The 60948-nt window shown below is 59.2% G+C and overlaps 3 protein-coding genes across 13 annotated transcripts; all 3 read left to right on the top strand.

Moving 5' to 3' along the window:
- Positions 1-8829: 8829 nt before the first annotated feature.
- Positions 8830-19001, top strand: CCDC124 (coiled-coil domain containing 124). 3 transcript variants are annotated; one of them, XM_081283127.1, is made up of 5 exons: positions 8830-8934; positions 12366-12535; positions 17722-17908; positions 18311-18425; positions 18550-19001. In XM_081283127.1, exons 2-5 carry the CDS (start codon positions 12377-12379, stop codon positions 18752-18754), a joined length of 666 nt encoding a protein of 221 aa, XP_081139253.1. In that variant the 5' UTR covers positions 8830-8934; positions 12366-12376; the 3' UTR covers positions 18755-19001. The 3 variants fall into 3 exon arrangements, with proteins under 3 accessions (XP_081139253.1, XP_081139255.1, XP_081139254.1); XM_081283129.1 differs by having other exon boundaries at positions 18314-18425; XM_081283128.1 differs by having other exon boundaries at positions 8914-9032.
- A 7665-nt stretch (positions 19002-26666) lies between these two features.
- Positions 26667-52374, top strand: KCNN1 (potassium calcium-activated channel subfamily N member 1). 8 transcript variants are annotated; one of them, XR_014021120.1, is made up of 10 exons: positions 32211-32406; positions 36419-36901; positions 37470-37565; positions 40472-40890; positions 43518-43659; positions 46031-46141; positions 46835-46962; positions 48669-49779; positions 50109-50178; positions 51841-51907. XR_014021120.1 is itself a non-coding variant. In XM_081286796.1 (9 exons), exons 2-9 carry the CDS (start codon positions 36500-36502, stop codon positions 52093-52095), a joined length of 1623 nt encoding a protein of 540 aa, XP_081142922.1. In that variant the 5' UTR covers positions 26667-26774; positions 36419-36499; the 3' UTR covers positions 52096-52374. The 8 variants fall into 8 exon arrangements, 4 of the variants coding, with proteins under 4 accessions (XP_081142922.1, XP_081142921.1, XP_081142923.1 ...); XM_081286796.1 differs by lacking the exons at positions 32211-32406; positions 48669-49779 and adding an exon at positions 26667-26774 and having other exon boundaries at positions 51841-52374; XR_014021117.1 differs by lacking the exon at positions 48669-49779 and having other exon boundaries at positions 46835-46937; positions 51841-51978.
- A 1657-nt stretch (positions 52375-54031) lies between these two features.
- ARRDC2 (arrestin domain containing 2) lies at positions 54032-60716 on the top strand. 2 transcript variants are annotated; one of them, XM_081287533.1, is made up of 9 exons: positions 54032-54464; positions 56891-57199; positions 57293-57359; positions 57548-57695; positions 58179-58281; positions 58369-58625; positions 58788-58950; positions 59338-59495; positions 59656-60716. In XM_081287533.1, the coding sequence occupies exons 1-9, from the start codon at positions 54206-54208 to the stop codon at positions 59707-59709; spliced, it is 1518 nt and encodes a 505-aa protein (XP_081143659.1). In that variant the 5' UTR covers positions 54032-54205; the 3' UTR covers positions 59710-60716. The 2 variants fall into 2 exon arrangements, with proteins under 2 accessions (XP_081143659.1, XP_081143658.1); XM_081287532.1 differs by lacking the exon at positions 56891-57199.
- The last annotated feature ends 232 nt before the right edge of the window (positions 60717-60948 follow it).

Genomic DNA, 60948 nt, shown 5'->3' on the forward strand with positions numbered 1-60948 from the left:
ATGTGGCCAAAGACTTCAGAATCTGCAGCCCCCCATAGAAAGGAATGAAGCACAGACACAGGTCACCATGGGTGACCCTGGGACACAGGACACGGGATGTGGAGTGGACAGAAAAGGCCACCCGGTGTGTGACTCTGTTGATATGAAAAGCCCAGAACAGGTGAACCCACCAGAGGAAAAGTGGGTCAGCGGCTGCCAGGGCTGGGGGAGGGGAGGGGAGTGACCTGATGGGGACGGATTTGCTTTTGGGCTGACAAAAAACAACTTGGAACTAGATAAAGATGATGTTTATATTGTGTGGATTGTACACTTTCATTAATTTCGTGTTATGTAAATTTTACCCCAATAAAAAATAACAAATTGATAATTAAATTTTCTAAAAAAAAAAAATCATAGCCCCCATGGGAAATGATATAGAGCTTTCTCAAAGACTGAAGATAGAATTCCCATATGAACCAGGTGGGGCAGCAACCATCTATAATCCCAGTGGCTCAGGAGGCTGAGGCAGGAGGATCACAAGTTCAAAATCAGCCTCAGCAATTTAGCAAGGCCCTGAGCAACTCAGAGAGACCTTGTCTCTAAAATATAAACAAGGGCTGGGGACGTGGCTCAGTAGTTAAGCACCCCTGCGTTCAATCCTCAGTATATTTGTAACAGTTGAAAAGTGAAAGCAACGCAAGTGTCCTTCAGTGGATGATGGTAAACATCACGGTTCATCCATACCATGGAATGGTATTTAGACTTAAATTCAGATGGGGTGGAGCGGCAGTTTGCCTCTGTAATCCCAGCTACTGAGGAGGCTGAGGCAGGAGGATCGTAAATTTGAGGCTGGCCTCAGTAATTTAGCAAGAAATGAAAAGGGCTGGGGTTGTAGCGCAGTGGGAGAGCATTCTGGATCAATCTCCAGTACCAGAAAAAAAAAAAAAAAAAAAAAAAGGAGGGGGCTGGGGAGATTCTAACACATCCTGAAACGTGACTGCACCTTGAAGATGTCATGCTCAGTGACATGAGCCAGTCCTTTGGTGACGGCCCACTTGTAGGAAGTTCATTGAAGCAGAAAGTAGGATGGCGGGTGCCAGGAGCTGGGGAGGGCGAGTGCTTCAAGGGGTAGGGTTTCCGCTTCGCCAGGTGAAGAGTCCTGGGGCTGGATGGCGGTGACGGTTACCCAACGACACGAGCGCCCTTAAGGGCACTCGACCGTGCACTTAAAATAACAAGTTCTGTTATGTGTATTTGACCACAGTTAAAAAAAAAAAAATGTCCAGCCTTCTGGTCTCAGTCCCAGAATTGGAGGATTTCGGAGGCAGATCCGACCCACGTCCCGCGGGCGGCAGGCATCGCTGGGTCCTCGAGCGCCCTCTTGAGGAGCCCAGCACAGGCGCCGGGGCCATGGTTTGTCGCGTTGGGTTGGTGGCTTCTGGCAGCGAAGGCAAAGACGCGCCATGGGACCTCCTGATGCCAAAATGTGGTAGAAGGAATTGTTTGCGGATGTGGATTCCTGCAGATGATTCTTGGTTCGTGGCAGTGGGGTTCTGCTCTGGATTGGGCACGACCCAGGAAGAAATGGGGGGAATTCTCGTCCGGGTGTCTTGAATTCCTTCCCTCCCTCCTTCCCGGCTAGGGAAGCACGGTGCCCTGAGCCACACCCCCAGCCCCAATGACTGACACAGCTTTACTCCGTTCAGGTCTGCCAAGGCATCCAGAGATGATTTAAAGGATGCGCATAGGTTTTATGCACGTGTGACTTCATTCTATATAAGGGACTTGAGCACCCTCAGATTTTAGTCTGGGAACCGACCACTGTGCACACCAAGGAGCCCCTGTGTAGGTTACCTGCTGCTGCATAACAAATGACGCCCACTTCGCAGCTTAAATCACCACACACTTGTGACCTCACAGTTTCTATGGGGTTGGACTCTGAGAGGGGCTTGGCTGGGCACCTCTGGCTTAAAGGTACTTGTGAGGTGGCCATCAAGGCATTGGCCAGGGCTGTGGTAGCATCGAGGCTCCACTGGGCTGAAGGATCCATTTCCATGATTGCTCAGGTGGACCTTGCCATGGGACCCCCTCCTGGTGTGAAGCTGATATCCACCAATATTAGCCACCCAAGAGAGGGGGTACCCAGGATGGAAGCCACAGTCTTTTATTTTTTTCTTAAGCATATGCATGTTACTTGGCTTTCCCTTACTGTCACAAAATCCTGAGATGATCTACTTAAAAAGAGGAAAGGTTTATTTCGGCTCACAGTCTTGGACATTTCAATTCATGGCTGGCTGCTCAGCCACGTTCTCCCACCTTGAGGTGAGACAGCACCTCAAGGTGGGAGAACGTGGCAGAGCAGCTGCTCCCCTCAGGGCAGCCAGGAAGCAAAGGAGAAAAAGGAAGAGACCCGAGGCCCAGTCTCCCTTCCAGGGCACACCCCAACGACCTAACTTCCTCCCGCAAAGCCCCACCTCTTAAAGGTGCTGGGATTGGAGGGTGCCTTTGGGCCACACAGTCAAGCCATAGCCATGTGGGTGTAGCCTTCTTACCTGATGTTAAAAGAAACACTTTGAGCAAATTAAACTTAACATCATGCGTTTGAGCAAATGACTTGTTTTTCAGCAGCGGTGGGGATGGAACCCTAGGCAAGTGCCCTACACTGAGATATCCTCCCTCCCAGGAGCTCCGCACCGCAACACTCTCCACCAGGAGGGCGGTTTGGCTTTCGCAGGGCTAACCTAAGCCGCAAAGCAGCGCAAGCCTCTGATTGGCGTGTGCCTCGAGTGGGCGTGGCGAGAACAGCTGGCAGCCTGTGATTGGCTGAAACTCAAGCGTTTGTGATTGGTTGAAACCCAACTGAAATTTGTTTTTTTGTTACACTCTTGGCTTAAAGTTTCAGTTCGTTACTAAGTTAGGTAGTTCTGAGGAACTCAACAAGAGACTCTCTCAAGGGAATGGCTTCCTGCTTATTTAACAATAATGGGAAATCCAAAACCAAAACGAGCAAAAAAGAAAGAAGAAAGAAAGAAAGAAATCCGAGGTAGCTTTCTTTTCTGCACCTGCTCCTAGTGCCAGACTTCCTTTTTGACTCCGCCACCTCTAGAGAATTCCCTGTAGCCTCGCTTGTTGCCCTCTGATTGCAAAATGGCTGCTGCGGCACCAGATATCATATCCTATTCAAGACAGAAAGAAGGAGGTAAGGAGGGAACCCAGCTGCATCTCCCTTTCATCATGAGAAAAGAGGCTTTCCTGGAAGTCTCTGCTGTCTCCTCTTTCTTCAGCCTCATTGGTCAGAACTGGGTCCATGGCCAACCCTTCTGGCAAGCTATCTGGGAAGCTGGGAAATAGGGACGCATTCGTGTGCATGTGGTGTCACTAGTCACTAGGGATTGAATCCAGGGGCTCTTTACCACTGAGCAGCATCCCTTTTTTATTTTAAGACAGGGTCTCGCTAAATTGCCCAGGCTGGCCCTGAACTGGCCTCCTCCTGCCTCAGCCTCCCCAGTCGATGACAGGTGTGCGCCCTTGTGCTCAGCATTAGTTTGTCAACCTCAGAAATCAGTTAATAAATCCAGCCCCAAGATGGAGGCAGAGCTCAGGGGTGGAGCACTTGCCCCAAGTTTGGTTCCCAGAACAAAGAAGAAAAAGGCTAAGGTTGCCCAGCCCGGGCACCCAAATAAAAAATGCCCCACAGGCCGCGGGGGGAGGGTCTGTGCTGGAGATGCACGAGGCTTTTCTTTTGGCCCCAGGCTCCGACTCTACAGCAAGGACGTTTATGACCCAGGCTGGCTCCTCCTGGCTGTGAGGAACAGCCCTGGCCGATGAGGGGGGACTGGTCTGCTGCATTTCCAGAGCTGAACTCGGGTCCTCATAAGAATGCTGGCGTGGTGGCACATGCCTGGAGTCCCAGAGGCTTGGGAGGCTGAGGCAGGAGGATCATGAATTCAAATCCAGCCTCAGCAATTTAGCGTGACCCTCTCTCAAAATAAAAAATAGAAAGGGCTGGGATGTGGCTCAGGGGTAGGTCACCCTGGGTTCAGTCCCCAAGACCAAACAAACAAACAAAAAAGAACCCTAACGCTCGTCTCCACTCCTGATGGGCTGGGCTTGCTGACTGGCTGTGGTGATCTCGGCACAAGCATTTTGGGTACATAAGGTTAAGCCCCGATTTTGACAAGATGAAGTTCGCAGGCTGACGTGGGTGGGGCTGTGCCTCCAGGAGGAGCCCAGAGAAGGAAACCCCTGGAGGTTCCCGTGCCTGCGACGACATGCCCCTAAAGACCAGGCAGCTAAAGCAACAGAAATGGATTGTCTCCTGGTTCTGGGGGACCAGAGAGACCAAGATCAAAGTGTCGGCAGGGCTGGCTCCTCCTCGAGCTCGGAGGGAGGGTCTATTCCGTGCCTCCATCGTGGGCTGGGTGGCTGTGGGCGTCCTTGGTTTGCAGGTACGAACCCCAATGCCTGCCTTCCACATTGTACAGCTCTAGGTCCAACCTCCCCTTTTTAGTTTGCAGTACTGGGGGGTTTGAACCCCAGGCTTCACACAGGCTAGGCAAGGGCTCTACCACCGAGCTGCATCCCCAGCCCTTTTTATTTTTCATTTTGGCACAGGGTCTCACTAAACTGTTCAGTCTGGCCTCAAGCTTGCAATCCTCCTGCCTCAGCCTCCTGAGTAGTGGGGATATGGGCATGTGTCACCATGCCCAGCCCAAACCCCTCCTATTATAAGGACACTAGTCATTGGATTAGAACCCACTTTAATCAAATGTTACTTCAACTTCAGTTGATCACGTCTGCAGAATCTAGATATGTTCAGGAGTCAGGATATGAACCTCTCTGTTGGAGGGACACAGTTCAACTTCGACTTTCTGAACTGTATGAAGGAATAGCTGGCACAGCACTGTCCCCAGGGCCAGGTGTGGAATGAAGTGCCGTGTCCAGAATAGCAGCCGTGGTTGTGGGGATGCACAAGCAGGAGAAGGCCACGGGAGGTTGGCATAACAGGCTGGAGACAGGAGGGACCCAGAGGAGGCTCAGAGGTGGGACAGCGCCCAGCATATGGGAGGCCCTGGGCTCCATCCCCAGCCTCATCACAAGGGGAAAAAAGATGTGTATCTTATCCTGACCACTGGCAGCATGTTCCACTGAGGATTCTAGAATAAAGATGTTCCTTGCTTTATAATGACTTGACTTGCAATTTTTCCACTGTACAATGATGCAAAAGCAATAGTGGGCCAGGCCCAGTGGCGCACGCCTGTCATCCCAGCAACTGGGGAGGCTGAGGCAGGAGGATCATGAGTTCAAAGCCAGCCTCAGCAACTCAGTGAGACCCTGTTTCTAAATAAAATACAAAATGGAGCTGAGGATGTGGCTCAGTGGTCAAGGGGCCCTGAGTCCAATCCCTGGTACCTGACACCCCCCAAAAGAAGCAAGAGCGTTCTCGTGCATTATGGACTCCTGGGCTCAAAGGATCCTCCTGCCTCAGCCTCCTGAGCAGCTGCCCCTACAGGGGCACACCACTGCCACTGTGTCTGGCACACTAGGAAGTTTTAAATAGCATCTGTGACTCGAGTTGTATTTCTACTATATAGCAAAGCTCTGGAAGTTCTGCACAGATTCTAGATCATTCCCTAGCCCAGGGAGGCAGCAGTGAGATGCCCCTTCTTCGGGCAGGGAGGGAGGGCGGCTGGATTTAGAACACTGTGGTGATGGTGTGCGACACTCAGGGGCATTCAACTACTGAGCCACATCCCCAGCCCTATTTTCCCTATTTTGTATATTATTTAGAGTCAGGGTCTCACTGAGTTGCTTAGGGCCTTGCTGTTGCTGAGGCTGGCTTTGAGCTCGAGATCCTCCTGCCTCGGCCTCCTGAACTGCTGGGGTTACAGGCGTGGGCCACTGCACCCAGCCGTCTTTGTACTTTAATTAAGCATTACGGTGCCTCTCTTAGCTGAAAAGTATACAGCTATGTATGGAAAGATATTCATATTAGCATGTTTTCACTTCTAGGTAACCAGCTTAAGCAGATGGACTCTGATTTGTCAGGCTTCTTTTAAAATCCTCCATTTGACAAATGAAAAACTTCTAGTAACAATGTTGAATTAATGAAAACCTGGAGAAGGGGGTGTGGCCTGGGGGCAGAGTGCTTGCCTGGCAGCCAGAGGTGCTGGGTTCCATCCCCAGTGCTGCAAAAAACAAACACCATCTGGGAGCATGAAATGTAAGAGAATCAACATCTTGAGGACCAAAAACAACATCCGCTAACCTGAGCGAGATAATAGTCACTTAACAGAAAAAAAAGACCTGACATTTGCCTCATTGTGTCCGTATGATTCACGTAGCGACCGACCTGCAGTGGAGCCTCTTCCTAGGCCTCTGCCTGTGTGCACAGGGCCACAGGGATGCAAGCACTTGCAAAAGTCCGGCCCAGAAGGAGCTCAGCAGTAGGGCGTGGTGGGTGTGCAGGAGCCCAGCAAACCCAAACTAAACTGAACGGAGCCGAGCAACCTACTCTGTCTGCCCAGCACAGTGGCCCACGCCTGTAATCGCGCGGTTCAGGAGACTGAGGCAGGAGGATCAGGAGTTCCACACCAGCCCCGGTAATTTAGCAAGGCCCTAAGCACCTTCGTGAGACCCTGTCTGTAAATAAAAAATAAAAAGGGCTGGGGATGGGGCTCCATGGTTAAGCACCTCTGGGTTCAACCAAAACAAAGAAATCCGTACTCCTGCAGATTTTCAAATACACAAAACCTTGCCATCAACCGTGGAAATGCACAGGAGCAACGTGGAGCACCTGGAATGGTTCTTCCTAACTCAAACTCTGCTTCCTTCTACCGTCATTTCCCCAATTCCTCCATTCCCCTGCCTCTGGTCACCAGCTGTTCCACCCCAGGACTGCAACAGCCCCGACACTGCAGCTTATTGCTTTCTGATCTCAAAGAAAGAACCTGGAGGACTCCATGGAGAGGTTTTGGACATGTCACTACTTATTCCTGAGGGCGGGGGCTGGGACATGGTGGAGGGCCACCTCGTGCCAACTTACAGCCAAGGATCCTGTTTCTAGGTCCTCTCCCAAGGACTGGAGGTAAAGGAGTGGCCATCTTCCCTCCAAACTCCCCAGCCCCATGTTCTTTGGAGACTCGGGCTCTCCAGGGCCGGACTGGCTTTTAACCCAACAGCACCCACTCCGCTCTCTTCTCCTGCGACTTACACATGCGAAGGAGCCAGGCCCTGCTTGTCTGTCTGTGCCTGCCTTCTTCACCACAGTGTCTCCTCTGTAGCATTTTAAAGTCCACACCCTTCACTACATCTTCAAAATCTCTTGCTAGATGACCAAGGATTCCCGTATCCAGGGATCCTGAACACCTGGGGGCGCCCTCTGCCTACTATAGACATTGCCCAGGCACCCAAACATCTTCGTTATGAATTCAGTGACATTTTTCTACTGTCATGGAGTTGACCTGAAAATTACATTTTCAGCAAACTCATAAAGGCTCTAATGATTTACAGTGTCATGAAAATCATAAAATGAAATGCTCTTGAAAGAAATCTAAGCGTGGCATGGTGGCACAGATCTGTCATTCTAGTGATTCAGGAGACTGCGCAGCGGGAACATCACCAGTTCAAGGCCAGCCTCCCCAACTTAGGAAGATCCTAAGCAATTTAGCAAGACCCGGTGTCAAAGCGTAAATAAATAAAGGTCTGGGGGATGTAGTTCAGTAGTAAGCAACCTGGGGTTCTGACTCCAGTAGGAAAGAAAGAGGAAGAAGAGAAGGAAGAAACCTATTACACTGCACACTTTAAACTGTTTAAGATGGTACATTTTTTTTAATAACTTTATTTTTATGTGGTGCTGAGGATTGAACCCAGGGCCTTGCACATGTAAGGCGAGCGCTCTACCGCTGAGCCTTGAAGAGGATACTAAGGCTTAGTCATTTAAGACATACTGATGCATAGGTGCCTAAGACAAATTGGTGTCCCAAACCTACTTACTTAATAAAACAATAAAGGTGCCTGTCATCCCAGCGTCTCCGGAAGCTGAGGCAGGAGGATCACAAGTTCAAAGCCAGCCTCAGCAAATTTAGCAAGGTCCTAAGCAACTCAGTGAGACCCTGTCTCAAAAAAAAAAAATTTTTTTTTTAAGGGCTGGGGATGTGGCTCAGTGGTTAAGAGCCCTTGAGTTCAATCCTCCTTACCAAAAAAATAAATAAATAAAAAGGAAAATAAAATAGAAAAATGAAAATAGGGGAGGTAGAGGCAGTAATCCAGGGGAAAAGGCCAGTAGGAACGAAAGGGGAAAAATTTGAACCGCCCACAGTTACACTTTAGCCAAATTTGATTCCTGATCTCTCGGCCTCAGCTTCCCCCTGCACCGCGCGGAGGGCCTTGGTTTTTCTTCTCCCAGGGGCACGTGGGCAGCACGCGCTGAGGATGAGGAGCGCTCCAGCCCAGCCCAGGGGGCGTTATTTTCTATGCCCCTTTCTCTCCTGTGCCCTAGCGTCGCGAGTGGGACGAAGATTTCTGGACTAGGAAAGCGCTTTCAAAGCTAAAACTTGTTGCCAATTCTACCTGGATCATCTCCCCATATGGACCGCGGGCGGGCAACTCCTGGCTGACGCCGTCAGACCACGTGTGAAATCGAGGCCACCATCTTTCATCCGGGCAGCGGGCATCTTGGTAAAGGTAATGTTCTAGATTATACCTTCTGTCCACCATTCTGGTTCTCCAATATATGAAGTGGGAACAAATAACGAAGATTCACGAAATATCCTCGTTTTATAAAGAAGAAGAAATGGCTGATGACTTAGAGTCGGGCCGAGGCGGGGCCAGAATTTCCTTTACCAAGATGGCCGCGGCATGGTTACGTAATAAGAGCGCGCCACCGGAAAGTCAACGCGCAGGCTCTCTAGTGACGTCACGGAGGCGCGACCGGGCCGGCGCTGGAGGAAGGAGGTAGGAGCAGCGGCGGTGCTGGCGGAGCCCGTGTGTAAGGGGGCCGACGGGCCCTGCGGGGATTGCTCGGCGCGGGTCTGCCCGCGGGAAGGCTGGAGGTGGGGTGCTCGGGGACGGGAGCACCTCTGGTGCCCAGTCTTGACAGCTCCCGCGGTAGGGCTGTGCCCATTTCTCAGACCCAGGGACTGAAACCCAGAGGGCATCGTGTTGGAGGCCACCCAGCCCCACGCTGCACTGAGCAGCTTGCACCCCGAGGAGGACCCAGCAGGATGCGGACATTCTCTGGCTGCGGCGTTAGGGGTTGGGCTGGGGTGGCCCGGGGGATACAATTAGGAGGGCTTCTTGGAGGAGGCAGCGTTGAGCTTTATCCTCTGTTTCATTCACCTGCGATCAGTCACGTGGGTTTCAGTTCCCACCCCCTGGACCCCACCCGTGCGGGTCCTCAGGTCCACCGCCTCACCATCCGGAGGCCTCTGTCTCGCCCACTGGTGCCGCTGGAAGGCCCGCCACACCTTCCTGTCATCCTGGAATGGGAGTCCCCCGTTTCCCGAGCTGTCTCCCCCACACCTCCGCAGGCTGGGTTCCCTTTTTCTTTTTTTTTTTTTCTTTCTTTCTTTTTTTTTTTTAAGTATTTTTAGTTGTAGACGGACACAATACCTTTATTTAATTTATTTTTATGTGGTGCTGAGGATCGAACCCAGGGCCTCGCACATGCTAGGCAGGTGCTCTGCCACTCAGCCCCAGCCCATTTTGTATCTTTTCTAAGGGGCCATCAATCCAGGCAGGGTCAGAGAGCCCCCTCCCAGTGCCCTGAGTGTCCTCACAGCTCTGATTGTGTCTGAGGGGGCGTGGTGCTGGGGATCAAAGCCAGGGCCTGTGCATCAGTGCTCTGCCACAGCTGCAGGTCCAGCCTGGCCGGTTGCATCTTGTACCTCCTGTCACTCATCTATCTTCCCGTCAGCCTGGGGAGTCCTGTGCACCCAGGCAACTCAGGGCCACTTCTTTCTGTGCACCCCACACCCACTAGTTACTGTGTGTGTTTGTTGAGTGACCTGCAGAAAAGGAAGGGTGTCTGTGTTAGCTTGGCCAGCTGAGCCTGACCGTTTAAACAACAAATAGGTTTTCTCTGACGTGGAGGGTAGGATTCCTGCTCATTCAGTTCTGGTGAGGCATCTTTCTGCTGTGCTGCCGGCCACCTGCTCACTCCAGCCTGGTAGGAAAGAGGGACACTTATCAGGTGACCATCTAAATGAATCTAAAATAGCAACCCAGGTACATGTCTCCAAGAGAGGTTTGTGACCTGAAAGAATCGGAGGAGGTCTCAGGGAAGGCTTCCTGCAGGTGGGAACTCCTGAGTCTGGCCCTGAAGTTTAAATAGGTGTTTACTACATAAAAAGAGGGGCAAAGAGTACCAGGTGGAGGGAATAGCAAGTGCCAAGGCCCTGAGGTGGAAACCTGCTTGAGGATTTGAAGAACAGCAAAGAGGCCTCTCGGTGAGGGAAGGGGAGAAGCAAGGAGGTGGGTGGGAAAGGCAGCAAAGAGGGGCTTAGCAAGAGCCTCGGTTCCTCGTCTGCATCATGAGCAGTGACCTCACCTGCCGTGGTCTCCTGGGGCTCCCAGATGGGTTTTCTGCGGGGTGTACTGTAAGACTCAGGGGTCTGAGGAAGGGCTGGGAGAAGTGGGGCTCCAGTGACCTGCACTGATGTTTCTTGGGGGGCAGCTGGGGGACCCTGGAGCACGACAGTGGTTAGGGACACAGGACTGAGGGGCTGGGAAGGGCTGGAATCCTAGCTTTCCGCTGCCGGCTCTGGGACCTCTGAGAATGTCACTGACACTGTCAAAGCCTCATCTGTGGACCCCCCAGGCCCAGCCAGGGACGCAGTGTTTTAGAATGTGCCCCACGTGACCTGCGCTCACCTCCCGGTTACAATCACGGCCTGGCCCCGAGGGGTTCAGGCTTAGCCCTGCCCACGACACCATGGTGCGGCCCACCCCAGCCGCGGCCGGAGCAGCCTCAGCGAGCATGCGTTCATGGCCTGCTCGGAGCTGCCTCGGCCCAGGACCCCTCGTCTTGCCCTCCCCCCTGCTCCCCACTGGCCCGCAGTGGCCTCTGCAGTGGCCTGTGAGGCGCAGCCCTTTCCTGCCAACGGGCCTTTGCACGTCCTCGCCTCTGTCCAGAACCTCCCCTCCGTGGCTGCTGCGCACAGGCTGCTGTCAGGGTTTCTGGAGGGGCGGGGGATGGGGGAGGGCTCGACACTCCAGGGCCCTGCGTCCCTGCAGCTTCCTGAGAAGCTGGCTTTGCAAGTGACACTTCATGTAGAGCCCTGTGTGACCTGGCGGGGACCTGGGCTTCCCCACCTCTGAGTGGGGCCAGTGACAGCTCCAGGTTTCCGGTTTGGGGAGCGCCCTGTGGAGCTCGGCCGCGTAAGGTGCTCCACTAAGGAAAGGGGGCACCTGCCAGTGGTGTGTGAGGTCCCCAGCGTCCGCTGTGGGAGTCACTGGCTCTGAGTCCTGCTAGTGGCAGAGTGGGAGGGGACACTGGGGCCCGCTGTAGAATGACTCAGAAAAGCCAAAAAGCTGAAACTACGCAGATGTCCAGCAGACACCTGTTGGCAGACGAGTGGATAAACAAAGCCTGGCACGTCAGCAGGGCGCGGTGGAACGCAGGGTGATCCAGCTACTTGGGGCTGAGGCAGAAGGTCGTGAGTTCAAGGCCAATATCAGCAAGTTAAGGCTGGGAGTGTGGCTCAGTGGTACAGCGCCCCTGGGTTCAATCCCTGGTACCCCAAAAAGTGGCTTATCCTTCAGTGGAATATTACACAGCCATGAAAGGAATGAAGCACTGACGGGCTCCAAGACAGAGAAGGAGCCTGGAGAACGTGAGGCTGAGGGGCAGAAGCCATGCGCAAAGGGACATAGAACATGTGGTTCCGTTCATGTCAAGTGTCCAGAACACCCTGTCACCAGAGACCCAGAGAAGATCAGGGCCTGGGGTGGGGAGTGACTGAGAGGGGCGGGGTCTCCTGAGGTGATGGGAAGGCGCTGGGCCTAGAAGAGGTGGTGGCTGGATCACATGGGGTGTAGAGCAGCACTCGGTCACTGCCCCCTTCTGGGTGGCTCACTTTGCAGGTTTGGTGGTGATGTTTGTTTTTGTGATCCTGGGGGCCCCACCCCTGAGCCATGTCCCCCACTTTTTATTTTTTATTTTGGGACAGGGCCTCATTAGGTTGCTTAGGCTGGCCTTAAACTTTCGATCCTCCTGCTTCAGCCTCCTATTTCTGGGGTGACAGGCACCAGTTGACCTTGATAAAATATCAGAGAGGGAGGAGACCGTGAGGTCTCCCAGGGGGTGACAGCACCACGTGTGTGTTGGGGTGCCGGGGGGGGGGGGGTTGGCAGCACCCCTTCACCGCCGTGTGCTCCCCCTGCAGCCTGCTGAGGGATGCCCAAGAAGTTCCAGGGCGAGAACACCAAGTCGGCGGCGGCCCGGGCACGGAGGGCTGAGGCCAAAGCGGCAGCTGACGCCAAGAAGCAGAAGGAGCTGGAGGATGCGTACTGGAAGGACGAGGACAAACACGTCATGAGGAAGGAGCAGCGCAAGGTGGGCAGGGCTGTGGCCCACGTGCAGCTTGGTGGAGTGGGGCGGGGTCTGGCCTGGAAGGTTGGTGGGAGGGAGGTGGAGACAGCCGGTGCAGCTTGTGCAAAGGCCCTGGGGTGGTGAGCGCTGGCCTCATTTAGGGAATGGCGGGCCAGGCCCCTCCTCTCTGCGGGGGTGGAGCTAGACTGGTCAGTCCTGCTGGAAAATTCAGCTCCTGAGGGACATGTGGCAATGTCTGGAGATGTGTTTGGTTGTCACAATTAGCAAGGAGGGGCCGCTGGCATCTGGTGTGGAGGCCAGGGGTGCGGCTCAGCACCTGTGGTGCAGTGACGGTCGGTGCGCCGGCAGAGCTGCAGCTGAGTGCTGAGCCCACAATCTGCTCCCCAGGACTGGTTTTTTCAGGGCGGTGCTGACCTGCTGCGGCCAGTAGGTGGTGCCAGCGACCCACACCAGCCACGTCCTGGTTTCTGCCCTGTTGTCTGGTGAGGTGCGCTGACCCCGCCCCAGGGCTACTGTCCTACCAATCCAGTTGTGGCCACCAGGGTGCTTGTCCCTGTTTCCCCTCGGCCTGTGTGGGGCTGCCCTGTCTTATTTTCAGCAAACCCAGAATGTCACTGGTTTCCTTCTCTGCGCCCTCAGGATGCCCTGGGACCTGGGACGTCTTTACTCTTTTCTTTAGAGGCGAGTCTCTAGGGCCGAAGGGAGGCTTGGTGGCAGAGCGCCTGCTGGCACTGAGGCTCTGGGTTCCACAAGCAAAACAGAGTGCACGGCGGCCTTCCCTCCCTGCCCCACGTCCTTCCTTCCCCTCATCCAAAGTCCCCAGCAGCCTGGCTGAGAGCTGCGGAAAAACGGGATTGGCCAAAATCCGGCCTCCAGACGAGACCCCCAGCCACAGCCTGGGAGCGAGCTCGGGCCCCTGGACCCCTCCCGTGGCCTGCGCTTGGGTGTTGGGTGGTCCCTGTCCTCTGAGTGGGGACACCTAGGCACAGAGAGAGCAGGCAGCGGCATTCTCGGGCCCAGGGGCAGAAGCCGGCTGGCACCTAGTTACGCGGTGTGGCCTGGGGTGTGGCCGGCGGCAGCCAGAGCACCTGTCCTGGGTGAGTGGGGCCACACGCCATGTGGCACGCACCTGGGAGGGCGTGTGGAGCAGTGGCCCACTGCAGTGGGGACAAGCTGGGTGGGGGGGGCAGCAGAATCCCGCCGACGCTAGAGACGGTGACACAGGGCACAGAAGTGGCCTTGGACAGTGCTGGGGGGGCTGCCTCTGCACACCTGCCTCCCCTGCTCCAGAACCCTCCCCGCAGCCCCCTCCCGACCGCAGTTGCCATCGGTGGGCGGGCATCACGCCCCAACGGCCAGCACTGGACCCACTGTCCCCTGAATGAGGTGGTTGCCGACTCCGGGCACTTTAACCCCTGAGGTCCCGCCTTCGTGGATGAAGAGCCGGGACCTTGGGGTGGGATTAGGTCAGATCAGGTCATGGGGTGGCGCCGGTGATGGAGTCCTGCAACTTTATAAGGAGAGGGGACAGACACACGATGCCACCTCCATTCCCATAGACCCAGCCCTGACCTCTCTGACCTCCAGAACCAAAATAAACCTCTTTTCTTGGTGGAGTCAGCCTGCCTGGGCGTGTCGCTGTAGCAGTGCAAAGTGCACTGATAGGGGTGCAGGATAGGGGTGGCAGGTTCCCCATGTCCACGGTGGCCCTCACTTGGACACTCCGCATTTAGTGGCGCTGCCGATGGCTCTTCTCCACCATCGTGTGGCGGCCTGGGGTCCCTGTCCCAGCCTCGGGTCCCGCCGGCCGCTCCCTGTTCCTCCGTGAGAGCTGCAGAGCCAGCTGCCGCATGTGGTCCTGGCGGGAGGTGAAGGTCAACAGTCAAGTGCACTATTTTGATGAAAAAAAAATCCAAACCACTGACCGCCAATCCCCGTTGCCCTGGCCCCCAAGCACCTGTCACCCGCCCTGTGCCTCCACCGCCCCGCTCTGTCCGGGCTGCTCAGTGGCTGCACCGTGACCCGGAGCCTGGCGGTGGCATTTCACATTGGCCATGAGCACTGCCGCCACTGGGTTCCAGCTCAGCCCCTGATGAGGCTCGGTTTTGGGGGGTTTTGGTACCAGCTCCTGAACTCAGGGGCACTTACCACCGAGCCCCATCCCAGCCTTTTTAATTTTTTTTTTAGAGACAGGGTCCCGCTGAGTTGCTGAGGCTGGCTTTGAACTCGCGATCCTCCCGCCTCAGCCTCCACACCTGGCATAAGGTTCATTTTTGGTGGCTCTGAAGTGTTCCACCAAGTGGCAGTGTCCTTCCCCACCACCCACGCTGCCAGCTGCTCACTGTCCTACTGTATGGAACTGAGTGGCCTTTAAAAAATTTGTGTGTGTGTGTGTGAGGATGTGTGCCAGTGTGTGTGTACTCGGGTGAGCCTGAAGGTGTGTGTGTGAGTGTGGGTGTGAATGTGTCAGTGTGTATGTGTGCATGTGTGGGTATGTGTGTGGCTAATGTGTGGTTTGAGTGTGCATGTGTGTCTGATTTGAGTGCATGAGAGAGGAAGTGTGTCTGAGTGTGTGCAAGTGGGTGTGTGTCAATGTGTCTGAGAGTGTATGTGACTGCATATGAGTGTGTGAGTGGGGGTGTGCATATGTGTGATTGTTTGTGCATGACCGTGCAAGTGTGTCAGTGTGTTGTATATAAGTGTGAGTGTACGTGTGTCTGAGTGTGTGTATGTGAGTGAATGAGTGCATGTGTACATGTGTGTGAGTGTGTGAGCACTGCACACACTTGTATGTATTTCAGTGTGTATGTGTGGGTGTGAGAGTGCACGGGTGTATGTGCATGTATGTGTGAATGTGTTAGTACGTGTGTATTTGAGTTTCAGTGCATGTATGTTGGGAGTGTGAGTATACATGTGAGTATGCATGTGTGCATTTGTGTGTGTGTATGTGTGAATGAAAGTGTGGTGTCTGGTTGTGGTTGTTGTGTTTGTGTGAACATTCATGTTTATGAGTGTGAGGGACTGGATGTATGTGTTTTTGAGTGTGAGTTTATGTGATTGAGTGTGTTTGTGAGTATGAATGTGTGATTGTGTATGAGTATGTGTTTGAGTGTATGTATGTACACTGTAAATTTGTCAGTTGTGAGTGATTTTGTGTGTCAGTGTGTATATGTATGAGCATTTTGGGACAGTGTGTGAGTGCATGTGTATATAGGTGTCTGTGAGTGTGCATATATGACTATGTGTGTGTAATTGTGTTTGCATGTGTATGAGTGTATGTGTGTGAATGTGTTAGTATGTGTGTATTTGTGTGTGTGTGTGCATGCACACGAGCGCGACTGTGCGTGTTTCCTGGTGGTGGGCCAGGCCTGGGCTGGTGCTGGCGGGCTCCGCCTCCCACCTGTGCGCCCAGCCCCGTCTTGAAGGACACCTTGGTTTGGAACAGGCCCCCTGTGCTGCCTGGGCTGGTCTTGAACTCCTGTGCGCAGGTGTCCCTCCTGCCTCAGCGTCCTGGCAGCTAGGGCATAGGCGGCCACCACCACACCCTAACAAAAGTCGGATGCTCGTCTCACACTGCTGCCCCGTCCTGTAGCAGTGATGACCATGTGCTTCCTGAGTTGTTGGAACCTTCCAGTATCCTTCCATTCTGGCACACTTCTGTCAGCAGCTGCTGGGCACCCGAGGGCTGGGGACAGCGGGCTGGCTGCCTGGAGGAGAGGTGGCACCCTGTCTGTGGTACAGCAGCCCTGGGAGGCAGAGCTGCCAACTCCGCCTCCCTCCCTCTTCTTAGGAAGCCACGTGTCACATGCCTCCACTGTGGGGTCCCATTCATGACCCCATTCAATCAGAACACTCTCTAGACTGCACTTGCTAACACCATCAACACCCCATCCTGGGGACCGAGTTCCTGGCACACGAGCTTTGGGGACATGTCCCAACCACAGCCCACGGCCAGCACCAGGGAGCCGTGGAGGAGGAGGGCACTTGGGATGGGACCCCGCCTGCTTTCCCTCCTCCTGCCTGTCTGGCCAGCGCCCAGAAAGCCACCACCCACAACCAAGGCTCACGGGTCATCAGAGGGCTGGAAGGTGGATCTTGAGTACAGAGAAGAGCCACCTAGTGTAGTGGGCGGGCTCAGGGGCACCAGAGTTGGCCAGGGAGGAGGAGGCCGGGCAAGGGCACTCCACCTAGGAAGAGCCAGCGCAAAGGCCCTGAGGCAGAGTGGCACTGGAGCAAAGTAAGCATGGGTCGAGGAGCCTCTGACTGGTGGCACACTGATCTCAGAGCCCAGTGGCCACATTTAAACACCTTTGACTTTAGTCCCCTCCCACTTTCCTCCTGTGCGGCCTGGCCTTAGGCGTGAGGACCCCTCTTCTGGGACCCTCAGTTCTGCCAGGTCTGTCTGGGGATACAGGTGGTGCCCCAGGGAATGCTGCAGGTGTCCTTGGGAGAACTTGGTGAAGTCCCAGTCGTGAACAGGCAGATGGGGTGTCTGAGGGCAGGGCCTGTGGGGTGCCTGGCAGATGGCGGGGCGCATCCTTCGCTGCAGTTGGGCTACAAACAGACCGCAACCTCCCCTCCCCCCACAGGTGGCGCGCAGTTGTCAAGGCAAGTCCCACAGACCAGCTGTCCCTCGCCCAGCTGCCTCAGGGCCGGGTCGGGACCTACCCCACCCTCACTAATAGGCTGGGGACATTTGGACGTATGTCCCCCAGCTGCCAAAGGAGCCCAGTCTTCCCGTGGCTCTTGGAACCAAAAGCAGACCCCTTGCGGGTGTTGAGGCTCCTCGTCGCCCAGCCTCCCACCCTCCTGCCCCTCTCCCTCTGCGGCTCCCCTGAGCTGCCCATTGCAGCCACACCAGCCTCCAAACCCATCAGTCCTTTGTACCTGCCACACCCTTCACCAGGGAAGGCCCCACTCTGGCCACCCCTCCTCCTGTTCCCAGTCACTTCTCCAAGGGCTGCTGCTTGTCCTGGCCAGGGTCCCCTGTTGCCCACATTCCTGTAGGACCGGAGCCTTTCGCTTGGGCAGCCCCTGGGCCCATCTTGCACCCCGCTGTGTCCCCGCACCCAGCACAGAGTACGACACCGCCAGGCCTCCGTGCAGGTTGGCTGGGATGACCACCAGGACCCCATGTGCCAGCCGGGTGTGGTGAGGTGGCTTCCCCAGCCTGACACCGGTCCCCACAGGAGGAGAAGGAGAAGCGGCGCCTGGAGCAGCTGGAGCGCAAGAAGGAGACGCAGCGCCTGCTGGAGGAGGAGGACTCCAAGCTCAAGGGTGGCAAGGCGCCCCGCGCGGCCCCCAGTAAGGTCACCCGGGCCCAAATTGAAGACACACTGCGTCGAGACCATCAGCACAGGGATACCGTCGACACAGGTGGGCTGCCTGTCACTATGGAGTGGCCCTCTTGGCCACTGAAGGCTGAACCCTGGGATGTACCCCGGGGTCTGCAGGCCTCCTTTAATGTGAAGGGTGTCTGGGACGTCACAGGTGTGCGCATGCGTGTATTGATCCGCACCCACCCGCCAGGGCTGGTGCTCCCCAGAGTGCTAGTGGGAAGTCCTGAGCCCCGTGTGGGACGCTGCTTGAGGGCCTTGGGGGGTGAGGAGCGTGCCACCGGCAGGGCTGGGCACAGGGGCGGCCCTCTCCCGGTCAGCCCCGGCTCCTCTCCCCTCCTCCCTCGCTGGCTGATTCTGCCGCTGCCTCATCATCTTGGAACTCTGCATCTCTGACTCTGTGTCTCTGTCACCACCCACCCGGCCGTCTGCCTGTCCCAAGCAGAGAAAACCAAGAGCCATCTGGAGGTGCCGCTGGAAGAGAACGTGAACCGCCGCGTGCTGGAGGAGGGCAGCGTGGAGGCGCGCACCATCGAGGACGCCATCGCTGTGCTCAGGTAGGGGCGGGGCGTCCCGGTGGGAGGGGCCGAGGGGCGGGGCCAGGACACCTCCACCCCACCACCGTGCAACGACCCAGCGCCCTAATGCGTGTCTCCCCCCCCCCTCCCCGTGCGCTCCCAGCGTGGCGGAAGAGGCGGACCGGCACCCCGAGCGCCGCATGCGGGCGGCCTTCACCGCCTTCGAGGAAGCGCAGCTGCCCCGGCTCAAGCAGGAGAACCCCAACATGCGGCTGTCGCAGCTGAAGCAGCTACTAAAGAAGGAGTGGCTGCGCTCTCCGGACAACCCCATGAACCAGCGGGCCTTGCCTTTCAACGCCCCCAAGTGAGACCAGAACTGGGGGGACCGCCCCACAGGCGGTCCAGGCCACGACTCAACTGCGAATGCCCTCTCACTGGGTCAGCTCTGAGGATTTCAGAGAGTCCAGGGACCCTGGTACCTGTCCCTGGGGCTGTGTGCCATCACCGCCAACCCTCTTTCGCCAGTGGGTCCCTGCTCTGAGTGACACCCTCAATATCCCGCGGCACCTGTGGAGCCCCGGGACTGAGCACCCAATAAAGGCGGCGGGCAAGGCCTGTGTGCGTGGGTAGCTGCGGAGGGTCGGCCAGAGGTGGGGGACGGCTGGCAGTGTTCTCGTTGGGTAGCGGCCCTTACCTGAGCTGAGACCGTGGCTGGGAAAGGCAAGGGCCCCACTTCAAGCTATGACACTTGTCCACTGAGACCCGTATGACCTTCTCCTGCAGCCTGCAGGGCTCAGAGACATGTGCTGGCCCAAGGTCATGTAGCATTTCAGGGCCAGGGAGAGAGGACAGTTGGAGGCCAGTGTTCATCTGCCACCATACTTGGGGTGAGGGGATACTGGTTCCTCTGCTGTCATCTCTACAGGGGAGGCGTCTGGGAGGGATTCTGGGCTGGCTTCCCACTGGTGGATTTCTCCTGAGCCTGCCTTACAGGATGAGTCAGATGGCATCCTGAGGGGGGATGAGGGAGCTGAGCTGGCAGGGCCCAGAGGCTGCAGCAGGCAGGTGGATCTGGGTGGGAACAAGCATCCTATCAGACTGTGGGAAAGACAGGGTGGGCTTTGACCCCATTTCTGGCTTCTAGAACCCATAATCCATGGAGAGAGGGTCAGCAGGCGTGTTCACGAGGCTGTGGGGTGAGCACATTGCTTGGGCCATGGGGGAGGAAAGCCAGGTCTGATCCAGGCTGTGCCTTCACCCATGAGGGCTGGTAGTGGCCAATCATCTGTAGCACTTGACTTCGTGGGCTCAGGGACAGAGGGCAGGACAGCAACTGGCCCTGGGAATGGCTATGAGGCAAGGGAAAGATCCAGGCACTTGGGAGGCTGAGGCTGACCACAAGTTTGAGGCCAGCCTGTGTGACTTAGTGAGACCGTGTCTCAAAAACAAAGGGTTGGGACATGGCTCTGTGGTAGAGCGCTTGCCAGCACTGCAGGCCCTGGGTTCAATCTCTACTACCACATACACAAGCAATAGATATTTGTTGAGTGCCTGCTGTATGCCAGGCCTTGGTACTGTAGGAATTGAGATCACCCATGATGGGCATGGGGTGGGAGGTTAGCGATTTTGCGGGCTGCTCTTAGGGCTCCCATCTAGGGCAGGCCCTACCTGTGCCCACTGCTCCTTGACCTCGGAGCCTTCAGCACAGCAGTTCTGTTCCCCTCCACACCTCTGCCCTGTTGGTTCCTCCCACCAGGAGAGATGCAGGTCCCCACAGATGGGGACCCAGCTTAGAGAGTCAGGGCTGGGGTGAAGTCGGCCAGCCTCCGCCCAGAGGTAGGGAAGGCTTCAAGGAGGAGGGACCTAAAGGATGCATAGGAGTTCTTCACCCAAGCAAAGGACAGAAATGCAAAAGGAACCTTACTTACAGAGGCCTGGCAGTCACAACTCCTGTGACCACGGGAAGGTGCATTGAAAATTGGCTACAGCTGAAGAATAGTATGGCCGGTGCTGAACGGTGGTCACTGACATTAAAGGCCACCCAGCAGGACTGGAGCTGTGGCCAGAGGGGCTCACCTGCCCAGCATGCCCTAAGCCCGGGTTCCATCCCCACTATAGGAAAGAACTACCCAAAACAGATTGAGCCCAGGACTTAGTTTGGAGGTCCCCCAGGAGCCAACCCTGGGACTAGGCCTTCAGGGTTTGGGGGGGGATACAGAAAAAGCCCCAGGAAGCCTCAGTGAGGAGTAAGGGATTGGAGGGTACAGTGCCTAGCAGGGGTGCTGAGGAAGGGAATGGGGACTGTACCAGCCAAAAGAACTGCCTCTAGATGCCAGGCCCCGGCCAAGCATGTGACAGCAGCATCATAGTCCTGGGACACGGCCAGTTTATCCATGGGTGCAGGTGCCCTAGCCAGAGAACAGGTCCAGATCATGCTCCACAAATGGAGGCCTGGGTTCGAATCCCATCTGCACCTCTTTTAAGATCTCGGGCAAGGGCCTTAATGGTCTAAGCCTCAGTTTCCTCCCCTATAAAACGGGGGGGGGGGGAGACAGTCCCGGCCCCAGGCTGTCTTGAGAATCCTCGAGCCTGGGAAGGGCCAGTGCTAAAGAGGGGCTTGGCAAAGGAACCTCCCGCGTGACAGCGGGGGAGGAGGGAAGGTCGGGGGTCAGTGGTGATGAGCCTGTTGGAAACAGCCAGGCGGGAGCATCGGCCTCGTCAGGAAACGCAATGGGGCTTCACCGAGACGGTGGGGCGCCTGGGCGGATCGGCGCGTGGCATGATCTCCTGGAGACCGGTAAAGGGACCAGAATGAAGCTAAAACTCAGGACTGGAGCCGAGAGCCTCGCCTTGAGCCCTCAGACATAAAGACAAAGCGGATAACTTTGTTCCTTCGGACAGAAAAGACCCAGCTCGCTCCGGCCCCGCCCCTGCGGAATTCCAGGCCTGCGCCTGCGCGCTGGCAACTGGGAATCCCCGCTCCAGGAGGGGGCGTGAGAGGGGAGTTCCGTGCATTCCCAGCCCTCCCCGCGCGCGTTGCCAGGACGACCGGGCGGAGCCGCGGGGCCGCCGGGTGCGCACTGCGCCTGCGTAAGGGGTGCTCTCCTCACGTGTCTGGGCTTTCCCTTCGCGCGGCGGCTCAGTGCGCATGCGTTGATTCCCCTCCACCCACGCTCTCCTCCGCCCTGGGGGCCGGGGAATCCTTTCCAGCCGCAGTGCGCACTGGGGGCGGGGTGGGGAAACCGGCTCAAACCGGAGTGGGGTTTGCCGAGGGGGTGGCGGAGGAGCTTGCGAGAGCGGGGTCTTCCCGAGGTTTCCGCTCCAGCCCCCGCCGTCGCCTTGACAACCGGGCGCGCAGGCCGCAGTGCGGGGGCGGTGTCGGCCTCGGGGAAGCCGCGTGGCTCTGCGCCTGCGCGCGGGTCGGAGCCGACGGCCGGGGTTCCCCTTGGTGCGCCCTGGGGGCGGTCGGGAGGGGGAATGGAGGCGACTGTGCGGGAGGGGAGGAGGAGGGGCGGATGCCGGAGAAGGGGCGGTGGGGGAAACGCGGTGGATGGGGATGTGGGGCGCGGGGTGTCGGGGAAGGGCGAGCCTCGGGTGGGGGACAGGGGAGGGTGGGATGAGAGAACCCGGAGGGGGAGGGGAGCCGGGGCTCTGAGAGGAGCGGAGGGAACAATGTGAGGAACAAAGAGACCAGGAGGGGACTTTGGGGTGGAGGAGTGGAGGGAGGGGAGTGGGGCGGGGAGAGGTACTTTCAGCGCCCCCAGCGCTTGGCCTGCAGGGGTGGCAGGTGGGGGTCGCTGTGGCAGAAAGCAGCTTGGGTGTCGGTTTAAAATTTCCAGATTTAGAAAATAAATCTATTTAAATTTGATTTTCAGATAAACGAGTCATTTTATCATGTGTGTCCCATTCCGTGTTCTGTACCTTCTCTGGCAGCCCTTAGGTTGTTTTTCTAAACGCCTAGGGATCCTGGGGGAGCCGCCTTTGTCTCGGTGTCCCTGACGCCCCTGCACTTGGGGTGCCCACTCACCTCCTGTCGTGTTGGCCTTGAACTCCAGCCTGAAGTCCAGTCCCGGGCAGCCAAGGAAAGGCGCAAAGGCGTGGCACCCATACACACCCCTGGGGACCTAGTAATCCTGCCCAGCCCTGGGTCCTCTGCTTTTGACCCGCTCCCTAGGGCACATAGTAGGTGCCCTAGGGAGTGAGGGTTACATTTCTCAGCCTAAGACAGCTGAGCCCTTGGTCCCATGGGGACACATACCCTCTCTGGGTCTTTGTCCCCTTCAGCAAAGCGGTTTTCCTTTTATCCTTCCCTTTGGTTTCAAAAGTGTAAGGTAATAAAACGTTAGGAGAAGTAGTGAGAGGGGAAAGGGCAGCACCCACACACACACACACACACACATTTGTCTTTGCTGTCCCCACTTATTTGCCATTGGAACAGTTTCACTTCCAGGCTGGTTTCCACTCATGAGGTGAAGAACTCACTTCCTGTGGGTCCCTTCCCCAGTGGCATGTTATTTTGGAAATGGCTTAGCAGTCTGGGGTGGGGGACAAGTGGCCACCTGACTCTTTAATTTTGCTGCCCAAGGGGACATCCCTGCCACAGCTGGGGGCTGTGGTGGATCTTCTGTGCTTTGACCTCAAGGCACTTTCTAGCACCTCTTTGGATGGCACTTCCTTATTCAGTGCAGGGTGATCCCTGGGGCGGTGTGGGTCTGGAGCAGGATCCTCTGACCATTGGTCAAGCCCCAAGGGGCACTTAGCTCCTGGTTCCCTAGGGGAAGCACAAGATGAATGAGTGTACAGGTCACACCAGGGGCCAAGAGCAGTGAGGACAGTAAGTCAGGGTGATGTGCCCTGAGAAGGGAGGCTTCTAGGCAGGAGGTGACCTTGGATTCAGGCTCAGAAAGAGAACCCAGGGTAAGGGGTAAGAGGTAAGGAGAGCAGGGGAAGGGGATCGTGGTAGAGGGAGAGCCGATGGCAAAGGTTCAGGCTGGACTGGTTCAGAAAGATGCTGGGCGTGGCCAGAGTGCACTGGGTGGTCTGGGGAGACAGCTCAGGGACTGGGGCAAGAGGTGCTGCAGGAGGAGAAACCAGACTCTGGGCCTGGGAGAAGTCAGGGTCCTCTAGGTTCAGGAAAGAGGGAGGGGGAGGGAAAGGCACTTTGCAGGACAGGGATGTGACCTGTCACATGGGTGAGAACAAATCTGTGTCAGGGAGAAGAGGCTGTAGGGGGATGGCAGAGATTGGACCAGCTTTGGGACTGGGGAGGGATCAGGGGCTCCATAAGGTGATGGTGGGGTCTCGGCGATCTGCAGAGGACCCCTCAGTGATGGGAGCCCTTGTTATGCTGCCTCCTGACTTTCTTCCTCATTGTATTTGACCCGAGCACAAGCCACAGGGAGCATGAAGCAGCCCCCAGGGAGGTATTGGGTATGCCCCATCCACGGCTCCGCGGACCACAAGCTCTCTGCCTGCAGACGCACACCCGAGAGGCCCCCTCCCCTTTGTTCTCACTCCCTGCACGCACGGTCCGGGTCACGCTGTCGGCTCCCACCGAGCGCGCGTCTCACTCACACAATGGGAGAGGGGTTCGCTCCCAGCCTCCTCCCGTCTCGCTGTCCGAGTCCCCCAGCCCCGCCCGCGCCGCGGAATCCCGGGTCCCTGCGGGGGGAGCACAGTACCTTTCACGACGTGCTCCCGGCTGGGGGACTGAGGAGGGGGGAGGACTATTTTTAGAATATATGGAAGGAAAGGGGTGGGGGGAAGGATGGAGGTCTGTAGAAGCCTCTCAGCTCCCAAGAGGAATGCCCCCTGCCCCAGACCGCGGCAGAAGGTGGGTGGGGTTCAAAAATGGGGAGGGGCACTGCAAGGGGTGGCTTGGGAGGGCGCCAGGCTTTCTTGGGGGTGGGGGTGGCATCTGAAGGAGGAAAACAGCAAGACGAAGCCGGCGGCCCCACAGATCAGCTGGAGAGACCTTGGAGGTGGGCGCTGTCCTTTGACCAGAGGGAAACTGAGGTTCAGAAAGGGGTTTGGGCAGGACCAAGGTCACCGAAGGGGTTTCCTCTGGGTTCCCCCGGGCCGTCCTCCAGGGATCCAGACCCCGGGAGCCGCATAGATCTAATTTGGCGGAGTGACCTTCACAAATTCTGTCGTCTGGGGCCTCTGCCATTCAGGCGCAGAGGGGTCCGCGATCCGGCAGGTGAATTGGGGGAGGGGACACATCACCGATCCAAACACGAGACATAGAAGTTTCCTGTTGTTTGTTTTCTGATCACCTAGACTCCCCCTTTCTCACTGGGACCTTCCAGCCAGGGCAACGTCACCGGCTGCCCCGAGCCTCTAGTCTCGCCCTGGACCCTCCCCAGTCCCCAGAGCCAGCGCCCCCTGCCCTGCCTTGTGCCCCCTCGCTGGCTGGGCGCCTTCCCGGGATTCTGGAGATCCGGCCCCGGAGTGCGGGGGGCAGCCGTGTCCAGCGCTGCCGGGGCGCCGGCCCGGCCTCGGGCTTCCCTTCTCCCGGCCTCAGTTTCCCCGGTTGGACAACGTGCGGCCTCCAACCGGCAGCCGCCGAGGGGCCTCCCAGCTTGGAGCGTCCTCCGAGATTGCAGTCACGCCCCTGAGGGGGGTGGGCTGGGCGAGACGCGGAGGGGGATTCCCTCCTTGTCCCCTTTCTGGAGAAGAGCGGCGGCGGGCGCTCGGCGGCGGCTCCCTCCCTGGCTCCCCGCGGGTCGGCCCCCTCCCGGGCGGCGGGGCGGGGCGGGGCGGCGGGCGGGGGTCAGCTCTGCGGCGGCGCGCGCACACCTCCCGCTCTCACGCCCTTGCCCGGCCGTGCACTTGTCTTCGCGCTCGGGCCGGGCGCCCGCTCCGGCTGCTGCGGCCGCCTCTGGCCGGTGAGTGGGCAGTCGGGGGATCCCAGGGCGGGGGTCCCAGGGGCGTCCCCCATCTCCTTGGTGGGCGAGTAGGTCAGGGACTTGTCCGCCTGGGGCAATCCCAAGGGGAGCTGCGGAAGGGAGCGAGCGTCCCTTCTCGTGTCCCGCTGACACAGAGCCCTGTGTCTGCTCCGGACCCCACCCCCATATCTCTGGGAGGAGGGGGCTCCTACTCCAGGGTGTGGGGATGCAGCGACAGACCCCTGTGGGATGAGAGTGGGGACCTGGGGACTTACCAGGCCGGGGGCATCCTCCGTTGCCGGGTGCTGGCCCCCATGACCCTTTGCTCCCTCCCTTCCCTCCCATAGTCCCGTTCCTTCCCCGGTGCGTGGTGGGGATTCCCTCCGCTGCGGAGTGGGAGGGAACCCCCAACCTTAGAGCTCGGCAGCTGGTCTTTCCTCTAAGCTCCCCCTACCCTCATTTACAGAAGGAAGGAGGACTGAGGCCCAGAGAGGGTTACCACTTGCCCAAGGTCACCCAGCTGGGCAGGGGCAGAGCAGGTTTGGGGGTTAGATTCACTAACCCTAGAGCCGGCTGGTGGGCTATCTCTGGATCCTCTGCTCCCTGGGTTCAACCCTGAGGGTGGGTGGGAGGGCACCCTCCTGGGGGCCCTGGATCTGGGCGTATTCCTTACAATCTCATTTTCCGTGTCTCCCCATCAGCTTGAGACCCAGTCTGAGCTGAGGAGCCCCCACCTGGCTCTCTCCCTAGGTTCTCTGATCTCTTTCTCCTTTGTCCTCCCTGGCCCCCTCTCCCTCAGCCTCTTCAGGATGCCCAAGACCTTGTCAGAGGGAATCCTTGAGGTGAAGGGGGGTTGCACATGAACGAACCAAAGCTCTTTGAGTCAAGCAGGACAGAATCTCAGACCTGAGGGGCGACCTTGGACCACCCTGCTACCCTCCTGGGCCAGCATCAACTCCAAGGCCCCCTTAGCTGGAAGACGAGGCCTCTGTGCCATCCAGGTGGCCCTTGCCCCCATCCCAGATCCTGGTGAAAGAAAGGACCTCTGTGACATTCAAGTTCTTGGCTGGGTTTCCCCTCCATCTCCCTCAAACCAGCCCCTCCCAGCACACTGAAAGTGGAAAGGAACCTTGGAGGGACTTGAGGAAGGACAGGACCAGCATGGGGAAGGGCAGAGAGAGCAGTCAGTGTCCAGCACCTAGTGGAAACGGGAGCATCCTCCAGGGCTCCCCAAGGCCCCGCTGGACAGGCAAAGCCACCAATTTTAAGTTTTTTTAAAACTTCCCAAGTGACCTAACTTTCAAGGTGGAGTCACGGCACAAATCTGCTCTGGGAGCCACTCCCCTGGTCCCTGTCTTAGCCCACACCCCTTCCCCTTCTCTGCTCCTTCCAGGTCCTGAGAGGACGTGCACAGCAGCTACAGCACCCCGCGGCTGGGCGGTCACCCGGCAGGACTGAAGACCCCTGGACAACAGCTCAGTGACAGAACCCTGCACCCAGGGTGAGTGAGTCGAGCCTCGGGTCACCTTTGGGGTTGGGGGTGGACCAGGGTTGGACAGAAAGACTGATAACTTAAGGAAAAATTGCCAGCCTTTGAGATGATGACGATATAATATTAAAAGTAATAGCAACAATTGCTTTCTAGAGCCCCCTCAAAAGTCACCTCCTGTTTCCTCTGATCATGGGTAGCAGAGAACTTGCTCAGAGGGTCTGGTGGTCCACCCAGGGTCACACAGCTAGAAAAAGATGGAGTTGAACCAGGTCCAAAGGTGCCCACAGCCTCCTCTTGCTTTCCCCTGCAGACACTGCCTGACGTTTGGGGTCATCGGTGAGCTCCCCCGGGGGATGTTATGGTCACTCAGTGAATCCACAAATACCGGGCAGTTGGCTACTGTGTGCCAGGCTCTGAGCTGGGTACTGGGGACATAGAAGGACCAAGACAGGTCCAGGTCAGTCCTTGTGGAATTTCATGGGGTCATCAGTTAAGAAAGTGACATGTATTGGCAGGAAAATGGAACATGGTGGTGTATGAGAATGACCAAGGGAGTCTCCTGTAGACACACAGAAGAGCTTCTTCAAGGGGAAGGGCAAGGTTCCCTGTAGGTGGGCAGAGGGGCCTCTCTGGGGAGATGACCATGAGGAAGAGGATGAACCAACCAAGTGAGAGGTAGGGGAGAGAGGTAGACAGACCCAGCAGAGAGAACAGCATGTGCCAAGGTCCTGAGGTGGGAACAAGCTTGGCATGTCTGAGGAACACTGAGAAAGTAACTGCGGCTAGAACAGAATGATCAAAGGGGAGAGTGGAGGGAGGCGAAGGCAGAGAAGTTGGCAGGCAAGGAACGCAGGGGCTGAAGTAAGGGAACTGACTGCAGAGCATTGGGCAGCCATGGCTGTGAGCAGGGGAGGGGGCTGATGTGATTTAGGGTTTTCAGAAGCTGTCCTGACTGCTGGGAAGGTGGGGACCATCAGGGCCAGAGTGGAAGTGGCAGGGGTCAGAACCGTGGCTGGAGGCATCTGGTGGTGTTAGCTGGGCAGGACCAGAATAGGCTTCTCGAGTGGGCTGGGGACGAGGAAACTGGGACCAGACTTCTGCCTTGAGTCAAGGACCACAGGAGGGAAAAGCAGGGCTCTGTTGTGCCTGGGGAACACCGGGGGCACATCCTGGAGGCATCCCTGAGCCAGCAGGGGAGTGAGTGGAGGAGTTAGCCGGCAGTAGAGGCTGGATCTGTGTGGAGCTCTGATTGTTCAGAGGCCACAGGGGGCTGGGGAGGGTGCCACTGACGCACAGAATTAGAGGAACATGGTGCAATTTGCAGCCAAGAAAGATCCTTCTGGGGGTCTGGAGGAGTCGGGCCAGGAGTCCCTATTAAGATAGTCCACGTAGTAATTAGGCCAGTACCAGCTGCAAGCATCTATTGAGCACTTGCTGTGTGCCTGGGACATTTGATGAGGATTAACTGCTTACCCCTCTGCTCTCCAAGGGGCCTCACTGCCTTGCTGAGGAAATTGAGGCTCAGAGAGGTACCGGCACATCGCCCGACACCACTGTATGAGTGTCCTGTGGCTGCTAGAACAAATGACCACAAATCGTGGCTTAAAACAACACAAATTGATTCTCTCACAGTTCTGGAGGCCCAGAGTCTGAAATCAAGGTGTCACAGGGTCACATTCCATTCTGAGGCTCCAAGGGAGGATCCTTCCTGCCTCTTCCTGCATCTCGCATCTCCTGATGGACTGCATCTGTGCCTCAGGTTGTCACCCGGCCTTCTTCCTGTGTCTGTGTCTGCACACAGCCTTCTTATGCAGATGCCAATCATTAGATTAGGAGCCACCTGAATCCAGTATGACCTCATCTTAATTTAAGGACATCTGTGAAGACACTGCTTCCAAATAAGGTCACAGTCTGAGGTTCTTCTCCGATGAGGACTTGAGTTTTTCAAACCAGTGCAGCCATAGAGGAATATGCAGGGCAGGTGGCCAGGTAGGGGCCACCAGGAGGGGGAGGGGGAGTAGCCTGCTGCATCCCAGCCTGAGTGTGAAGGAGGGGACCTTGATATCTGGGGCAGGGACGGGGCCTCTCAGCTCTTTGACAGCCCCAGATGTTCTGTGGGGACTCCTCGCTTCTGCTGGCATGGCCTCCCACCTGTCTGTCATCCCTAGGCGTCTACCCCCAGCGACAAGCAAAGCCCCTACCCTCTAGGCTCATTAGCAGAGTCTTATGTATTTATTTAGAGACTCTTTATGTGTCTTTGTCACCATGGTGTCTCCACCTGAGTACAGGCCCTATTCCTGCACACAGAAAGTGCTTCATAAATGCTGACAGAAGGAACCCCAGGTTCCTAAATCCCAGGAGACCCAGGAACGAGGCCTCTGGGCCCCCTGCCTGCCCCAGCCTCCCTGGCCTGCCTTGTCCCCTTCCTGCCCTGCGGTCCTCCGGAGCCCAAGGGGGCTAAGCCCTGCAGGTGGCTCTGCTCGGTCACCCCACCCAGCCTCCTGCCCATCCTGGAACTCTCTGCCCGGCTTGCCCCTGCCATCCATCCCAATGGTCTCCTGCTTCTCTCTCCAGTACACCCTCCTGGGTCCCCCCAGGGCCTCACTGCCTCCAGCTCTTTGAAGTCTGGTGGTCTCAGCCCCTGTCCTGTTTCTGTTGACTTGACTGGCTCTCTGCCCAGTGCTTTTGTGTATCTGAGTATGTGAATTTTTTGGGGGGTACCCGGGATTGAACCCAGGGCGCTGAGCCACATCCCCAGCCTTTTAAAAATATTTTATTTAGAGCCAGGCTCTCTCTGAGTGGCCTCGCTTAGTTGCTGAGGCTGGCTTTGAACTTGCAATCCTCCTGCCTGAACCCTGAAGTTCTATTCGTTTGTTCTGGTGGTGCTGGGGAGGGGGCCCGGGCCACACCGGGCAAGCATTCCGCCGTGGAGTTGCACCGCCAGCCCTCCGGATTCTTAGTTTTCTATCCTTATTTGAAGAGGATTGTCCCTCTCCTCGGGGAAGCCGGCTCCAGGGGGCTCTAGGAGGATCGTGGTTTGTACAGTCTGGTCTCTGTCCCCAGCACGAGGCTCTGCGATGGAGCTGGGTGGATACATGAATGAAGGAAGGGACAACCAACCAGAGGGAGGTGAATGAATGATGAATGCGAGGAGGGAGGGGACGCTGGCCCTGCCCTGCCCTCCCCTCCCCAGCACACTGGGCACAGCCTCCCCGCAGGCTGCTCTGGAAGGCTCCAGGATTTCAGTGGAGGCACAGCTGGTGGGGCTGGGGCTGGGGAGGCCCAGGTCCCCTCCTGCTCAGCTGCTGCCTCGGGTCCCGGAGGTCCTGTGAGGGTCTCCTGCACCCACACCCTCGGCCACTGCCCAGGGGTTGCTGGCCCCGAGAAAGGACTTCCTGTTTTGCTGCCTGTGAGCTGAGGACTCAGCCAGTGTGCACAGCCATTTCCCGGGGCTTGAGTCCCAGGGGTGCCTTGGCCGGCTACCAAGCTCATTTGCAGGCTCCTTGGGTGCAGCCACAGGCTGATGGGAGGCTCTGCCTGGAATACAGCCCCGAGAGGCCCCGCGTGCCCCACCCGCGTCCACTCCCAACGCCCATCACCCACTGCCAGCCTTGTCTCCAAGGGGTGGGAGTCCAGTAGGCAGCAGTGCCATCTCAGTAGACCACCAGCTCAACTGTCCCAAGTTTGTCCCCTCGAGGGGGCCCAAAGGGGAATAAAGGACTTTTTCCAAAGGGAGAAGGTGGGCACAGAGGCTGAGGGGCCTGGGCAGGGCCAGAGGGGTGGAGGGTGGGACTGATGCTTTTGTGAACTTTGGCTTGTTTACATGTCAGACTTGAATCTGGAAGACACGCAGTGCCACAGCCTACATAGGCAGGTTGGGCAGGGTCAGCCCGTGGGCACACTAAATGCTGCCCGTGGAGCAGGACCTGTACAGGGGCTGGATCAGGCAGTCAGTGACCAGGGACCTGGGGTGCAGGGCAGGGTGTGTTCCTGATCCCGGGGGTGCTGTGGGTGGCTCTCTCAATAGTGTGCTTTAGAAGGACCCTCCCACCCTCCAGGCAGGGACTTGGAGTGCAGAGGGCTGCAGGTGGAAGGAGAAAGAGGGGTGGGGGAGACTGGGGCGACAGGGGGGCCTGGCGAGTGAGCAGCTGTTCAGGAGGGAGGAGGGACTTTCCTCAACACAGCTGAGATCTGTCCCTCCGAGGTCCTCAAGGCACTCTGGGGGATTTTGTTTGTTTTTGTACCTACCCTGGTGGCACTCATCCAGCCCCATCTATGTGGACATGGCAGGGACCACCAGGGCCTCCATTTCCTGTCACATCCCTGAACACTGTCACCACCTCAGGGTGGCCAGAACAGGCTCGGGAAAGAAGAGAACAGGGCCCATCTGCCACCCTGGGCCCTGAGGCATCACCTGGTCCTGCTCAGTATCGGTCCCATCAGCTGCCCCCCTGCCACCTTCTGCCCAGCAGCCACCCGCCCTCTTTCCTTCCTTCTTTCAGTCCAGCTGTTTTCTGAGAGTCGGAAACACAACTGCCCCCAGGCAGTGACAACTACAGTCAGGTGTTCCCACCTAGAGCTCCAGGAGCAAAACAGATGGGGGTGTGTGGGGAGAGGGGAGGAGCCAGCTGCTGCCCCAGGGACCCCCCAGGCTAGGGTACAGATCCACACACTGCCATCCCTACAGCCAGGGACCAGGGGGACCAGGGCAGTGAGGCGGTCTGGGGGAGCAGGAGCGTTCCCCACCTCCGTCCCCCAGCCCCGTTAAGGTTGAATGAACACCAACCTAAGTGCCTGGGGAAGGGACACTGTTTGGGGGACCCCCAACTTGGTGATCCCAGCTCGGTGGGGCTCCTGCGCCTGCTATCTGGGCATGGGTGTTGGGGTTTAGGGGTGGAGAGCCCGAGGTGAGCAGGCATCTCCCCTCCCAGAGAAGGTGTCCTCCAGCCAGTTACCCGCTCCCCACCGCAGACACCCCAGAGCCCCCCGCTGCAGCAGGCTTCTAGGCACCCCCTACTTGCCCACATCCTGCCCCCGCCTCTGCTCCTCTACGCAGAGCCGACCACTGAGGAGGTCGTTTGGGGAGAGGGCGTCCCTGCAAACTTGTCCACCCAGCTGGTGGAGCCGTGCGGAGGGCCCCCAGGCACACCAAGGTTGGAGGGGCCACTGAAGTCAGGGGACCCATTTTGGGGCACGAGTGGCTAGGAGGCTCCAAGGCTGTGGCGAGCGGGGCTTGTGGTTCTGCCAAGGCCCCTTCCGTGATGCGGGGCAAGAGTGCGAACTTGACCACAAGCTGAGAGCAGAACAGGCGCCCCGGAATGTGGGATCTTTAAATATGGGCGGGGCTAGCGGGGTCGTCGGGGCGGGGCCAGCCGGGATCGGCCAATGGGCGGCGCCGCTCGCGTCGTACCGCCCCCTTCTCTCCGGGCTGGGGCGGGCGTTCGCCCCCCGGCCGGGCCAGTAGACTGGGCGGCGGGGGATGCGCCGGCCGCTGCCGCCCCCGGCCCCGCCGCCCCGGGGCCCAGCGCCCGCTCGCTGCTGCCCGTCCCGGCCGCGACCCCGGCCCCGGCCTCTGCCGGGGGGTCCACGGCCGCGCGGGACCCTCTCCCCGCCAGCCTCGTCCACCCACCGTCGTCCTCAGGTACACGGTGGGACCGTAGGGGCGGCGGGAGGGTCCACGATGCGCAGCCCCGGGTACCCAGCGAAGGAGCCAGGTCCCAGAGGGGACACGGCTGGGGGTAGGGGCCAGGAGGGAGGGTCTCGCGGGGTCTGGAGGCCAGGGGGCGCGCGGAGGAGGGGACGAGCGTGCTCCGCCGAGGGAGTGGGAGCCGGACCCCGTCCTGGGGAGCCCGGCGGGGCGCTGGGCGCAGGGCAGCGAGTCTCCGAACTCGCCCGGTACACGTTGGAGGTGGGGAGCTCGCAGGGCTGGCAGGGAGCCGGGATGATTTGGGGACGGGAAGGAGGAGCCCCTCACCACGGCTGAGCCCTCGGGCCAAGGGTTGGGATGCTTCGCAAAGGGTCCGCGAGCCCCAGACTCCCAGTTCTCCCTGGACACACAGGTCCCTGTACCCAGCCCAGGGCACTGCCCCTGCTGTCCTGGAAGGTGTGGCAGCAGATGTGAATGTCAGAGCTGGGGGCCCAGCGAAGACGCTGATGGAGAGGATCAGAGAGGAGGGCAGTGAGGGTGGCGGCCTCCAGGAGGTCAGGGCAGGCTGAGTGGCCCCTGCGGGCTGGCAGGCAGGTTCCTGGTGGTGGTGATGGGGACCAGGCTGGCAGCCAGCATCCAGCTCAGCTAGGAGCCGCCTGTGCCCCAGGGCAGGAGGACAAGTGGAGCCTGCCCACCTTGCAGAGTTAGGGTCCTGAGAGGGCTGAGGGGTTCCCCGGGGTCCTTCCTCACCCTCCACAGGGACACGCAGCCTTGGGGCTGCCCTGGCTGGGACTCAAAACAGGCCTGTGTGTCCTGGAAGTTTCTGCCGTGTGTGGCTCTGGCTCTTTGGAAACACTGGGGTGGGGGTGGGGGCCCAGCTCTGAGGACTGGCGCATGAGCAGGGGACACCTCCTGATCCAGTTCTTAAGAATGGGAAGAGGTGTCTCTTACTCCCTTGCGGGCACCAGGGTGTCGGGATGAGTACTATTGGGGTGCCTTAAAGAAGAGGCATTCCAGAGGGGCAATGACTTTGCCCCTTAGTAGGGACACCTGAGGGTTCTCCTGGGCAGCTGCTTCAACCAGCCCATCATTTGTAAAAAGGCCTCTGAGGGCTGCTGGCTTTGTCCTTCTTCCCACATGACTTTAGGTGGGCCAGCTCCTCTGCTCCCTGCTTTTCTCAAGAGCCCTCCTGCCCCCCTGCCCCCTCAGTTTCCCACAAGTCTGTGTGTCTCTTGGGCTCGAGCCTTCAGGGAGCAGGGGTCTTGTGACCAGACACATTCAACAATTCTTAAATGCCCAGGGTGCTTGAATCCAAGTGCAGTCCACAGGGTGCTCCTACCTTATGGGGATCCTCAGTGTTGAAACTGGGGCCTTGAACTTGAAACACACCCTCCTGCTGGGTGCAGCAGCCATGCCTCTGATCCCAGAGACTTTGGAGGCTGAAGCAGGAGGATCACAGGTTTGAGGCCAGCCTGCGCAACTTAGCAAAACCCTGTCTCAAAAACTTAAAAAAAGGGGGGGGGGGCTAGGGTTGTGGCTCAGTGGTAGCACCCTCGCCTAGCACATGTGAGGCCCTGGGTTCAATCTTCAGCACCACATAAAAATAAATAGAAAATAAAATAAAGGAATTGTGTAGAAAGATAATAATTAAAAATAAAGCAGGGTTGGGGCTGTCCTCAGTGCTAGAGCGCCCCTGGCTCAACCCCCAGCACCACAGAAATAAAAACAAAGGGATGAAACACCTTCCATAGTTCCAAGCCTTGGTTGGTGCTTCGAGGCGTTTCTAGGGCTGTGGTGTCCAGGCAGCCCTGGGGGAGGGGGACCTGCAAGAGTGAGGCCTCATCCTCAGCGCCTCTGGTCCTTCCCAGCCTTTAGAAATGAGCCGCCCCTTTTCCAGGGGGATTCTCAGAAAAGACACTCTGTCCTTCTCTTCATCTGAGGCGGGGAGAGGGATCCGGAACTCACCACCCGTTGTCTCCCAGCTTGTGGCCTCTCCGGAGCAAGGCCAGGCTGATTCCCTCTTCCCATGACAGATCCTGACACCTCTGGATGGCATCAACCTGGTGCCTGCCCTTCCTGGCTGTGTGACCTTGGGCAGTGTGCTCAACCTCTCTGAGCTTTTTACCTCATCTGTAGAATGGGAACAGGCATGTCACCTGCCCCGTCGGGTGGCGGTAGGGATGAAATGTGATCTTTCTGATCAAGGGCTTGAAACACAGTAAGAGCCCTGGCACTTGTCCACATAAGGGGCCCAGGGAAAGCCCTCCACCCTCTGCCCTCTCAGAAGCCACCTGTCATATTTCCCTCCTCACCGCCCCCCCGCTGCCCCCTCCCTGCCCAGGGCACCTTAGGACGCGGCTTCCAGGCGAGGAGGAACATGGCAGATACACCGCTGAACTTGGCCCAGGCGTCGGGTGGCTGAGTCACATCCCAAATTGCCTCTTCATCGGTGCGTTTGGAAGGTCGTTTGCAGCAGCCCTCTGCAGGCCCCCGCCCCCTCTGGGTCCTGTCTGCCAGGCCACCCACCTCTCCTGCCTGCCTGTGCTCCCCAGCCCAGGTGGGGACCTTCTGCACCTTCAGGGGACGGTGGAAGGGCACCTGGGGTCTCTTTGCCCCCTGCCCTCAGGTGAAGGCAGGACGTAGGGCCAGGATGAGCTCCTGCCCACCTGGAAGGCGGTGGCCTCAGCGTAGAGAGCGGGGCCCGAGAGTTTGTGTAGAGAGAAACCAGGGCCGGGAGGGGCCACCGAGTCCTGCAGCGTAGGGCGGGAGGCCTTGCCTGGAGTGCTGGGCTGAGCGTGCCCGGCCGAGTGTGGGCGGAGGCAGGGATGGGGACAGGCTTTACGAGGTTGGCTGGCCACGAGGGATGGCACCAGCATCTGGAGATACCTGGTGGAGAGGACAGACCCCCGTGGGGCCTGCTGGTCGAAGGCACGCATGGACTGTGGTGGGTGGTGAGCAAGGCCGCTCTGTCTCCCCCTACAGTCGGGCTCATCTTGGTGTGTCCTGAGTTGAAGGTCTCCATATCGGCCACCCCAGTGGGAGTGGGGACTGTCCTGCCTATAGGCACAGCTGCTGTCCACCTCCCTGACCCAGGCCTGGCATCTAGAGGAGCTCCAGCCCGTGTCTCCTGAATCCCACCAGGCAGCCAAGGCCAGAATCTGTCCCTCCACAGTGCTGTGCCTCGGGGTCTCCATCCCTAAGACTGGCCAAGCCCAGGATCCCCTTCTGGGGTATACTGTGAGGGTGAGGGCGGACATCTGCATGAAGATTGAAGCACGGCACATAGTAGATGCTCAATAAACCCTGGCCAGGTGGCCGCAGGGTGTGCCCGTGAGGGTGTGAGACAGCGGGCTGGCAGGGAGGGTTGGTCCTGGAACCTGCCGAGGCACAGGGAGCGTCAGCCTTGGTCTCTGATGTGGCCCAGGCCTCACCTGAGCTGCGTAAACACACTCAGGCCTTTGGAAAGTCTGGGGCGAGGAGCCAGAGTCTCCATCCAGAAGTCTGGGGGGCTGACCTGGATCAGAACCACATCCTCCCCATACACTGCGTCTCTGCTCCCAGGCACCCCTGATGGCAGCGCCAGCTCGCAGCGTCCAGCGGGTGTTCTCTGGGTGCCAGCTGCGTCCTTGGGTACGGAGATAGTCAGCAGGCAAGGGTCTGCTGTTTGGTGTTCCGGGCTTGCTGGAACTTGCTGGGGTCATGCGGAGGCCAGCGTGGCTGGGAGGCAGTGAGCCTGGGGTGGGGTGGGCGGAAGGCTGACCACAGAGGGCCTCTTGGCCGCAGTAGGGAGTTTGGTTTAGCAAATGACGGCACTGGGCAGGGTGGGGGGTCCAAGCCGAGAGGCCCCAGGCTGGCTTGATGTTTTTGGATGGTGACCCACATGTTGGCATTCTGACCTCCCGAGGTGGCCTGTGCCTTCGAATGTTCTGGAACGGTGGTGCTGATCCCTGCTCTTCTGGTCAGTCACCAAGGCCTTCCTGTGACTAAGTCCCTCTGCTCTCCGCAGGTCAGCGCAGGAGCCCAGCCACTGAGCCATGCCGGGCTCCGGGTGGCCTGCAGGGAGTCCAGCCCCGGCAGCCAGGTGGTCATGAACGGCCACAGCCACAATGGTAGCGTGGGGCGGCCGCTGGGCAGCGGGCCAGGTGTTCTGGGCCGAGACCCTCTGGACCCTGAAGCAGGCCGCCCCCCGCACCCCCCGCCCAGCCCCGGCCTCCAGGTGGTGGTGGCCAAGAGCGAGCCGTCCAGGCTCTCGCCGGGCAGCCCCCGGGGACAGCCCCAGGACCAGGAGGAGGAGGAAGAGGAGGAGGAGGACGAAGCAGGCGGGAGGAGGGGCCCTGGGAAGACCCCGACTGTGGGCCACCGCCTGGGCCACCGCAGGGCCCTCTTTGAGAAGCGGAAACGGCTCAGTGACTACGCCCTCATCTTCGGCATGTTTGGCATCGTCGTCATGGTGACGGAGACCGAGCTGTCCTGGGGGGTGTACACCAAGGTAGGCACAGCCCCCGCCCAGGCACCTTAGGGCTCCCTTGGGAGTGGAGCCGAGGCCCCCAGGGAGGCAGGTGGAGAATGCAGGGGATCCTGGGGCTCCCTGTGCCACTCCAGCCCCTCCCTCTGCTGCTCCCCAGTGAGCTGGGGAGGGGGACCCCAGGGAAGGCTGGGCTGGGCGCAGGCCACGCTCTCCCTCTCCATCTAGAATGGTCAGTGTGTCACCAGCCTGGCTCTGTGAGTCCTCTGTGTCACCAAGTGGGTGTGAGAACAGAGAGAAACCAGGGCTTGTCTGCCCGGAGACTGGGGCTGGAGGGAGCCAGGCCTTGCAGACGGAGGTGCCAGTCCATGGCCCAGCAGGCCTCGAGACACCCCAGGGCCATATGGGACCAGGCCTTATAAACCTCAGGACCCAAGTGAGACCAGGCTGGCGACAGGCAGCTCAGGAGATGGAGGCTCAGTGGGTACCGGGCCGGCCATGGGGAAGAGCGCCCTCTGGCCAGCTGCTGTCCCCAGGGGCCTGGTGGGGGTGGTGCCTGGGAGCCCCCCCAGCGCCCTCTCCCTCTCCCCAGGACTCACTCTACTCGTTCGCCCTGAAATGCCTCATCAGCCTGTCCACCGCCATCCTGCTGGGCCTCGTGGTCCTCTACCACGCCCGGGAGATCCAGGTCAGTGCCTCCCGGGGCAGGGCGGGGGCTCCTCACCTGGGCCCCAGAGTCCCGAGGTCAGCCCAGCTGGGACCCCCGCTCCCCAGGACACACAGGACAAATAGTCTCCTCGACAAAAACCAAAGTTCTCTGTGAAGAGTCACCGCGTCGTCACCACCTCCCTGCAACGCCGCCTCTGCCTGTTAACTTTCATGGCTCCTCTCCAAACGGGAATGGTGGAGAGGTGAAGGAGGGTGGAGCCAGGGGTCTGGGACACAGTGAGCTTCATGGCCCTGGTGGCTTCCTGGTGGCTTCGCAGCCCTGGAATCAGGCTCTGTTTCTACTGGGAGGCACCTGATGTCCTTCCCAATAGGAAGAGTCGCTGGGCCTGGGCCTGGCCTCCTGCTATGGAGCTCAGCCAGCTCAGGCCCTGGGAGATCCCAGTGGGCAGCACCGGCCTGGGCTCCTGCCCTGGCCGCAGACCCCTGAGCTCCAGGGGCCTCAGGCTGGCAGAACGTGCGAGTGGGAAATCTCCATCTGTGCCATGTGCATGTGTCTCTTCAGGCTGGCTGTTGGGGACAGGTGTCTGGCAGTTCCTCCAATACAGCCAGCCCTGGGGATGCCTGCGGGATTGGTGCCAGGACCCCCACAGATACCTAAACCCCAGGATGCTCAAGTTCCTGCAGATGACCTCCTTTGGACTCTAAATCATCTCTAGATGGCTGAGAACACCTAACACAACATAAACGTGCATGTGGTGTGTTGTTTAGGGAATCGTGACAAGAAAAAGAGTACAGATGGGATTTTTTTTCAAAATATTTTCAGCCCGTGGGTGGCTGACTATGTGATATGGAACTCAGGTGTGGAGGGCGGATTCTAGCTAACCAGGAGGTTACCCTGGCCCCTAACAACCCCTCCTAGGTTCACCCCCACAAGAGAAACAAAAATCAACATCCACACAAATGTTTATAAGACCATCTTTTACAACAGGCAGAAGGTAGAAACCATGTACGAATTTCCCTTAATGAAATCCCAGCAGCTCAGGAGGCCGAGGCAGGAGGATCATGAGTTCAGAGCCAGCCTCAGCAACCTAGTGAGGCCCTAAGCAACTCAGTGAGACCCTGTCTCTAAATAAATAAAATACAAAATAGGGCTGGGGGTATGGCTCAGTGGTGGAGCACTCCTGAGTTCAATCCCTGGTACCACTCCCCACACTCTCACCCCCCCACACACACCAAGGTCCCTCAGTGAATGGATGGATAACCAAAATAAAACATAGAGCCTTTGTTCAATAGAAAGGGTGCACCTCTGTGTTGATGAGCCAGGGGCAGAGACCCACACGGAGTGCCCTCAACACAGATGCACCCTCTCTGCCTGTCCTGGAGGCTGAAGGTTCAAGACCAAGGCCTCAGCAGGGCTGGCTCCTCCTTAGGTCTGTGGGGGCTGCTCCAGCCTCTTTCCTGGCTTCTGGTGCCCCGCAGGCTTGGTACTCTTGGCTTGTGGATGCGTCACTGGTCTCGAAGCTCACAGGCCGTTTTCTCTGTGCACGTCTGTGTCTAAGTGCCCCCTCCCTCTCGGCAGTACTGGGAATCAAACCCAGGGCCTAGCGCTCTACCACTGAGCCACACCCCGAGTCTCCAATTTCCCCTCTTTCTAAGGTCATCAGTCAGTCTGTCTTTCTTTCTGTCTTTCTTGTGTTGTGGATGGAACCCAGGGCTTCACGCGTGCCAGGGAAGCACTCTTCCACTGAGCCACACCCCTGACTTGCTCCTGTTTGATTGTATTTATTTAATTTTATTATTATATTTTTGGCACTGTTGGGAATTGAATCCAGTGTCTTGTGTATGCTAGGCATGTAGTCTACCACTCAGCCCCAGCCCCAGCCCTGTTAATATTTTTATTTTGAGACAGGGTCTTGCTAAGTTGCTGAGGCTGGTCTCAAACTTGTGATCCTCCTGCCTCAGCCTCTCCAGTAGCTAGGATTGTAGGTGTGCACCACTGCATCTCACTAGATATTTTTTACTGAGGTAAAAATCATATAATATGACTGTAACCATTCTAAAGGGGAATAATTCAGTGGCATTTGCAATGTTATGTAAATGTTACTTCTATCTAGTTCTAGAACATTTCCAAAATCCCAGAAGGAGACCCCATCCCCATCAGCAGTCCCACCACCTCCCTGGCCCCTGGCAGCCATGCTGTCTGTCTCTGGATCCGCCCCCTCTGGATGTTTCATATAAATCGAACCACACAATATTAATAAGTTGATCAAAATCTGCGTGAGTTCGCTGTGGCTGCTATAAGTACAATACCAGAAGCGAAATGGCCTAAACTACAGAGATGTGTCTTCTCGCAGTTCTGGAGGCACAAGTTCAAGATCAAGGGGCCAGCAGGGGGTGGGTCCCTGGGACGGCTCTTCTTGCCTTATAAGTGGCCGTTCTGTCGCCATGTCCTCGTGTGGTTTCTCATGTGTTCACTGTCATCCCTGGTCTCCTCCTTTCCTGTCCACACACCGGTCTTGTTAGCGTAGGTCTTGTGTGGTTTTGATTTTGTTCTGTTTTGGAACCAGGGATTGAACCAGGGGCGCTTAACCACTGAGCCGCCTCCCCAGCCCTTTTTATTTTGTATTTAGAGACAGGGTCTCGCTGAGCTGCTTAGTGCCTCACTTTTGCTGAGGCTGGCTTTGAACTTGCGATCCTCCTTTCTCAGCCTCCCGAGCCTCTGGGATGACAGACATACCCGGCCGGTGTTATGTTCAGTTTGAATCTGGCCAGAGCTGAGAACTAGGGATCTTCCTCTGGGGCCACGCTTCTGACTTTTCTTGGGAACCTGAGGCTGGGTTGGGTTTCCTGACAAGGGCGCTCTTGGGGGTGGGACCTGGGTGCGAGTCTGGGACCCACCGTCCTCCTTGCGTCCGCTCTCGGCAGCTGTTCATGGTGGACAACGGCGCGGATGACTGGCGCATCGCCATGACCTGCGAGCGCGTCTTCCTCATCTCGCTGGAGCTCGCCGTGTGCGCCATCCACCCGGTGCCCGGCCACTACCGCTTCACATGGACGGTGCGGCTGGCCTTCACGTACGCGCCGTCGGTGGCCGAGGCCGACGTGGACGTGCTGCTGTCCATCCCGATGTTCCTCCGCCTCTACCTGCTGGGCCGCGTGATGCTGCTGCACAGCAAGATCTTCACTGACGCCTCGAGCCGCAGCATCGGGGCGCTCAACAAGATCACCTTCAACACGCGCTTCGTCATGAAGACGCTCATGACCATCTGCCCCGGCACCGTGCTGCTCGTCTTCAGCATCTCCTCCTGGATCATCGCGGCCTGGACCGTGCGCGTGTGTGAGAGGTGCGCCCCGGGCCGCCAGGCCGAGCGGGAGGGCTGGGGACCCGGGCCTCCGTCCCCCTGCCCATCCACGGCTCCTGTGACCCTGGACCCCTCCCGCCGGCACTTCCACTCATCACCCTTCCCCAGAGCCCTGTGGTGACCCCTGGCCCCATTTGTGGTCTCAATGCTCATTCCTGAGGACCTTCATCCCAGCTGGGGGCGTGTCCTGGTCCACTCTTGGCTCCTCCCCCAACGTGGGCGTGGCTCCCGCTCTCCCCACCTCCCCTCCGCAGGCCTCCCGCGCTCCTCCAGGACCTCAGGCCAGGGTGGCAGAGGCAGCAGGACGCAGCGGGACCGGGACACCCCACGCCCTTGTTCCCCTGCCCCCACGGTTAACCAGCTTTCCTTCTCCCTCTGCCCGCCCTGCCGGACTGTAGGGAGAACATGTGAGTCCCGCCCTTGGCCGAGCTCAGAGCACGCTCAGAGCTGCAGCCCCCGCGCGGCCCCCCGCTGCTGGGAATTTAAGATTAGCTGCCGACAGCCGAGTGAGGGCCAGCGGGGCTGCCAGCGCTGCCCAGAGGAGCTGGGGGCACACTGCGCTGGCTGGAGGCCATCTTCTCTGTGCCTGGGTCCTTGTCTCGCCTGAGGAAGGCGCTTGGAGAAGCGTCCTGTTTGGGCGGCTCTGAAGCCCCCTCCTGAGTGCTTAGCGGGTTGGGGTCACCCGGCCTTCAGGGCTTCTGTGGGCTTTGTCTGGACAGTCCTGGGAGGCGGCAGACCATCAGCCCAACTTACAGATGAGGAAACTTGAGTCTCTGAGGGGCAACAGGACTTGTCCTGGGTTTCCTTGTCCAAGAGGGGTTCCCCCTGCTCATGCCTAGCTCGGGAGGGCCTTGGCCATCCCAGGCTGGACTCCCCCTCGCCCTGACGCCCTACCCTCCTGCAGCCCCTCTCGGACCCGATGGCTGGTTCACAGTGGCCGGGGCCAGCTCCTCTGGGGATCAAGGTCTGCCATCTGGGAGTCATTGCGGGGGGGGGGTCTTCTCGGACCCCCGATGTGCCCGTGCCAGTCCCGAAGCCCATCCCCACCCATCAGGACAGGAGTGGGGTCAGGAGTAGGTCTGGGGTGGCCCATGGTCAGGTGTCCCTGAGGTCCAGGTTGGGTCCCTGCAGGCCTCTCCCCCAGACGGGGCAGGGCCAAGGGCAGCCAATCCTAAATTCTGAGCCCAGCAATGACGCTTGCCCCCGCTGCTGGCCCCACCCCGCCTCCTGCATGCTCCTCGCCTCTGCCCCTGGGGTTCTCAGCAGCATCCCCCATGCTCTGGTGGGCGTGGCCTCATGCTCCAGTGGGCGTGGCCTCACCCGCCTCCGCCCCCACCCTCCTGGCTCCTGGGCCGGGTGCTGGTGGTCCCCCCTCACCCCCATTGAGACTGGGGCAGTTTGGGACTCACATGCCTCTGTATAAGACGGGGTTCTGTCTCTGATCCCCCACCTCGTGAGCACCCTAAGCCCAGACTGGAGGGGCCCTGAAAAGCATCCAAGACTCAGGGGTTGGAGACCCCCAAACAGCTGATCAGGGGGCTCCATCTGCCCAGCTCCCCTTCGGGAGGCCTCCACCTCCTTCCCTCCCCCAGACCCCTGTCCCCAGGCTGTGTCCAGCACAACTGCTCCTTCCAAAGCTCCCTGTGCCCCGCTGGCCTAGGGGTCCCCACCTCCCGTCTCCCCAGCCGACTGCTGACTTTAATTGTCCCCGAGTGGTCTCCACCGCTGGCCTCGGCTTCTGGAGGCTGGGAAGGCCGAGGTCAGCGGGGAAGGGCCCCTGACTCCCTGACAGCAGTCTTGTCAGTTGGAACGGGACATCCAGAGTTGTCCCAGGAGGTGAAGGACAGCAGACAGGTCTCCCCGCTCCTCCAGACCCAGAGGACCAACCTCCAGCCTCTACCCTGAGGCGGCCACAGATGTGCCTCTGAACCCCTGTGGCTGGGGCCCCAGGCCTGGCTGAGACTGGGACAAAGTTGTGTCCTTTCCAAGATCTTGGGGATTGTTCCCCTGGATACCAGCCTATAGCTCCAGGCCTGTCCCCTGTGCCAAGTGACCTGCCCCCTTCTTCTCAAACCCAAGACCCCGGGGTTTGGGGCCTTGGTGCCTCCCCTGCGTATTGGCTTTCCTTCTCTTAAGTCCTGGGCTCCATCCGCTGGCCTGTCCAATAGTTCTTCTGGGGCCTCACTGGCTGAGGAAGTTCTTCCTGGTGTCTCACCTAAATCCTTGCCTTCACTCCTTGCTGCTTCTGGCACCCTCAGCCACCTGTGTCCCCGTGTGTGTGTCTTTTGGAGAGGGATTGTGTGCACGTGTGTGGGTGCACCCTCACCTGGGCCCTTCTTTGTCCTGTCACCAGGGCTGGGGGGGAGCAGCTTGGGTGTTGGGCAAGGGGGAGGGTTGGGAGAGAGGGAGGGAAGGAGGCTGTGGCGCCCTTACCTCCTGCCCCCAGCAGAACTACGCCCCGGACTGGCCCACTCCCTGTGGCCGAGGTCAGGGCCTGGTGCAGCCGGTGGGCATGGTGGGCAGGGGCCCTCAGTCCCGGCCCTGCCCCAGGGGTGTGACGGGGCGAGACATCACTGTGAACTGATGGCAGCCCCACCCCCACTCCCCAGGTACCACGACAAGCAAGAAGTGACCAGCAACTTCCTGGGGGCCATGTGGCTCATCTCTATCACCTTCCTCTCCATTGGCTATGGTGACATGGTGCCCCACACCTACTGCGGGAAGGGTGTGTGCCTGCTCACCGGCATCATGGTAAGGGCGGGAGACACCCCGCTTCAACCCTGCCCGGAGCCCCCCCTCCAGAGCCCTGAGGTCCTGCCAGCCCACCCTTCCTCCCCTGCTCCTTCCCTGTCCTGTCGTGTGACATCTGCACCCTCAGGCCTCAGGGTCTCTCAGTGGGCTCTTCCAGCTCTGGCTGAGTAGCCCCTCCAGGAGCTGAGGTCCACTCTGAGCAGAGTATCATCTTTGTCCCCTTATTCTCCATAGCCCAGTTTATTCATAGCCCTGGATCGGGGCAAGGAACCGGAGCCTTCGGGGCCTTGGTTTCTCAGCTTGTTCTCTGCCACTTTCTCCTCTTGCTACAAAAACTAGGCTCATTTATGCTTTGGAACCATGAGTGCCCTGGGCAGCCCCGCCATGCCCCCATCCTTGGCTAGCTTCCAGGAGCCCAGGACCCTGTGTGGCTTCCCCGCTGCGGCGCGTCTGTGGACTTGGGCCAGCAGCACCTGGCTCTCCTGGGCTTCTCAATCCGCCTTCGTGGGCGTGGGCGTCCTCCTCTTTTCCCTGATTCCATCATCCGTTTCCTTTCTATCATCTCCTCCTTCTGGAACCTTCTTTTTCGCCAAGTTTCTTTCATCTCCTCTACAAGTGCTCTTCCTTCCTCCCGCCCCCGCCGCCGCCCCCCTCGCTCTGTTCCCTTCCCTCCCGCTCTCCCCATCCTGTCACCCCCTGCTGGCCGCCCGCGTCTGCTGTGACTCCGCCCTCCCCCAACTGGCTGCACGCGCTTCTGCGGAGGGACTTGGTGTGGGTTGGCTTCACTTCATCCTGGAGTCGAGGGGGGAAGCGGGAGATCGTGCCCCCGCCTCCCCAGGCAGCTGGTGCAGGAGGACTTGGAACCCAGGGGGCCAGGATGAAGTGGAGAAGCCATGTTCCCTTAATGGGCGTGGTTGTCAGGCGTGGCTCCTTCCAGAAAGTTCGGTGTCTACCCTGCAGCCTGCTCCCTGCCCTTGCCCCCATTGCACATGGAACTGGTCACTCAGGTCTATATGGTGGATTTTTTGGATTTCAGTGGTGGGCACAGAACCGAGCGCCCTCTGCCCTTTCCATTCAGCCTTAGGTGTCACATGAAGCCACACCTGGACGCTTCAGCCAGGTTCTTTTTCTCCCTCTTCTATCAACCCTCTCCCCTTCCATCTTTACCCAAGCGCATCTCCTTGTGCTCGATGCCTCACAGGCTCCAATTTCCAGCACCATCTATGAGATTCTTGTTTTTCAACTTCAGGGCACCCCAGCCTGGCCTTCTGGAAGCTGGCATTGATTGGCCAACATCATGTCTAGACTGTATCTATGAAGCACCCATGTGCTTCTACATGGATCCCTCAGTTGTCCTTTTTCCTGGATCCTCATTCTGGCCCAGGTGGGGAGCCCCTGCTTCCCCTTTTGCCCACCCACCCAGGCTTGGCATGTTGGTATTCAAACCCATCCAGGACTTTTTTGATAATGACCTGGCCCTTCCCTGCTCCTTCCCATAAATGTTTCCTTCTATCCCCAGAGAAACGTTCAGCCGTCCTGGCCCCCACCCTCAGGTCCAAGTGTGGCCCTTTCCCTGCTCCCAGCCTGTGACTGGGCAGTGGCAGAAGGAAGCAGCTGGTGGCTCAGTCATGGGTGCCTTCTGCCACCCCGGCCACCCTGACCACCTGCCTCCCTGAGCCTGCGACACCCCTGGGTGTCTGAGGTTCCCTGTCCCCTGCTTCTCGGTGGCAGAACTCCCCCCCCCCTTCCTCTACTCCATGTCACTCTTCTCTGTCTCCCTCCCACCTTGGCCTTGCCCTTCCCCGTCTCCCTGGTGCCCTGAGCAGTAGGGGGGGGCCACAAGCAAGTCCCCAACCGCCACAGGGGAGCTCCCATTCCTCCTGGGCCCCCTCTGCCTTTCCCCTCCCGCAAATGCCCTGAGCCCCCGCCTGTCCTTCTGACCCTGTTTGGTGGCCCTGTGTACATCGGCCCTGTCTCCCGTCCAAGACCCGAAGCTTTGAACAAAATCTTCCAAATCCTCCCGCCCTGTGGGCGTGGCTGTGCCCGTGGTTGTGGGCGTGGCCGTGCCCGTGGTTGTGGGCGTGGCCTGCGGGCCTGCAGGTCTGTTTCCTGCTCCTTTCGCCTCTGAGTCTCGCCCCCCCCCCCCACCTGGAGGGGAGAAGAATGAGTGGCTGGGGACTGAACGAGCTCTTCCATGGGCTCCCTGCACCTGGGCCAGGCAGTAGGCCCGGGAGGCCGCCTGGGCTCCCAGAGGGGAATCTACCTCCATCGCGGGTTTGGAGCAGCCCAGCAGGGGTGGAACAGGGCAGGTCTCCTGAGGAGGAGGCAACCTTGGGGCTGGAGGCTGATGTGCCCCTCGCTCTGCCTGCAGGGAGCTGGCTGCACGGCGCTCGTGGTGGCTGTGGTGGCCCGGAAGCTGGAGCTCACTAAGGCTGAAAAGCACGTGCATAATTTCATGATGGACACTCAGCTCACCAAGCGGGTGAGGACCCCAGCCCTGGACACGGCCGCCTTCCCTGCTCGCCTTCCCCCGCACCAGCGGGCGCGCCTAGGCACCCATGAGTGACCGCCCTGCCTGGGTCGAGACTGGGAGCCCTGCCGGCAGTGTGCAGATTACATGCTGTGCACAGACCCAGGCGGCGACGTGGGGAGCCACCTGAGGGCCCAGACAGGGAAGCATGGATCCTGGGACCCCGCCTCTGGTGCCATGTGCGTGCTCTCTGACCTGGCCAGGTTGCAGATTGACCTTCTGTGCCTCAGTGTCCCCCTACAGAGAATGAGGGCGGCCTCAGCCAGGCATGGTGGCTCACGCCCGAAATTCCAGCTACTTGAGAGGCTGAGGCAGGAGGATTGCTAGTCACTGTTGAGTGAGACCCTGTTTCAAAATATAAATGAAAAAGAGCTGGGGACATGTCTCTCTGGTAGAGGGCCCTGGGTTCAACCCCTCCTATGAAAAAAGCCAAGGCCATATCAAAATGGGCGGATGCGCTGCGCTGAGGTTCCCACGGTGTACCCCAGGGCCTGGCCGGGCTGAGCCCGTGTGTTAGGGTGTGGACGTGCTCCCACAGCCCCACACCTTACAGTCCAGGGACTCCAGTCCTGGGGGTTCCTGGAGGTTTCTAGAACCTTCCCTGGTTTTCTACCTATCCTGAGAAACTTCTTTTTCTGGCCCCAGGTAAAAAATGCCGCCGCTAACGTTCTCAGGGAGACGTGGCTCATCTACAAACACACCAGGCTGGTGAAGAGGCCAGACCAAGCCCGGGTTCGGAAACACCAGCGTAAGTTCCTCCAAGCCATCCATCAGTAAGTCCAGCAACTTTCCCACTCGTGTTTCCCAGGCTGCCGGGCCTAGAGGCAGCTGTGGCCTCCAGGAGGAGGCCAAGGGCCAGGCCAGGCAGCCCACCGTGGCCTCGTCATGGGTCCCCTCCACGCCAAGTGGTCAGTTGGTTGGGACCTGCCATTCCTGTGCTGGGGAAGAGAAGAAGATGGGGGCGTGGCAAGCGACGGGCCAGGTACCAGCCACTGCAGTTGCCTCAGATGAGTCGCAGAAGCCACCCAATATAAGTGGAGGAAGCAGACTTTACTCTGTGGGATAACAAGAATGGTTGAACGTTTTGGCTTGGAAGCTATTTTCCCTTTTTGCTTTGCCTCCCAGGAAGCTTGGAATGAAATGTGTGATCCGATCCGTAAGGTTGTGTGGCGTAATTAGAAACTACTTGATTACTTCTGTGGTCCCTTGGCCCCGGGAATTATTTAATCAAGTGGGTTTCATCCTTGGCCACTCATTAGAGTCACTTAGGGAGCTTAAAAAAACTCACAGACCACTTCCAATAGCAGTTACGAGGTGTCCTGGGTGCAGCGTGAACCTCAGTTCCTCAGGTGAATCTGAAATGTCGCCAGGAAGGGCGTTTTTCCAAGTAAAGGGACAAGTAGTAAATATTTCAGGCCGTGGGGCTGGATGGTCTCTGTCCTGCTGTTCAGTTCTGCTGAACAGGGAAGCTGAGTGTTTCTGAGAAAGCTTTACTTTTTGGGACAGAAGAACACATGAACAACAGTGCAATTTCCACTTCCAAAGAAAGTAAAAGAAACGATGAAGTCAATGTTGTTTGTTTATTTATTTTTACTTTTGGGTTCTGGGGATTGGACCCAAGGGCACTGAGCCACATCTCCAGGCCTTATTTGTTTTTGTTGAGAGACAGTCTCACTAAGTTGCTGAGGCTGGCCTCCAGCTTGTGATCCTTTTGCCCCAGCCTCCCAAGTTGCTGGGATTATAGGCGTGTACCACCACACCTGGCTTTTTCATATTTTCAAAACCTTGACAGAATAATCGTTCAGACTTACGGGGTTCAGTGTGATGTTTCCATGTGTGTGTATATGTGTGAAGACCAGGTCAAGGTAATTGTTATATCCATCTCTTCGAGTGGTTATCATTTCCTCGTGAGCCTGGTGGTCCACATCTGTGGTCCCAGCTGCTCGGGAGGATCAGTCGAGCCCAGGAGTTCAAGGCCAGCCTGGGCGACATAGCAAGACCCTGTCTCAAAGTATATGTTATTTACTTGGGTTGTGACTAACTATGTTGACACATCACAATTAGAGGTTGTCAGCCAGTTGCCCTCCAGTGCCCCTGAATATTAGAAGTCATTCCTCCTATACCCTCCCGTGCTGGGGATCAAACCCATTAACTATCCTCTATCTCTCCCCTTCCCCCCCAGTTTTGTTGGTTTTAAAATATGTATACTATCGCCATGACACTATCACCACAGCCAAGATATGAATATATCTGTCATCCTAAAGACTTCCTCATGCCTTTTACATCCCTGTCTTTTTTTTTGGGGCGGGGGCGGGGGTCAGGGTGGTGCCCAAACCCAGGACGTCCTTGTTTTTTAACTAGACAGTTTAGTCCGTTTACATTTATTGTGTTTACTGTTATCATTGGACTGATTTCTGATGACAGCAGCCCCTTGTCATATGACTGTGGTAAGACTTGTTTTTGTTTCTGTTTGAGACAGGGTCTTGCTATGTTGTCCAGCTGGCCTTGAACTCCTAGACTCAAGGGATCCTCCTTCCTCAGTCTTCTGAGTAGATGGGACGACAGGCTCGGGGCACAGCACTTGGCTACCATGGGAGGGGTTTTTGTTTGTTTATTTTGCTTTGTTTTTCTGTGGTGCTGGGGATGGAACCCAGGGCCTCGTGCATGCTAGACAAGTGCTCCTCAACTGAGCTCCCCCAGCCCCTCCCCTTTCTATAAGGACACCGGTCACAATGGATTAGGGCCACCCTAATGACCTTATCTTTGCTGAGGACATGTGCAAAGACCCTATTTCCTATTTGGTCACATTTTAAGGTACTGGGAGTGAGGGTAATTTTGGGGAGAACATGGTTCACCCTAAACAGGGCAGTTCAGAGAAGCCAAGGATACTATTCCCAGTGCAAGGCTGTCTGGGTTTCCTGGCGGCCTCCTGCTGTTCCTGGGGCTCCCCAGCACCCAGCCCTGAACTCTGGGGCCTGGGGTGTCTTTCCAGCTCTGCTTCTCTGGACTGGGGCTCCCTGGGCATCTCCTGCCGGGGGCCCTACGGAGGCTGAGCTTGGAATACTGGGGCTGGGGTGCAGGGAGGTGAGTCCTCCCTGACGTGGTGCCCTGGGCTGACCAGCACAGAAGGGACAGTGGGAACAGGAGAGCACACACATCGGTTGCCCCCACAGGCAGCTGTCCAGGGGCCGAGGGCATAGAGAATAAGGGGCAGTTATGGGTTCAAATCCAGCTGGGGTGCATGCCGCTGGGCAGTGGCTCTGCCCCTCGGACCTCAGCTTTTCTGGGTGAAGCACCATCTGAGGGCCCGGGCCTGATGGTAGGCACAGCAAGGCCACATGGCCAGGACCGTGTGGACACTGCTGAGGGGAGGGACAGAGGACAGGCACCTGCCTGGGGGGCTGGCTCTGAGCCTTCAAGGCTGGGCCCCTCCTGCAGAGCAACAGCAGCCCCTCTGCCACGGGACCCTCAGCTTGGCCCTGGGTGGGGTGCGGGGCCGGGTGGGGTCGGGTGCGTGCCGCTCAGCTGGGCTGAGATTAAAACTGCCTCGTGGTTTCCTCCTGCTCTGCTGGTCCTGCCAGGGCTCAAAAGTAAGTCACCGTGGGGCTCGGGGTGGCAGGAGCCTGGGGTGCATGGTGGCGATGGGCACCCGCGGGGCATGCCAACCCTACCTCAGAGGCAGGCAGGGTGCATGTCTGTCCCATGGGTTGGTGTGAAGATTCACCTGGGTCTTGGGATGGTTCTGATTGGGGCCAGTCCTGCAGACACCTCAGCCAGTGGCCACAGCATGGGAGCTGAGCCGCCCTTCGCCCTGCAGACCCGATGCATGTCCCAAAGGCCACTGCGGGTGGGCGCATGAAGGACCCCATTCCCACGGCAGCTGCCACCTGTCCCCACTCACCCTCCTGTGTCTCCCCAGGCTCCGGAGTGTAAAGATTGAACAAGGGAAGCTGAATGACCAGGCCAACACGCTGGCCGAGCTGGCCAAGGTGAGTGGGCGGGGCAGGGTGTGGGCAGAGGAGGACTGGAGGGACAGGTGCTGGCCGGGGACCAGGTCCTCTGTAGCCCTGATGTAAGAGAGACACTAGGCATCTACCTCTGCGTGTGGCATCTTTACCTGTTGACACTGGCAGCTGGGTTTATTTTAAAAGACTGATGTGTTGGGCGGGGGGTGGTGGGGGGGGTGACTGGAGTCCCAGCCCCTTGGAGGCTGAGGCAGGAGGATCACTTGAGCTCAGGAGTTTGAGGCCAGCCTGGCCACAATCAGGAAACCTGTCTCAAATACTAATATGGTTACTTTAAAAATTAGTTTTAATTGGAACCCATGGTCTTGTGCCAGGTGAGCGGGGGCTCTGCCCGTGAGCCTCACCCCAGCCTTGAAATTTGGATTTTTAAAAAATATTATTTTTTAGCTGTAGACGGACACAACACAATGCCTTTATTTTTATGTGGTGCTGAGAATCGAACCCGGGTCCCACCCGTGCTAGGCGAGCGCTCTACCGCTGAGCCACAATCCCAGCCCCTGAAAATTGGATTTTAAAAGATCGACCCACCCTTTCATCATACGTTCCTCACAAAAATACATTTAACAAAACCTTCTTTGAAATAAGTCTTTCACTGGATTGGATTATGTGAGTTTCTAATTTTAAAAAATTAATAAAAGATAAAATATTCTTCAATTTTTGGTTAGTCGGTTTTTGGTTTGGTTGGGTCTTGGAACTGGGCTCTCACCCTGTTGACCAGGCAGGTCTTGAACACCTGAGCTCAGGTGATCCTCCTGCTTCAGGGGGAGCTGGGGCCACAGGCGCCGGCTCCATATTAAATTTGAATGGTCTCCAAGGTTTCTGGCTAATGGAATAGTTTTCTCTGGGAAAAATAAAATGTAGATTCTAAATTTGAGGGGGTTGACTCTGAGGTTTACTGTCCTCAGAGAGCCCAAAAGAACTGTCCATGGCTGGATGCCGCTTCAGGCACCAGCAGATGTCACCCTCTCACCCAGGGGTGGTGGCAGTGGAGGGGGATCCATGGGGGACAAGCTTCCTAGGGAGCAGGTGCCGACCTCCTCTATGTGCTGCCTGGGGAGGCCTCAGATCTCTCCTGTGACCTGGCCCCGGTCAGTCACAGAGCGGGGTTCTGGCGCCACCTGTCGGCCAGAGCGGCATCTGCGCCAGGGACTGTCCCTGGGGTCGTCTCCTGCCCTCGTGAACAGGAGCACCTCTCTGGGTTTTGGGGAAGCTTCAGGGGTGACGGGGACGCCCCACCAGCTGCTGAAACAGTGAATGTTCCAGTGACACGTCCCTGATCTGTGATCCTTAGAATAGTCCCCCATCTCATCAGGCCCCGCCCCCTCCCCAGCTCACTGTGGGGCAGGAACCCGGTCATGTTCCCCTCAGACCCTGGCCCTGAGCCTCCCCTGTTCCCAGCCCAGCGCCTCCTCCAGGTCTGGGAGCCCCCACTGAAGTCCCCTGTGGCTACATATGTCCAGGCCACCCCCAGGGCACCTCCGGCTGCGGCCACCCTTCCGGGGCCCTCCAGGTCCCCTGGCCCTGAGCCTGGCATTCGTGCCCATCCCCCACCGCCCCCTTAGCTGCAGCCCGAGGTCGCCTGTGCTCGTCCCTCCTCCGCCCGCTCAGCTCTCCTCTCTCCTGCAGACCCAGAGCGTCATGTATGACCTGGTGTCCGAGCTGCACGCCCAGCAGGAGGAACTCGAGGTCCGCCTGGCCGCCCTGGAGAGCCGCCTGGACGCGCTGGGCACCTCCCTGCAGACCCTGCCCGGCCTCGTCGCCCAAGCCATACGCCCGCCGCCCCCGCCGCCGCCGCCCCGGCCGGGCCCCGGCCCCCTGGACCAGACAGCCCAGAGCCCGCCGCGCCGGTGGCCGCCCGTGGCCCCCTCAGACTGCGGGTGACGGCTCTGCCCGCCACCCGACCCCTAAATCTTGGCCATCGTATGGCCGCCGCCCCCACGCCGTCCAGGAAGCCCTGTACAGTGTCGCCTCTTGCGGTTCAAGAAGCCGAAGCTGAGTTGGGCTCGAGGACCCGGCGTCCCCAGTGCCGCATGAGGCGGGGCGGGCGCCCAGCAGACAGGGGAGCCCGGAGCGTCCCCTGGTCACTGGCCCCTCGACTTGCCCGCGCCCCCCGGAGGGTGTGGAGCAGCCGGGGAGGGTCCTTGCCGACTCTGAATAAAGCAGGACCCACCATGTAGTGGCCTGTCCTGGTGGCTGGGGCCCTGGTCGCACACCACGGGAGCAGTACTCAGGCTGGAGGCCCCCAGGCAGGCAGGGTTGAGGACAGCCGGTTCCCTGACTGTCCTGTCCTAATGTCCTCTGAGCTCCACTGGGGACAGCTCCTTGGTGACATCCATGCCTACCCCACCTTGGATGGATAGAACCACGGGTCACCATCCAGGGAGGCAGGTGACATGGGTGAAGCGGGTATTCAGTTTTCATAGGACACACATTGAGCACCTGCTATATACATTGAATACCATGTAAATGACCACAGTGACGTCACCAGAACTTGACCAGGACGGGAGGGGAAGCTGAGGCTCAGAGAGGCCACACTGCAGGCAGCCATGGGGCCAGGATTGCAGCTGGGAGCACTGGTGGGCGGCGGGTACTCTGGGGAAGCCACAGGAGGGAGGTCTGAGTGGGGACAGGTGGCATCCTTTAGGACAGGCGTGTGGGTGGACTGGTGGGCAGGGTTCCAGACGCAATCAGAACCAAAGGCCCCTCCAGGCTTTAGGTTTTGGGTGCTGTCTCTGGTGTGGCCACGGTCCAACATGGCAGATGCTAGCCCAGGGGGGTGGGGCGGGTGGGGGAACCAAGGCCCCTGGCAGCTTCTGATAAGGCCATCAGCGCCTGGCCCCAGGAGATAGGCCGGCCCTGATATGTTTGAAGAGGACAGCTCAGACCCAAGAACAAGATGGGTCTGGGGAGGTGCCAGGGACACTTTTTTTTTTTTTTTTTGGTACTGGGGATTGAACTCAGGGGCACTTGACCACTGAGCCACATCCCCAGCCCTATTTTGTATTTTATTTAGAGACAGGGTCTCATCCAGTTGCTTAGGACCTCACCACTGCCTGAGGCTGGCTTTGAACTCACAATCCTGTCTCAGCCTCCCAAACTGCTGGGATTCTAGGCATCCGCCACCACACCAGGCCAGAGGACACTATTGAGACCTGGGTTCCAGTTGCCATAGGGGTGCCTCTGAGCAATGGCTAGCCCTCTGGGGTCTTCTGTAAGATGGAGGTGGCAGTAGATTTAACCAGAACTTGCTAAAGGCTGAGGCCTTGCTTAGGGCCTCCACTTTGTCTCCTGAAGGCCTCATGGGAACCAGAGGGGCTGCAAAGCATCCACTGCCCGTCCTAGGCTTCATAGCGGCCCTGTTAGCTGGTTTGGGAAACAGTCCTGGAGGGAAGTGGCTGTCCCCTCTTGTGCCCAGTATTAGCTCCTGGGCCTCTGGGGAGAGCAGGGCGGGTGCCCACCCTTGGGGAGCATGGGTCTGGTGGAAGAGGAGAGGTGTAAACAGGTCAGAGGTGCTGGGGCCTGCGGAGATGACATCTGGGTGTGGGAGGGGTGGGTGGGAGAGGGGATCTGGCGCTGAACCAGCCGTGCAAAGGCCACGGGGGCAAGATTTGAGCTTGGAGTGTTTGGGGGACAGCCAAGAGGTGACAGGGAGAGGGCGTGTGAGGGGAGCAGGCGGGGCGGCGGTTCTGACTCATCGTTGCCGACCCTGCAAAAACACGGCCCGCCACACTCTAGGGGGTGGCAAAGTCCACAGGCAGACACTGGGCGGCACGTCCTCGGCAGCTGCCTGGGCGCGTCACTGGGGCGGAGGCGGGGGACCAGGAAGTTCGCCGACGACGAGCCCTCCCACGGCCCGCGGCGCCGGTAGAAGTTAACAGACGCAAAAGAAGGTGCCCGGGACGCCCGCGGACCCCGGAGACCCGCCGCGCGCCTGCGCCGTGTCCCCGCCGGGCGCCCGGGCACCGTCCGGCCGCGCGCCCCGGCCCGCACCATGCGCCTGGGCGGCGTGCGCAGCTTCGCCCTGGAGCTGGCGCGAGGCCCGGGCGGCGCGTACCGCGGCGGGGAGCGGCTGTGCGGCCGGGTGCTGCTGGAGGTGGCCGCGCCGCTGCGTGTGCGGGCGCTCGTGGTGGCGGCGCGAGGCGGGGCGGTCACGCACTGGCTGGAAGGGCGCAGCGTGGGCGTCAACGCCGTGTCCAGCGACTATGCGGCCGCCGAGACGTATCTGCGGCGGCGGCAGCTGCTACTCAGAGGTGAGGCACCGTCTGCACCCCACGCCGGCAGGACCCCCCCCCCCCAGGCAGGGACCTGTCCCCAGGTCTGGCGCCCCTCTCCAGGACCCAGAGCCTTCTGACTTAGGCGATCTGGACGGGGTGATATTTCTCAAAGAGTAGGGACCCCTCCCCAGGAGCCGAACCTTCCCTCTGGGACACCCACGCTCCTAGGACCAGACAGAACCTCTTCTCCTGGGACCTCCTGCCAGGTTCTGGGTGTCCCTTATTCCAGGCCTGGGTGCCCTTGACTTACAGGTTATGCGGTGAGGAGACCCCTCTCAAAGCAAGGGGACCTCAACCCTGGCTAGGGTCTGGGGAACCCCTGCGCTTAGGGTCCTCGATTCTCAAAGAAGTCCCCGTCTCACGTGCTCCTCTGCCTCAGTTTACCCTGCGGTGCCTGCTGCTGTGGGCTGTTCCCGAGGGTGGGGGTATCTGGTGGTGTTTGTGGGCACTGGGGTGTAGATGCCTCTGGGTTGAAGGGAGTCAGGGTGGGGTCACATCAACTGAGAGTCTTGGGTCTCTGGCGTGTCCTTACTGCGTTCTGAATCTCAGTCCACCCCCAGGGCCACACACCTGTCAGGAGCAGGCCAGGGCTACAGAAGGAGGGAGTTTGCCCCCAGCGTCATGCTGTGTGACTGCAGGAGAAATGTTGGCCTCTCTGGGCTGCTCCTGGCAAAGCCAGATCTCACTTATACCAGTCTGCGAAATTGGCGAGGCCAGGTGCAAGTGCGACAGCTCCCAACAGTACTGCGTAAAACGGATGCTTTGCCAATAGCTCCCAGGCGCCAGGGTCCCCGGCCACCCCACTCCCCACCCCCACCCCGCTCAACTACCGTGGAAACCGAGCGGGTAGCGCCGTGGGGCGGGGCAGGAAGGGGCCCCGAGGCACTTCCCTTCCCCAGGGGCTCATGTCAGAGCCACTTTCACCCCTCAGTGCCCACCTGGCCCCAGACATCCGTTGAGGCTTCCTTAAAACACTGGAGGGTGACGCTGGCGGAACTACTGTGACCTCAAGCGAGGGTCCCCCTGCCTCTGAGCCTCTGGGGGCTCATCTGTGAAGCGGGCTGAGTAGGAGCCTCCGGTTGCCTCAGAGTAACCTCAACTCCTGCCTCGCCCTGAGCTCTGGCCTCCAAGCTTCACCCTGGAGAAGGGGCCGCCCCTCCACTCAGCCGGTGTCGCTTCCTCCAGGCAGCCCCCCAGGCTGATCCTGCGCCTCCTGCCCCTTACGGGCTCCGACCCGCAGGACCGATAGCGAGGGGCGGGGCCTTGTGTGTTTATGGCCGCCCTCTACTGGTGGGCTGAGGACTCTGTCGCCCCAGCGACAAAAAGGGGAAGGCTGGAGTAAGAGGGGGGTGCGAACAGCGGCGCGTCCTGCTGCCACCAGAGGGCGCCAGCGCGCCGAAGACTGCACGGAAACGATTCCCGCGGGCGAAATGCCCCGTGAGGCTCTTCTCTGGGGAAACTGAGGCCCAGAAGGGTCACGCCGGCCCGGGAGCACCCTGCAGTCCTGCACCCGAGGGTGCCCGAGTGTACCCCGTACTTGGCTCTTTCCTTTGGGGTGTGGGGGCTGGGGACGCTTGGATCAGGCCTAGGGACGCAGGGGCGAGTAGTTTGCCAGAAGCCGGAAGTCGGGAAGGGACGCTTAGGCCGAAGCACCGAGGCGCGGCCGGGAGTCTCGGGAACCTGTTGATGAGCTGGGCGCGAGGCGCTCGGAGGAATCGAGCCGGGGCTGCGCGACCCTCCAAGGCCTCCCGGCTCTACAGAAGTGGAAACTGAGGCACCAAGAGGCTGACCCTTGACATGTGGTCACGTGGCTGAGCGGGACTCCTGAGGAGGGAGGCTCCTCCTCTTCCTTCCCCCTCCCGCTCTGCGCTGCGGGACTGAGACCGGCCCCTCCCCAACTCGAACTGGGGTCGGGCCCGCTTCCCAGCTCTGACTAGACGTGTCTCCAGTCACGTCTGCAAGTGGCAGCCAGGTGACGATTAAGCCGAGAGGGAGACTGCTTTGCTAGTTGATCTTGGGCCTGGGTCTCCGCCTCTGAGCCTCGGTTTCCCTTCCTTATTCTCGGGACCCTCTAGAGACCGGCTTCGGATGCTTCAGGCTTCATTGTCCCCGCCCCGCCACCGCCGGTCCGCGAGCTTAGAGCTGAACAGGGGCGTTTGTTATTTTGCTCCACGCCTGGGCGAAGCCACGCCTCTCGCCACGCTATTGGTGGATCCCTTTTCGGGGGGCGAGGCTTACACCTCAGGCTCCACCTCCGCCCTGCCGTATAAAAGCGGCGCCGCCGCCGGACGGCGCGGGGTTTCTGGCCCGCTCGGCGACTGCGCGTGCGTGCGCGGGGAGAGTTTGCGTCTGGAGACTGCAGCGTCTTTAGCTCGCGTTCCGCGTCGCGGGTTCGAGGCCAGGGTCCGCGCGTGGTGGGTTCGCGCCCCGGGGCGTGATGCTGTTTGACAAGGTGAAGGCGTTCGCAGTGCAGCTGGACGGCGCGACCGCGGGCGCTGAGCCGGTGTTCAGCGGCGGCCAGGTCGTGGCGGGCCGGGTGCTGCTGGAGATGGCGGGCGCGGCCCGCGTGGGCACCCTGAAACTGCGCGCGCTAGGCCGCGCACACGTGCACTGGACCGAGTCCCGCAGCGCGGGCTCCAGCACCGCGTACACGCAGAGCTACAGCGAGCGCGTGGAGGTCGTGAGTCACCGCGCCACGCTGCTCACCCCAGGTACCGGCTGGGACCCCACGCCCACCCCGGCCGGCGGCAGGACATCCGGGATCCCGCGTAGCCACTGAGCCACCCTCTTGCTTGTACCTACAGACACCGGAGAGACCACGACCCTGCCTGCTGGGTGTCACGAGTTCCCGTTCAGCTTCCAGCTGCCTCTGTAAGCCCCCTGCCTGGGGCCGCCCCTGCCCCCGTGTGACTCCGCTGGGTGGCCGGGGACCCAGGAGCACCAAGACTGCCCTTGCCTCCGGGGGACCCCCAGGATATCTCTCTGCCCCTAAGCCTTTGAGACACCAGACCTTTGTGTCTGCGTACTCCTCCCCTGAATCCCCTTCCCTCTATCCCCAGGACCCTGGTGACATCCTTTGAGGGAAAACATGGCAGTGTCCGATACTGCATCAAGGCCACCCTGCACCGCCCCTGGGTCCCAGCACGCAGGACCAGGAAGGTGTTCACTGTCATTGAGCCCGTGGACATCAATACACCTGCCCTGCTGGTGAGCAACTACCCTGTGGGAGGAAAGCAGGGAGCAGGGTAGGCAGGGGCTGGGGGACCCTGGTTGGCTGCTTTCACCCTTCACCAAGCAGGGCTCTCAGTGGACCCTGGAAGGGAGTGGAGTGAGCTAGAGTCCACTGGAGCTGAGGACAAATCCCGCTGTGCCAGTTTGCTCTGTGGCTCTGGGAAAGTGTCTTGCCCTCTCTGAACCTCAGATGCCAGGTCTTTGAAATGCCTGGCAGCCAGGGCTGGTGATTGCAGGGCTCACTAGGCACTAACCATACGCCTGTGCTGGCCTGTTCCTTTCATTTTTCGTTTTATGAGTCCTGTTCCTGGTTCCATGTTAAAAGATGGTTCCTGGGTTATTATAAAGGAACCAGACCCTGCCCCAGGTTCTGTCCCTCGGCTGAGGGTGCTTGGAGGCTCCCCCGGGGTCTGGTTTATACAAATGACCCATTCATGTCCCTTTTCTCCACCTGGGCAGGCACCTCAAGCAGGCGCTCGGGAAAAGGTGGCCCGATCCTGGTACTATAACCTTGGCCTCGTCTCCCTCTCTGCCAAGATCGACCGCAAGGGCTACACTCCAGGTGGCGGCTGGGGTGGGTGGGCGGGGGGCGGAAGCCCAGGTCGTGCCTGGCCTGTGATCGGGGACTGAGGCTGTGCTCCCGCCGCAGGAGAGGTGATCCCCATCTTCGCCGAGATCGACAACGGCTGCAAGAGGCCCGTGCTGCCCCGGGCGGCCGTGGTGCAGACGCAGACGTTCATGGCCAGAGGTGCCCAAAAGCAGAAGCGATTGGTGGTGGCCAGTGTGGCTGGCGAGCCCGTGGCTCCCGGGCGGCGGGCCCTGTGGCAGGGCCAGGCGCTGCGCATCCCGCCCGTGGGCCCTTCCATCCTGCACTGCCGCGTGCTGCACGTCGGCTACTCTCTCAAGGTACAGACCCCTGGGCCCCGGGGGCAGGTGGCTCTGCCTCAGTCCCCACCCCCAGGCTGAAGCTGGGGTCTCACTGGCCGGCATGGGGTGGTCGGGGCCTGTGTCCTCTGCGGGAGGGAACAGGTGGCCTGGGACCCTCCCTCATGGCTCTGCTCCCTCCAGGTTTGCGTGGACATCCCGGGCACATCCAAGCTGCTTTTGGAACTGCCACTGGTCATTGGCACTGTGCCCTTGCACCCCTTTGGCAGCCGCTCATCCAGCGTGGGCAGCCACGCCAGCTTCCTGCTGGACTGGGGGCTGGCAGCCCTGCCTGAGCGCCCCGAGGGTGAGTCCCACCCTATTAAGAAGACAGCAGGGCACACGCAGGTCCCCTCCCTCCCGCAGTCGCCCTGTGCCCACACTCAAAGGTCGCAGTAACGGTTGCGTTGGTGGCCAGGCACGGTGGCACACACCTGTCATCCCAGAGGCTCTGGAGGACAGGCAGGAGGGTCGCAAGAGCCAGGCCAGCCTGGGCAACGGGGGGGGGGGGGGGGGGGAGGGGGGGGGACCTGCTTCCCAACCAGAGGCTGCGGGTGGGGCGCCCGGCGCAGAGGCCCTGGGTTCCGTCCCCAGCACCAAAAATAAAAGCGTCCCGTGGTGGCCCCGGATCCCAGGAATCCCAGCCTGAGGGCTCCCTGCCAGCCCTGCTCACCCTTCTGTCCCCTGTTCCCAGCCCCTCCCGAATACTCAGAGGTGATCACCGAAGAAGAGGTGGCAGCCACCTTGCAGAGCCCCTTCCCGCTGCTGCCAGACCCCAGGCTGAGCCTGGAGGGGCCCTACTTCACCTGCATCCAGGAGTTCCGCTTCCGGCCGCCCCCCCTGTACTCAGAGGTGAGCGGGGGCCCAGGAGCCCCGGGTGCCTTGCCAGCCCTGGGGACCTTGTGGGTGGAGGCAGTGGGCGAGGGCTCCCCCTGGTGGCGGGGCTCCTCACCCCCTGTCTGCCCAGGGACCTCCCCTGCCTTCCCCGGCTTCACGGGCACCCTTCTCCCAGGAGGACCCAAACCCCCCTCCGGAGGCCATGAGGCCACGCTGCATGACCTGCTGAGCAGCACGGGGACACCTGGAGGGGCGCGCTTGCCCACAAACCTCCTGCCACCGTGACCACGGGGAATGGCTGGACCAAGGGCCCACGAGCCCGAAGTTGAGGAAACTGAGTCTTGGGGCAGGGCCAGGCTGTCCCACTGTCCCACAGGACGGAGGAGGAGCCAGGCTGGGAGCTGACGTGTTTGGACCAGCCATCCCAAAGCATCGGTGCCAGCACCGGACCCAGGGGACTGTTGGGCCTCCCTGTGCCTGACCTGTGGGTGGTGCCGGGTCCCCCAGGAGCCTCTAGTCTTAGGGAGCCAGAGGCAGACATGGACACTTCCGGTCTCGTGAAGTCAGAGGGGACCCAGGGCTGGGGGCATCCAGAGAGGCAGCAGGGGAGGCCTGGCTGGCCGAGGCTTTGGAGGACAAAAAGGAGCTCAGCAGGCAGGCGAGTGGGGAGGGGAAGTTGGAGAAGGTCAGCGCTGAGTGGCATCTGGGGCCACCACCTTCAGCTTTCGAATGGGGCTGAGAGGGGAGGTGTCTTCATGGGCTGAGGGGCCCGGCAGGCAAGAGGGCCCAGGAGCAAGGCGTTCAGGAAATCAGGTCACTGGAGCGACGTGGGGCAGCAGAGGTCCCTGGCTCAGGCTGGACAGCCCGGGAGTTCCTCCAAGTGCCCAGGACATAGGAGCTGCCTGGCAGTCTATGGCCCGGGACCCAGGTTCAGGGAGGGGCGGGCAGGACCAGCCAAGCTACTTACTACACGGACGGGAGGCCTTGCTCACAGGCGACTTCGGACTTCATGACAGTGACAACAGCATTAAAGCAGGCCCTGGGGACTCAAGTCAGCCCAGGGTGACATATCAGGGACCATTGTGCTTCAGGAGGCCCCCCCCTGGGGGGGGTTGAAGGGGGCAGCTGGACAAGCTCCCAGCCGCAGGGCCCATCCCCGGGCTCGGCATGGGTGACAGGCCTTAAAATCACTATTTTATACAATTATTTTTTATAAAATAAAAGTGTGGAAGAAGAGACTGGCTTTATTGGTTTACATCTTCTCAGCCACCAAGACAGCGGGTGTGGCCGTGACCACTATCCTGGGTGACAGTCGGGAGTGCATTTCTGGCCCATAGTGCAGAAGGGGAGGCTGAGGCCGGGGCTGGAAAGAGACTGGCCCAGAGACAGGCAGCTGAGCAGGGCAGGAGGGCCCTGTGCCCCTCACCTGCACCCTGAACAGGACGGGGGGAGCAGGGACAGGGGCTCC

Source organism: Spermophilus citellus, assembly GCF_964194105.1.
Source record: "Spermophilus citellus genome assembly, chromosome: 3".
NCBI lineage: Eukaryota > Metazoa > Chordata > Mammalia > Rodentia > Sciuridae > Spermophilus > Spermophilus citellus.

Coding starts and splice junctions, on each gene's coding strand:
- KCNN1 (XM_081286795.1), top strand. CDS start 32,245: ATGCGCCGGCCGCTGCCGCCCCCGGCCCCGCCGCCCCGGGGCCCAGCG. Junction 40,891..43,517: donor ACCGTGCGCGTGTGTGAGAG/GTGCGCCCCGGG, acceptor CCCACTCCCCAG/GTACCACGACAAGCAAGAAG. Junction 50,179..51,840: donor CGCTGGCCGAGCTGGCCAAG/GTGAGTGGGCGG, acceptor TCTCTCCTGCAG/ACCCAGAGCGTCATGTATGA.
- ARRDC2 (XM_081287533.1), top strand. CDS start 54,206: ATGCGCCTGGGCGGCGTGCGCAGCTTCGCCCTGGAGCTGGCGCGAGGC. Junction 58,282..58,368: donor CCGCAAGGGCTACACTCCAG/GTGGCGGCTGGG, acceptor CTCCCGCCGCAG/GAGAGGTGATCCCCATCTTC. Junction 59,496..59,655: donor CGCCCCCCCTGTACTCAGAG/GTGAGCGGGGGC, acceptor CCCTTCTCCCAG/GAGGACCCAAACCCCCCTCC.
- CCDC124 (XM_081283127.1), top strand. CDS start 12,377: ATGCCCAAGAAGTTCCAGGGCGAGAACACCAAGTCGGCGGCGGCCCGG. Junction 17,909..18,310: donor CAGGGATACCGTCGACACAG/GTGGGCTGCCTG, acceptor GCCTGTCCCAAG/CAGAGAAAACCAAGAGCCAT. Junction 18,426..18,549: donor GACGCCATCGCTGTGCTCAG/GTAGGGGCGGGG, acceptor GTGCGCTCCCAG/CGTGGCGGAAGAGGCGGACC.